This window comes from Gymnogyps californianus, chromosome 8, assembly GCF_018139145.2.
Source record: "Gymnogyps californianus isolate 813 chromosome 8, ASM1813914v2, whole genome shotgun sequence".
Classification (NCBI taxonomy): Eukaryota; Metazoa; Chordata; class Aves; order Accipitriformes; family Cathartidae; genus Gymnogyps; species Gymnogyps californianus.
In genome coordinates this window covers 20,891,833-20,963,921 of record NC_059478.1, presented here as the reverse complement: position 1 = coordinate 20,963,921, position 72,089 = coordinate 20,891,833, and the positions used below count along the sequence as shown (strand labels likewise).

The following is a 72,089-nucleotide window of genomic DNA, read 5'->3' as shown; positions in this document are numbered from 1 at the left end:
TCTATTTCTTATTTTGTATGAAAATGCAGTTATCAGAAAAAGGTCTTTAGCAGTTAGGTCCACTACTTATTCTCCCCTACACACTCACATAAGCTCATGGATAGCAGAGTCACAGAGTAATCCTCTGGATGTCATCTCCCCTCCCCCAGCTCATCTAGTACAAATCCCCATTATATGGGGGGAAAAAAGCTAAATCACACTGTCACACCCAAGCCAAAGCTGGACTTTAAGTCAATATTCTTTCTTTCATCAAACACTATATCTGTGTCAGACAGACATACCTTTATCCTTTCTCGTTCATGGCAAAGTGCCCACGTCCAAGGAACTCAAAACCTTCCTGTCAGCATCAGCCTCTGCCCAAATTTTTATTCACAGCTGAGCTGACTAATAAGAAAATCCCCTGGTGTCCCCCCAAGAGCCTGAGGACTTGCTCAGGGTCACACCAAAAACTGCCACCAGGCATGCCCAGGCTCTGCTAACGGTGGGGGGTTTGTTCATGGTTTCCTGAGTTACCAGCTCTAGCTCATATTCCTCCTCTTTTTGATGCCATTCCAAAGCAGGTCCTGCCTGAAACATGACCCTCTCCCTTCTCTTTCCATGCTCCAACTAAACCTACAAGTGAAACTCTCCTGCTATTTAAGTTCATAATCTTAGAATAAATGTTATTTTGTAGCCAGTAGCTAATCTTCCAAAAGAAAAGTTGCAAAATTTAGCCATTTAGTTTCTTAAAGTGAAATATTCTGGAACCACGTTAAACAAAAACATACACTTCGGTGCTTCTTCTGAACTTCTTGTGTTATTATAAACCAGATACAAGGGATTCAATGACTTACTCTCCATACAAGTACTTAATTTACCTTTTTGGGGAGGGGGTAAGGGGAGAGCTCAAATGCAGCTGTACAACTTTATGTTGTGATCTTCATTACTACTCCTACCTACTGGACACACGCTACTCCGTCTCCCTAGGAAATACAGACTTTCAAAGTATAAAACAAATACAAGTTGATGTTACTTTTATCTCTATTTCTCATTTCTCTGCATTCACACTTGTGTGACTGATTTGTGTGTGAAATGGTTTCCAAGTTTTCAAGCAAAAAGCAGTTAAGAAACAAAATATTTATACTCTTCTAACTTGTGCTTCCTGCCTAGCTAGATCCAATACAGATGCAAAGTCACTGGTCTGCAAGAGCCTTCCACAGATCTATAATAAAATAATTAAATTAGTGAGTTGTGTTTAGATCAGAGATTCTTGGCTGCCAGCTCCTAAGAACTCGGGGAATTCAGAACCGCAGAAGGATCATTTGGAGTCCATTTGGCAGAAACGTCAGAAACTTGCTGCTCCTGGGAACATCCTTTTCCAATAACATTTATAGCTCTAGATGGAAGTGAAAAGCACCATATGTTAAGAGTTTCCTGCAAAGCTTCCTGGTAAGAGAGGAAATAAATTCAACTTGTCACATCTGCTCGTGGGCCAGTCAAGTAGGATTTTATCACAGCTTTAAGTGGTTTACAAAACTGTCCTGTTATCGACTGAAGGGAGCTTTACTTCTCAAGGCTTTTTTTCAATATGCATGTTTATATAATATCAATCATTAAATGATTTATTTGCCAGTGGAATTCAGTAACATGTATTATTATTTATCTCTAAACAACAAAGATTACTCAGTTATTCAGCTAACAGTAACAATTCAGTTGGGAGCCAATTTGCATGGTTCAGCTGAATAAAACTAAGCAGTCCCATTGTGCCCTTCCGGTTTTTTGACCCCAGCTCTGTATATTGTATCAAATTTTCCCTTACAAAGTACATTTAATCAGACAAAAGTCAAGCTGCTACCATATTCAGAAATCCTAGGTCCTAAGCACTGTAAATGCAATGCAAACAGCTAGCTTCAAATTCCCAGGGAGTCAGGGATCCCAAAGAAAATATTATGAACCAATACATATCATCACTGCAGTTGCTCAAGAAATCATTACTCCCTTTACAGAAAGCAGAAATTTGTTATGTGAAGTGCAAAGATAGCACAAAACAAGGCAACAGTATTCTGTGGCAGGAATTTTTGCAAAATTCACAGCACTATGAAATTAGGCATCGCCAAACTCCGCAAACTACACACATATTTTTTTGGCATCTTGTCCTGTTCTCATTGAAGTCAGTGGGAATTTTGCCACTGACTAAACAAAGAGGAGGATTGGGCCCAAACTATGCAGCTATTTGCCAAAATAATCAAGTTACAGGAAATTGCTCCTCAAAAGGTAGACATGTTTCAAAATTCCAGATGCCTACATGGAGCTGATCTAATTTACACGCACTGGGCTATATACTGTTCTCTGCTTCTGCACACAGTTCGCTTTGATGTTGATGGGAATCTGATGCTGCTCCAGGGCAGTACAGTACACATCCCTTGGAGCCCATTCATTCCACTCTATCAGTAAAGAGTGAGCACAAAAGAGAGTGGAAGTAACACATCACATTACATCCAATATTCATGCAATTATTGAAGAACACTGTATGTATTACATTTGCAAACTGTCCATAATAATTTAATTTTCTCTCCTCAATTTATAATATGTTAATTAGGCATGAAATTAAATGCTTTTTAACATACAACTGATTATGCTATAATGTATCCAACAAAGATTGATTACTGAATAATAAATCAACATTTGCATAAATATTTATATAATTTATTTTTAAAAATTCCACACTGCATAAACAGATAACATGGGAGAACAAGTACTATGACAGAAATTGTACTTTGTCTTTTAGAGATCTTTTTTCTTGAGACTCGTCAAGACTTTGCTATACATTAGGGAAACAAACTGTACTCCATACAAAAAGAAGCACTGCAGTCCTTCTTTAAATGTTATCAGAACTTCATAATAACATGGCATGTTATTCTTAACATGCACCAAGAAACACAAAACTTGCCAGAAAAGAAAACTGCACTTTAATTACAATACAATGTATATTAGCTTTACCCAATGTGGAATTTTCATAAAAAGCTGATGTTTGATTTGGGATCCATCCTTGCTCTTGCTCATATCAATGGCAAAACCTCTTCTTTCTGACCTTGTACCTATCATTATCATATCTGACCATCACAAAATCTTACTGCAATTTTTTCAACAGTTGTACTCATTACATTAACAGGGAGTTAAGGGTGGATAGTTTCAGTTTACAAGACACCACGGAAAACTTCCAAATGTGAGCAGAAATCTAAAGAAACTCCATTAACAGAGGCTGCCGAGAACTTGTTCAGCAGATTTCCCAGCAGTTCCAGCCACACTCTGCCTGCCTGATAGAAAAACTCAGTTTTTATGGACTACTTGTCCTTGAGGAACTTTCCACCAGCAAGAGCTCAGATACCTTCTCCCTCCTCCACACAGTGCCTGCTCCAAAGTTGACTGAAATAAATGGAAAGAATCCCCCAAACCTCATGAGCTGTGGATCAGCTTCACATTTTGCACGATCTTCTCATAAACCAAAGATCGTTTACAGGCCAGTCCCAACATTGGACTCTGTCCTGCCCACACTGAGTGGGAAGGGAGACTCCAATTTGAGTTCAGCAGGAAAGAAAAGACAAACTGCATGTAACTGGATAAATGCCTCTACCTTGTCTAAGTTTGTTTATGCTTCTTGTTGACCGATTTAGAAGTGTCAAAGATATTTAAAAATAACATTATTCAAAAACTGCAGCCAAAACAATGGAGTAAGTTTTTTTGGACATACTAACTTGCTGCTTACAAGTCAGGAGCAAGAAAGAGCTAGAACACAGAATCCTCTTGTAAAAAGAAAACTGAATTTAATGCCCGATTTAAGATGACCAATTAAAAACAAAATTCAGTGATACAAAGAGGAAAAAGGTTAATGAGAAAACTATTAAGAGAAAAGAAAACTGCAACTGTTTTTTTCCATATCTGCTTAACAGTCTCCAGCTAGCCAGCAGCAAGTGCTAAGGAGATGTATTCCACACAGGGAACAAGGCTGAAATAGAGCCCAGCTTTGGTTCACTGCTGCAAGCTGCTGTGCACCTCTTGAGAAACCCTCGGCTCTACACAGAAACCAGTGGGAGTTTTAGTGACTCAGACTGTTACAGCATCAGATTTTTGGATATTAATCTGGATTATGTTTTAAAAGTCTGTTTTCTTGCCCAGAAATCCTGTGATGAATTTGATCTTCAGTAAGTTTTCAGGAAGTACTCATCATTAGTGGAAGGACATGGTATAATATCAGCTTTTATGAAAAGTTTTGAGATGATACCTCCCCTGGCTGCTGCAACCGTATATCTGAGAAAGGAAGTGTGAGTCCCTGCATGGCTGAGAGCTTGTGAGAGACAGGGGCCTGACGGGCTGCCCAAGAGCTCTTCCTGGGCTTCTTCCAGGGACCGCACAGAAAATGCCACAAAGCTGAGTCTTCCAGGCAGTTTCTGCAGAAGTATTATATTTTTTCTTCCTCTCTTCTGCTTCTTCCTACTACTTTTTCTCATTCTCAATTACTTTCTCCTTTTTGTTTTCAAGGTACCGTGTAAGAGGATTTTGTTTTTAAGAAGTGATGCTCTCTGTGACTATTTCATCAAAACAAGTGGAGAAACCAGACCATCCATGTCTGCTAAACCACACTCCACCTCTTATTATTATTGTTCTGTGTTTGGCACCAGCTTCAAACCCCATTTCCTAAAATGCACAGAACTCTGCACGCTGCAGTCCATCAGGTACAAACTGGTAATGCTACTCAATACACTGAATTCTTAGAGCTTTTTTCTGCGATCTCAAAATGCTTAGAAGTATCAATATTTCTTCTGCACACAGAAAACCTGGGGCACAAGTACGTGAAATGACTTGCGGTATACACCCAGTCAGTGACAAAGCTACACACTGGTCAACCAGCTGGCAAGCCACTGGATCATCTGACATCCCTGAAGTAATCAGACCGACCTTTCCTTCCTCACAAAATTTGACTAATCACCTCATTCTTTCTGGTTCAGTTTAAAATTGCTGTATATCTTCCTTTTTAAAAGATTTTTTTTGCAACTGCTGGAAGCTGTTCTCACCCCGTTCCCTCCTTCACCCCACCATTTGATCTAGCAGTCCCTCAGCCAGGTAAGAAGGGCAGTGTGCTGCCCTCCATGCCTCGACTGCCGTGTTCCACACTTCTGGCACTTGTGCTCTTCTGCATCCACTTTTTACTACCATATTTCTTATACGCAGCACACTTATACGCAGTGAAAGTGATACAGGATGTTACATGAGGTGTACTGAAATGCTTTATTATTAAATATTTTAAATTAATCATGTGTGATAGTTAATTATTCATTCAAACAAACCATGAAAAATAGGGACTGCAGCAATTTCCTCTCTCCAGTATCAGATTGCTACTAAATGTATGGCACAATAAAACACTCAAATTAAAACTTCCTGATGTGACACCAAATTACTAACTATCCAAACTGCTGAAAAATTAGAAGTATAACCCTTGCACAACATATTTATTATATTCATGTCCTACTTAAAACTGCATCTTATTTGGAAGAAGAGAATATTCATGATCTCTCTTCTACAGATTGGAAAGGAAGTTTCTTGATTTGCCTGAAACTTTTGAAGAGCAACATAAGCAAACCTTAAGAAAGGCACATCATGTGCAAGCAGTTGGTGGTGTATGGTGAAATTAAATAATTACATAGCAGTGTAACATCTTGAAGCCAGTCTTTCCCACCTGAACAACTTCATTTTTATTATTCCTAATTATTTAGAGTGCCATTCACCAACAGTGAGTAAAAGCAGAAGTTCACTGCCCCAGATAACTTGAAAATGAAAATCTTATTACACCCTCCTTGAGACAAGACCAGTGTCGGTGGAACTAGTCTTTGCAATAAGCAACATGCAAGACAGGAAGAATTTGCAGGAAAGAAGCCTGGAAGAACAAGGGAAAAACAAAACACAGAAGAAAGAAGTCTGTAAAAGGGATGAAGTATAAGTTGCAAAGGAAAAGCTCAGCCAAACTGAAATATGGTACGTACCCTGTTAACTCTCCAATGCTATCTTACATTTACACACTCACACCTCTCAGGCTCAGACTGAGTAGCCCCTCTCCTGCCCCTTCCTAACAACAACCAAAGCCATAAAAAATGCCAGAAAAATAAAAACCAGGATAGAAAAGATGAAAGAACCCAAATCCCAATCTTATATTTATTTATGATTTTGTTGTAATTTTGTCATAAGCACTCCCCTGTATAAGTTTACCTCCTATATAATTCCCAAACCCTTCACAATATGTAAACATAAGACTTTTGACTGAACTTAATGATTCTATTTTGAACTGCCTGGGTTCTGGCAGAGATATCATTATAGTATATATTCCTGAAGACTCAGTGTAATGATCAAAGCACTCTCAAAGTACAGCGATCAATGAAGAGCTGTTTGTCTGTCAATCCTTCAAGAGAAGCAGGAGTGCCCGGCTCAGCAGAACAGCAGGAGAGCATGCTGCTGTCTGAGGGAACCGTGGCTTGGTCATGGTCTCTCCAAGGTAATAATATTTTGTCAGTATTATTTCCTTTCTTACTATAAAAAGAGATCTGTCTTCTGTGAACCCATTTGTAAGATTGCAGTTTACAGGTTTAACCTTTCATTAGTCTCTATCCACTTTCATTAAAGCCACTAATTTGACAAGTGAATGACTTCTTTTTGAGAGGTTTGTCCTTTCCTTTCCAAGGAGATTTTCTTCACCTCATCTATCTATCAGCATGGCCCAGGCACTGGGTGTCATTACTGCCTTCTCTGCTGACAGAAAGAGGTTGGAACAGGATAGTGCCTAGGCAAAGGTTTGCAGAGGTGCAAAGAGGTTACATACACAGACGAATTTTAATATTGGTCATCTTTTTACCACACTAATCCATCCTCTGTTCTTCCTTCCTCCCTTTCCCCTCCAGTAAAAGCCCATGCTCACTCCTCTCTTCATGTCACTGAGATATTCCTAACAGCATCTTTGAATCTTTTCCCCTTGAGTGTCCTTCTTCTATACTTTCTCCTGCTTTGATTCACCTTTGCTTTCTTTTGTTTCATCTTCTCTCTAGTCAGGTCTCCTATTATTTGTTTCATATTTTGTTGCTCTTTTCCCTCTATACAGTTGCTCTTTTTGTGTGCTGCTGACTTAATTTACTTTCTTTTCCCAAATCTTGAAACCATTCTTGGAAAACTCTTCCCCTTTTCTTCTTTTTTTCCTCGTTCTTTTTTTTCCCCCCAGCTTTTCCAATCTTCCTGTAAAGCACAGCAACACAAGCAAATTACAGCATTTTGTTAATTTAATCTAGCACCTCCTCAGTGTTGTTCTTTTCTTGACCATCCTGCTCCCTCTTGCTTTTCTTCAAGCAAGGATAGACAACTTTTGGTGGTCAAGGTCAGAGAGAGAGGAAAAGATCATGAGCACACTCTTCTGAAGCTCTCATGATAGTTGCCGGAGCCATTTGCTAGTTTTTATATCTATTATCTATTCGATTGTTGCTGCCATTCTTGAGCCTTCTCCTTTAAGCCTTCGAATGAGTCAGATTACAGCTTTTCACTGTTCTCTATCATTTTATGGTGCTCTAGTCTTTTTATAGTAATAATCTGGAAATACATTCTGCACAGCATTATTTGTAAGCTTCCCTCTCCCCATCCCTTTGGGTTTTTTAAGTGTTATTTAACTTTTTAACTGTCTAAGCTTGGGGACACTGTATTTGAAAAATACCACTCAGCATCTCTACAGCAGAAGACCTGTGAGAGAAAAGGAAGTACAGACCCTCCTGAAAGTGTTCCTGTTCCCTGACGAGCAGCACATAGCATGTCTGAGAGTCATTAGGTTTCTTCAGCCATTACAATACGAGTGAAGGTTGGCCAATACATAAGAACTGCTTAGAAATAGCCAGCATAAGTGGGGTCAGAGAGGGAATGGGTTCCATTCTGTACAGTAAGGTTTGTTCCCATATAGCCTCTGCTTCACACCTGCCAGAATCAATGAGCTGCGACAGGTTGTTTCTTCTCAGGTCAGGTTGTGCATGTGGGGAGCAGTGCATGAAGAAAAATTGGTAGAGTCCTGAGGTTATTATACAGATGAGGCATAAGCAATTGGAAAAAGAAATGAAATGCAAACTACCATGACAAAAGGAAAAGAACAGAAAACATAAAATAAGAACAACATGCAGAGTATCAGGCCAGGCAATCACAAGGGATGGAGAGAAAAAGAGGAGAGAGGTGGGAGGTAAGAGATTTTAGCTCCTATCCACACAGTAAGACTCCTCAGATTACTCATAATACAGGAAATTATACATAATTCTCCTCAAAGTTATTGACAGTAAAGCTACTTCTACCTCAACGATGTGGTTTGCTCTTTACAGACATCAGCATGTAGCAATAGTTTTTGTCTATGATTCATAAAAGCATAGTGTAATGTATACATGTATACAGCTACCGTATACAAAAAACCATAAGCACTTCCTAAGAACAAACACTCAAATCCCCAGTTAGAGGCAACCTTTTTTTTTCTCTAACTATACATATATGGGTTTTTCAACTGAAAGTGTTAAGTCAGACAAAGCAGCACAGAAAATCAAAAGCAAAGCCAGGAACAGAGGTAAGTGTCTTGCTTTCAGAGCCTGGCTCTCAGCACCATTCACCCTTTTTCAAAAAAGACATTTTGAAGAAAAGACTCAAGTTGTGGCAGACACTAATACAACTGGACAAGTAGCATCAGGGAGGTCCTGAAATGCAACTGGGATGGGAGACAAGACAGAGATAATTCGCTGATATTTACTTCATAATTATTGGATGTAATTTTTCTCAATACTAAAGGTATAGGCACTTTGAATCTTAACTATGTGGTTCTCCACCTGGGAAAGTTGTTTCCCAAACAAACAAGCCCTAACTGACAAGCCATCTCAGGCTGTCGAGATACCAGAACAGCAGCCATACAACAAAACACTACACAGACTCATGTGAAGAATACCAGGAAGTTGCTTCACTTAATATCCAACAACCCCATTTTCTCACTAGATTTCGTAGATCAGTATTTTAACGAGCTGATTTGGAGACATCAGCCGCAGGCTGATTAGATTCACTTTCTACATCGACAAACAACCCAACAAATCGAGTATGGTGCTCTGCAGTTCAGTAAAGACAAGATGCCTGCCTTGAGCAGATTAAACTTCAGATAATCCTAAATGATTGAATTATCAGTAAGAACAATCTTCAACTAAATTAGTAAAGGGACTTTATGGTTTATGCTGCCATTGCTCTCTTTTCTAGGGAGAATAAGGTTTTATTTTATTTTATTTTTAAATGACCAATTAAGGAAAAGTTGTCTGGTGACAAGAATTCTTCTAATTACTAAGTTTTCACAGTATTAAATACTTTAAGTTAAATCAACCAGCATTTAGCAAACTGCTGCTCCCCCCTCTTCCCCCTTCCACATACACACTTTTTTCCTTCTAAAAGCCCTCTACTGAATTAGCTGTTAGGTGCTAATTGCAAATGATTAAGCACTCACCAGTCTTACACTTCTTGCTTTAATATTAATGAGATGTATTAGCATGGAACATGGCTTGTATTAATATTATAAATGGAAGTCTGCATGGATCACTGCCTACTGTTTTGCATTACAAGGAGCATGCAGCTAAAGAAAAAAGTCCAATTTAGACCAGAAAAAGCCTAGTACACCATATATTTCTGTTGGCAACAAAGAAGTAAAAGGACTGAAGAAAATAAAGTTAAATACTATCTATTTATATAAACAGCATATCATTTTTTCCATAACCAGCAGCAGCAAACATATAAAAAGACAAATTTCTGTCATCCATCTCTGAAATAACTGGAATATATGAAGCTAAAGTTAAATTTAAATTACTCCATTAAGCAGAGCCATGCCACAGAGAAAGACCTTTTCTGCCTTGCTCTAAAGAGGTAACTTGAAGTTCTTTTTTCTGCGTATATCAGGTTTAAGGATTGTACTCTATTCAAACATCTTACTTGTGCTTTCCTATTCACGGAATGCCAAAGCATATGTAGTGGGTTTAAGTATGTATGTAATTATTTATCCTTCCTCCAAGGTAGCTTTCCCATTTCTTCAGCCACCATGGACATGTAAAACAGATCTGTTAGCATGTACAACTTAACTAGCTTGCCTTGTATTTGTTATACAAAATAAGTTATGTGCTAAAAATGAATCAAATTTGTTAGAAATGAAAAACATTGTTTTCATTCTTCATTGCTCTGTGCAACTATAAATGGACATAATATGTTTAGATGATAGGCAAATGAAAGCTCCACACACACAAACTGTGTCAGTTCTGAAGACAAACACCTTCTACGAAGTCTACGCATTTTCTGGGGAGACTAAAGAGTCTTCTCCAAGATGAAATTTTTAATGTTAGTTATTGGAAAAATATGGGAAGTATGATGTTCACACTTCAAAATAAATGACAGGTTTCCCTCATCTGGAAAATACAATACTTCTTTTTTAGCTTTTCTCTTGAAGTTAGTTATGAGAAAAAGCTTGTGGAGGGAAGGGAAATTATTTATACAGTATTCTTATAAATAAGTTGGAAGGATCAATACAAATGTGACTGTAGAAAGAGAAAGCCTGAGAGCAGAAATATGAAACCAGCAGCGGAATTCTGGGGTAGTTTTGCCATTATAACAGTAGGAGGAGTGCACAGCAACAACTGAGAAAGGACTGATATCAAAGCTCCAGGTTATAATGTCCCATATACATACGTTACTGCTATTGACATCAAAGAAAGGCATCCACAAACAGCAAAAGGAGAATCTAGTGCAGAGGGTGCTCTCAAAGAGAGTGAGCAGCTCAGCCACGTCACACCATGTGACACAGGACAGTACCACTCATCAACCAACTCCCATGGGCAACTGGTGCTCCAGTAACCCCTACTCATTTAAAAACAATGCCCAAATTGAGAAGCATCAACACAGAAGCACAGTGGAAGCAAAAAGAGCACGTGCAGAAGCAACACAGGCGCAACAGAGCCAAGGAGCGATGCAAGGGAAGGACCCTCCCCGGCAAAGCACCACCACTTTGCTGCCTCCTCTACACTGCCTTCAACTGTTGCTCTTGTGGCTCTTTAAATTCAGTACTGATCCCTCAGCAGAGCCCATTCCTGTGTACCTGAGGCACGTAAGCTGAGCCCCGCCAGCTTCAATCGCCAGCGCAGGACCTGGCGCAGGCCAGCAGAGAGGGGACTGGTTTAGTACAGAAAGGAGACCTGACTGCAGCTGCACAATATCGTGTGCTGCCCTAGGTAACTGACACATTGCCAGCTTGTAGCTAGTTACTTGGTTTGCTTGTTTTGTTTATCTGAATGTTCTACATCTATTTTTGTTTCCTATTACTTGTTTGTTTTGACTTTAAAACATGGTATGTGGGAATGAGTAGGTTGGGATCTCGTAGCTGTTGATCTCAGCTACAGGTTGGGTTAACTGGAATTTGCTTTGCACAGACGTTACAGTCAAAGACACATTTGTGAAACACTGCGATTAGAAAAATATTCCTTTTTCAACAATAAAAAAAGTTTGAATTTTTTTTTAACCATTACTAGACTTTGTAGGGGATTATGAAGATGTGCCCCAAATAGTCTAATGAATCTTTTGTTTTTATTTCGTTTTCTATTGTATGTCATTACAGAAAAGCAACAACATTGGCACAGTGTAACTTCACCATTTAACGATTTCTGCTGTCATCATACTGAAGCACTCTTTGCATAGGGAGACTTCTTTCCCAATATTTCTTATTCCCTACCATCCATCTGACAGAGAGACAGGAGTTGACTGAATTACCCATTGTCACAGAGTGACAGATTCAAGAGTTAACCCAGTTCACTTGAATCCTACTGACTCACTCTTCTGTCACAGAAGTTGACATACACTTGTTCATCTAGAAGGGATGGAGACATACCTTATACACGTATCAGTCATCCAGATTTTTCTGAGACAGAAGTTGATGAAAATTATCCACCTCCCTGTGAAAAGATGAATAAAGGGTTGTTCAGCTTTAGCTTCTTCATTAGTTCAGGAATGCAATATTAGTAGGGCTAAATTTATGGATATATGCCCAAAGGAGGAACCTTAGGAAAAATAGTCATCAAGTTATTAAAAACACTATCAGTTTACATGGATTCTGATACAAGACTGGTATCAAGTTAAGGTTGTGTCCAAACCTTGAATTCCAGCTCTTAAATTACTAAATTTACAACCTTAATAATGCCTGAGATTTTCAATGTACAGCTTTGTTTTAACTGCATATACGTAGAACCGTCATAGAAATTCAGCGTTTGCCCATATTTATCACACACTGTCACAGAAGTTTCTCAACCTTCTGTTCTTAGAATTCGAAATAAAACTATTGCTAAGAATATCATTTTCAATAGAAACTGCTTCCTACAGGAATACTAAGACTGATCATTCCTTGGAGTAAACACTGCCATTTCTGCCTTTGAATCAATGAAACTGAGCAGTCAAGTCAACTCCATACCTGATTATTATTCAACTTGGCTTTAAGTTCTAATGCAGGACAGGAAAACAGAACAGCAGGTTCCCATCTCCAGTGAGGGCTGTCCTCTGGGAATTATGCACTTCTCACTAGCAGTGGCTAAATCCTCTTTGCAGCTGCAAGACAACCATTTATTCCTCAGTGCCTTATACAAAAAAGCAATGAGCATCACCTGGATGCCATCTTCCTGGGTGCCACAGCTCACCCTTACAAGATTCTGCGACAGCTCTTTCATTTCTTTCATTTCTTTCATTTCTGTTCTCTGCTGCACTGAAGTCATTTGGGATAATTGACAGTGGAATTCTGCTAACATGAACTTTGGGATTGAATATTTTTATATTAGTGAACGTTCCTATTGCACATTGGTGACTGCCCATGCAAGTATTTATTCTTCAGATATGCTACTGAGGCTTTTTCTCTGAAAAAGAGTGTTTGGAAAGAAGACAAAACAAAGGAAAAAATAACAATAAACAGTAAACAATAATTCTTGTGGTAGTAAGAGAATCAGAGGAAGCAGTAGGTTGGTATTTGGCTACACACACTACTGAGTTCAAGGCTTGTGCTGTTACTCTGTATCAAATTTCAGTTTCTGCTGAACTTTCACAGATTTCCACTGGTTTTCCTTTTGGAAAGAAAGGGTAAAGTAGCCACCAGATGGTAGAGGAGTTGATATGGTGTATGGCTTTACAAAGTAGAATCACTGCTTCTACCTCTGTGAATACATCTCCATGGTGTAAGGCACTTGCCTGAACATACGTCATAGTAAGGCAAGAAATCCTGCTACTGGGCTTCTAATCCATGAGATGCCAGTCTCAGCCAATATATATGGTTCAACTACACTATTCTTCCCCTTATAGAGCAATGACTTGATGAAGAATTAGGATATCATTCTTGTTAGAACAGTTCACTTTCAACAGTTAGAGGGGGTTTTATGATTTCCTTTGCAATTGTGTATTAATGCTGAAATGCATCTCCTCCCTCAGTATATTTCATTCATTTTTCAGGGTAGTGAGCAATATTGAAAGGTCTAAAATCCCCCTTTCACAGGACCAGCTACCTCACCCAAGTGAGCAACGGTTGTTTTAGCTAATGCATGTCATGGTAACCTCAGGAAATTTTCATTCAATGTTGTAAACTGTACAGCTCCACAGATTTCCCATATAAATTACAATTCTTCACTTTTCAGTATACAAATTGCATCTCCTGCACTACGTGACTCTGGATAGCAGGATAGTTGGAAAAGAGAGACATTTGCTTTCACTACTGATTGCACTGCAGTGGAATCACCTATCTTCTTTGCTGCCTTAGCCCTGCTGACTTCTCCAAACGGGTGGAGAAGTGGGAACAGAGTCTCTGCAATATTTGGTCTCTACACATATATAGTGACTTGATCTTATACGGATCTGAATCGCCAAGCTCCAGCTCAGGAAAACATTTCAACCCTTGTTTAGCTTTAATTCAATAAACTTAACTGAAGTCCACTGAATTACTTTGGTGCCTAAAGTTAAGCACAATAAAGCATTTAAGCATGCACTGGAAAAAACTGCTCTGCACTTTTTAAGCTCGTACTCAACTGAATAAGTCTTAACTGAGTGTCATGCTCAGGAGTTGTGGAATGAGACTCTCACCTGCTTTACGTCCTTTTGTCTTGAGACCTTAACAACAAGCACGTTATTCAGTCACCTCTTATTGCACCATAGCAGGTCTGCAAGCACTACAGCTTCAAAGAGGCAAAGTGCTAAAAATGAGGCAGGCTGATCATATGACATCAAAAATATACAAGAATTTGGGTAAGGAGGTGGGGAAAAAAAAAAAAGGAAAGGGGAATGAAAGCATGTGCTTACAATCCCTGGACAAGAACTGCTCTCTCAAAGACAACGTACTGTACATATGTTATTTATGTGCCACCATTTTAATGGCTCTTCAATGAAAAACATCTTGTTACCATAGTAACTGCCACATTGCATGCTATCTCCGAGACTACTACATCATCATACTAGACACACACAGCGTTTCACACCGATAAGTCATAGGCATGTCTGGTATTTTACAAAAGAACAACGTGCACATATTTTCTCTACCTTAACCCATTATTCTGCATACACACTATTGATGTGAATTTCTCAATATGAAAAAGGAAAATTGTGTTCTTTTTATTTCTCTTATTGTTTTGGCATATAGCAACATGTGCTCAAAGGCAACTCACAATAGCAGGAAAAACTTTGTTTTCAATTATTATTCTACCTCTCCAAGCAGCCACAAGCTATTTACAAGTTGAAGAATTTGTTGAATTGTTTCATCTCAATTTAAAAGGGCCTACTTAATCCCTTGTGGCATTTCTGTAACACTGATTTCTCAGGATACTTTGCAGGGAGTTATGCTTGTTTGCAACAGAAATTCCCTGCAAGTCTCTCACTGTGAGGTGCAGGCAGAAGTCTGTCTCCATCCTTCACCATTTATATATTGTAAGATATCGTACATTTTACCTAAGCCATTGAACAAGTAATGTCTGTTGCCCCAATTGCTTCCATATTTCTATCCAATGCTATATTCTTTGTCAGTCATAACTATCTTAAAGATTTAAAACCACTCAAAAAGTGGACTGAATTTTCCCTTTGGGAATAGGCACAATAAAAAATGCTTTGCCATGAGCCTAAGGAAACATTCGGTCTCTGTACATAGTCTCCACAGGTAGAAATTCAGAACAAACTATGCAAGAGTGTTGGCACGCTGCATACAATAACAGCTCTGAAACCTGTGAACTAACATCCATTCAGTGGTATAGCTGAAGAAAACACAGGTGAACAGTCTGCTGTTTCTAATTTGATCAGTATAACATCTTCAGACATTTAGTTCACTTTAGATGGGCAAGTTTATTCCTTTTGAATACATTATTACATAATAACTTTTTTTTTTTTAATCAAAGGAGAATTAACCCTGGAGCCTACCTGTGGCAAATAAAATACCAGTATTGTTGGCTACATTTACAGTACAATTAGCAGAGACACCAAGCTGTTAAACTTATATCATTATCATGTTGTTAAACATAGTAGCAGATATTGCAGTGGGACATTGCTTAAAGATTTCTCGAGACAGGGAGGAAGAGTAGGAACCATCATTGCCAGACCTGAGGCTTCTGCTCTGCTGTGCAACATATGGGTGATAAAGAGATATGACCATTTTTCACTGCAAAAAACCTCCCTCGCAAGACAAGGACGCCAAAATTCAAACCAGCTTCTTGCCATGCCTCAACGTTAAAAGCCCCGAAAGGCTCCTAATTTGAGGGCAGATGAAAGTCAGGCAAGTTTACTATATAGTCCAGGAAATGACCTAGAAGACAGTTACACAGAGGACTGAGGAGAAGTTCCACCATTGGAAGATCGCTGCTAGGTCTGCACCACGTCCTTCCTATGGCTCTGCCTCATATAAGAGGCTCAGCAAGAAAAATATGTTTTCGATCGTGTGACTTATAATCACACCAGTAACTAACGTTTTCCCCTAAGTTATAGAAAACATACCTAACTAATACATTAAAAATATGACTCATCTGGAGAGATATTTTTCTTTGAATATTCAGGGATATCCTGCATCGTCACCGATAGAGACAGAACTTGCTCAACTTAAAACTTTTTAATTGACTAGAAAGTCTGGAAGCCCTGAGGCCACCTATGCACATTGCACAACAGACTGTTTCTGCTTTCCCACTAAGAATCAGGAGCAGCCTTGCAGTATTTTCCTCTTACTCAGAAATTGGAACTGAAAAAACAATGAATTTCTCACACTGTACGGAAATGAGCTCAGCCCCAAGACAGATACTGGGAGCTTTAAATCCTCACACCAGAAGTTATTTCAGACCTGACAAAACATTTATAATATTAAGCATAGGCTTTAATGGCAGGAGTCAGCATATCTGCACATTCTAGGCCACACTGCTGTGCAAAAATGGGGGTTTTTTGCTGTTGATTTTTTTTTCTGTCCGTATTGGAAGGAACCTCTTGTTAATTGTACCAGAAAGTCACTTGATGGTCTGTTATTCAATCAAAAGATACAGGCCATGAAAGAAGGGCTTAATATAACAAAGTTAATGTGCCCATATAACCTATTTCTATTACCAAGTTTCAGACACGGAAGAAAGCCATGTAAAAGTTTACATGTAACTGCAAATTTTGCCCGTTTTGAAAAAGGACAGGATGAAATAGCATTAAGGATTATAAAGAGGTTCAAATCTTCCTGTGGGCACAGAAGTCAAGAAGAATAAAAACAAAACCTTTAACATTTAAAAAGATGTAGATATTACATTAGTAGGATTTTAAGTTTTTAAGTTTTATAGTCCTCTGACCTCCCCAAGTTTGGCTATTTCAAGCTTTTGTTTAATGTCATTATTTCTGATTTGGCTCTGTGCTCCTCAAATTCTTAAATATCCTCACACTTTGGTCCCCCTTGTAGCTTTCTTCACTAACCTCCTACTTTCCATTCTACTGAACTACTGAGACAACTTTACAAAGGTTATTGTACATCTAATTACACAAGCACCAATGATGTGTTTCATTGCTGTTAAATTCTATGTTTTAGACCGCAAAAAACAAGCCAGTTCCACTTGCTCAGAAATCATTATCTGCACTGTTATTGATACCAGCCATAAGGGACCAGACTCTGCAACGGCAGAACACAGAATTTGTAGCAGAGATGGAAGAAAGTGAAACAACAGGACGTCACTTTGGATTTGGTTTCTTTATATTTTCAAATTGTTCTGCATTGTGCAGGAGCAATATGGTTTAAAAAATAATAAGAAAAGACAAGTAAGAGACCGCTATTTCCTGTAGTTTGGTCAATTCAGTACATAGAGTTCTTTCTACCTATAACCCACCAGTGGCATATGGGAGAAATAAAGGGAGTGTGGGAAAGACAGGAAAGGGAAATGTACATTGGTTATTTTAGAAGGCTCTTAATAGCTGCTAGCAAACTAACTGGAAAAAAAGTGAACCAGTTCCAAACCTTCATATGTTCTAAAGCCAATTTGTAATAGAAGGTTTTCAGCACTGAGGAGAACTAGTCACTCATTCAGGCATCCAGGATCCATATGACCAAGATCTAAGTGTGAATTCTCTTACCCATCCTCAGCTACCCATGTTTCTGAAGTGTTTTCCATATCTCATTGCATCAAAGAAAGAAAAGTGTAGTTATGATTTCAAAATTTGCTGAAGCAGCACTTATTAAATTATGCACGCAGGACTTACTTTGAAATCTGTCATTTCCTAAATTTTAATCCTACCTTTCCAGGCATCACTCATTATCACCTGAAATTCAGGACCACAAGCAAGGAAGACTGTCCGAACACTTGGTTACAAGAGAGTGATTTTCCTAGCAAAGACAGACATGTGAAAGCTTTCAGAACTTCTTTTCCAACTTTTGTGAGTTTTTAATGATTTGGATAGCGTGGGTAGTGGAAACAGATGCTATCGTCTCTACATTTTTGGCAGAGGATAAAGCAGCAAAGGCTAACATATTCATGCTGTTTGCAAACTGATGTATACCACAGATCATCTTTCCAAAATACATTTGGGCAGGACAGAAAATTTTCAGCTCTTGATGATATAAAATTATACCATTAATGTCTAAATATATCATTACTTTTTAAAAGAAAATAACCCCCCTGCAATACATAATCTTTCCTGTTCTCAAATGGATAAAGGATACATATCTGGGTAGCCTTTTAGATTCTTTCCCCTCCCACAAAAGAAAATCAGGCTTGCCAAGTGCTTTAGGATCTTCAGATGGAAGACACTTTGTATGAATGAATTCCATTATTTATTGCTACCACGCAACATTCAGTACATGCATAAGGCTTCCTGCAGTCTGAAGACTATATTAAGATGTAGCACAAGCAGATGTAACTCCACTGACATCAGCAGAGCTGCACTTACATCAGGCCTCAACATGGTCTAAACACTGCTGCCTACTGTTTATACATTATCTATTCTTACCAGAGAAGCCTTTGTAATTTAATAATAATTGTCTAGATCTGATCCAAAAACTCAAGATACACAAGCTGCTCAGAAAACACGACTAATGCAAAGCAAGTGTCCATCTTTGCTTCACCCTAAGCTTCACCCTGTCCTAAAGCAGCTTGGTTTGAAGCCTTAAAAATTTAACCTTTAAAGATCACAAAGCAATAAAGCAGTTAAGTATTGAGGAGAGCTGATAAAGGGCTTGAAGCATTCTATCTTTGCATATAACACAACACACTACACCACAGCCTCTGCAACACATATGTATCCCTGTCCTCTGTGTTACCCTCTTTTAACTAGTTGTAGGCTGTATGACTGAGATGCATCATGTAGCATATTTAATAAATAGCATCTGTCATCCAATAACCTGAAAATACTTCAGCTGCATTCCTGCAAGAGATTAAACTGCATTTAAAGTGGTGAAAGAAGAGGAAGGCAATTCCAGAACATGTGCAACACGCTATCATCTGAGAACCTAATTCCACAGCTCATTTTGCACAGGCAAATCACCGTGCAAGTGCACGTCCTCCTTAGGGTCAGTGGGACTATATGGGTAAGTGTGCTCCAAAAAGGGATCTGGTTTCAGGATGAGATTTGGACTGATGATTACTTAAAATTGACAATAAAATGCAGGATATTTGGGGGATTTCATAGATAGTTAGAAAAGAAACCTCAACTCAAGGTTCACTACCTGACCTTTGATGTGACTTTGATCTGCTACTGGAGAATACTCCGGAAAGCAAAGGCCCTATTCCTAGAATCAAGCTGATATCATTGACAGCATCATCAGGGATTCTGATGAGTAAATCATACTAATGCTGTCTTGAACTGTACGAAAAACAAGGGGGGGAGGAAATCAATATTTTTCCCATTGTGGGAAACAGAAGGCCACTAAAAAGGGAATGGTGCTATTTTCCAGCTTCTATTAGCCATGTCCACTAACTATTAAAAACAAGACACTTGTTATCATCTCTTTTATAGTGTGGTGAAAATATGGCAGTATGTTTTGTATTTTGGCTTTTAAAAATGACAACGATTTGATTTTTCTGATTTCTTTATTTTTAGCAAAGTAATGGCATAAGCTTTCTTACAGCATCTTTTGAGAAGTGTGTCATGTTTTTTGAAAAAAACTCCAAGCAGTTTAAAACTCTACTTGCCTCATACCAGACTAATACTTAAAACAGGTGGTGTCAGAAAAAAGTCAAGCGGGCAAAAATCAAGTCTCAGTTGTATTTTTTTTTGGTTTTAAAACTACTAGAAATCTCCCCTGTCTCTTTTAAACTCTAATGTTATATCCATATACACTATAGCATAAGAATTATTAGGCTAATCTATCATGAATCTACGATCCTACTCAGTTACAGTAAGAATATTAAGATTCAGTTCCAATTAATTTTACCAATAATTAAAGAAGCTGTGTTAAATATACTTTAAATAAAAACTTAAACATGTTATTGTTTAAAAAAAAAAAAATACTTGCAGTGAATTGCCAGAAGATGACAATCATGTATTATAGTAAGGTGTTCAATTAAAATTGCCCACCTTTCAGAATAAGCATTAAATCAATATACAATATTTCCTTGTTTTCCTTCTAATGAGTAACAGTGGCCGAACAGTCTGGAATCACGGCAGAGTCTTTGAGCACTCTGCAAGTCCTGATTACTGCACTTGTTTTGACAAGCAGTGACTACGGCCTGATGTTGCTGTGTTTTGCACTTTAGAGAAAGCTGTTTTGGTAAGAGAGCTGCCTAGAGAAGGTACGGCTGCAATGGAGAAGATGGGGAATATAAGAAGATCATTTTTTCTTAGGATTACTGTGTACCATATCTAATGCTTCTTATTCCATCCGTATGCTTGAGGGAATAAGCCCTACCAGTAAACCTTTCACCTTTCACATTTTCTATTCAAAGACTGTCAAGACAGATGGCAGTAAATGCCATCTTTATTGAATTATGATCCATAGTACTTTACCAGAAATAAGCAAGTATTAATCAAAGTACAAAGGTTTGAAAAAGGTAGAGCCATGAGAGCTTTGGGAAGAAAACAGCTTAGTAGGCATGCTCTCATTTTTGACAAAAATTAAAATCAAGAAACATTACAGTAGTTTGAAAATTTATAGGGAGTCTGAAAGATGCCTCATCCTACCCTGCTTGGTATCTGGTAAATTTTCTGAGTATTCTGTCTTTTGTTCTGTGCCATGACTACATGCCTAACGTGGCTGTTTTCCTGGGTGAAAGCGTAATTTTTCAGATTTTAATTTCTTTTGTTTTAATTTTAGTTAGTTCACCAAACCTTTTCAATTACGTATGGCTGTCCTTGGGCCCCTTACTGGTTTGTGGTTTTTTTTGTGTTTTGGTTTGGTTTTGGGGTTTGGGGTTTTTTTTTTTAAACCTTTTTGCCTCTTGTGGTCTTGCTGGCTTTTTGCCATCATAACTTCATGCTTCTGCAATTTGTTTTGGCTAAAGGACAAAAATCAACTCTAGTCTCTCTGAGCAGAGTTGCAGTCTTTGCACTGCAGGTTGGAGATGGGACACTGCAGTAAACCCGCACTCATGTGCTCAGTGTAGATCCAGAACCAGTCTGCAATTTGTCCCCTGCCTAGGAGGAGTTGTGAACTAGCAAATAATCTGGTAAACCAAAAGCGTATACTAGAGTTCGAATCCCTTACTACACTACAGCTCTGGAAACTTGAAGCAATTGCTTTTAACAATTATCTTTTTTTTAATTGCCAAAGGACTATTTTCTGTAATATAATAGAAGCTCTGAGACACAAATACATGATGGAGTACCCCCACATACAACCTAGGTCTGGCCATAACAACCAGGAACATGCTAGTGGGGCACTACAGCCCTTTTAGCCCCCTCACTGCTCCCCATAAAGCCAAACACCGCATACAGTCCCAGCTATCCCATAGCACATCTGCAGCTAGAGCCACAGAAGCAAAATGAAAGACCTGGCTATAGGTACGTGGGAGAACATGAGCACACATTAGAAGAAATACCTGTGGATCACCTTTTCTCATATTAACTTTCTCTTATGAGTGTGGTTTAAATACTAACCAGCAGGCAATTTGTTCATGCACTTGCATGCTGAATACCTTGAATTGAATAGATCAGTTAAGTCATACCAGACTTTGAGGAAGAAACTCAGACTTAAAAATTCTGTTTGGTTCAAGTTGGAGCCAAAAAGCTGTACACATCTACCACAGATGAAAGCGTTTTCTCTAGTGAAATCCCACTAGGTGTTTTTCCAATAGCAATGCTCATTTAACAAGTGCACTCTGCCATGCAGGTGGGACCTGTTAGGAGCAACAGCACATTGGAACATAAGCCTTGCGTAATTAATATTTATTGCTTACGAATATTCATTGTATTTATGTCTTCATAGCCAGCCTCATGGTCTACAAACCGGTGTGGTAGGAAAGTAGCAAAAGTTTTCACTAGCTGTATGCACCTTCTATGGCACAAAAATATCTCCAAACACCTAAATACATGCATTTATGATGATTTTTTAAATTAAATAGAACAAAATATCAACCGATTTATCACTTGTCAAAAGAAAACAAAAGAGTGAGTGACTCCAGATGATGAATACACAAAAACGTCAACATGAGGCAAATTACAGTCTGAATGAGCAGCTCAGAGCTGATTTGCCCATGTACCTGATATTACTCTCCAGTAAACTTGATGGGAACTTGCTTACTCGCTAATGAAAGGGAAGTGAATTACCTGGCAAATACAGGTGGGCAAAATCATGCGCAGCTTATGTACTGAGGTGAGAGCAGCTGGCAGGCTGCTAATTACTCACAAAGTTACCCCACAGTAACTCAGCAATGTGTTTGCATTCTGGACTCTGAAGCATAAGCAGCTTGAGGCACCACAAAGCCTCTCCACTTATTAACAACAGGCAGTGGCTCGTAACACAGAGTGGTTATTTACAATTAAGGCTGGTTCTTTTTATAGGGAGCTAGTACAAGACCTGAAGAAAACTTCATTTCATAGGACCCACAATTGTGAACATACCTAATCTGAGACCTAAATAACATCTTAACCTTCTTTGTATCCTTTCCTGCTAAAGTACTACACTAATTATTATTCTTCTCTTTTCCCGTGCAATACTCCATGCTATTTTTCATAAAGAAAAATATTGATTTATCTACTGTTCATTGTTTGTTGTTACTGGTAGCTTCCTTCCCCTAATAGCATTTTTTGTGACATTTGTCTGGTATGTTGGCATTTGAAGAAACTGCGGTTCTACTCTGCAAAGCACTTAACTACTTAAATTTGGTTCTGCTGCAATCAGTGAAGTAAAGTACTTGTGTAAATGCTTTGCTGAACTAAGGTATAACTAAATATCATGAATTCTAAAAACCTAAATTTCCATTTATGTCTCCAAAAGCACAGTAGTTCTCTGAAAGGCCAAAATAAATCTTATGTACATCCTACTCCAGTGGATGATAAGTATTTTTACTTTTCTTCATATATATGTAAATAAAAGTATATAAATACATAAATACATAAAGATATAGATATTTAAAAATTAACATTGACACAAAACAAAACATCTAGTGTTTGTTCTCTCACTTGCTCAACTATTTTTATTTTAATAAAATTTTTCCAAGGATATAGAAAAAACTCTAAAAAATTAACAGATATACACTATGAAAAAAACATTTTCTTTATTAATAATACAATTTAGGCTTTAGAGCAATGTTGGATATCAAACCACCCAGAGACTTTCTGTATGCTTCTGTGTCAGATGGCAAGTTCTACCAGGTTACTACCAGTTTTAAATTGTAAAGAATTTGTATCATCTATCTATATTTCTATTATTGTTTCTGGTTGACTTTTGCCAGACCTGTGCTAAATATAGAAGAAATGAAAGTTTGCATTATTTTTAAGTCTTGCTTCTGTACTTTTTAAGACAAATATTTCTTTCACAAATTAGATAACACCATTCTATTAGCAAGATTTGCAAAGCTGTGATATCATACAGTACTACACATGTAAATCTGTTCCATAAGGGTTTAGAATCTGTGATCATCCTTGGTTTTTTCCAGGACATTTTTATCTGTTGGAGGACAATGGGTCAAGTAGCAAAAACTAAGCATTAACTCCAATAAAAACGTCTCAGTTATTTGCCATCTGCACTTATTTGCACTCAAAGCTAGGAGCATGGAAGACTAGAGTCTAGTCCATGGATAGCTTATGAGATAACTTACTTGGGCAATCTCATGTCAGGGCTGCAGCAATGAAAAATGTGGGAAAAAATCCAACAATAAGAACTTGAACAAAATAGTTTGAAATGCCTATTTTTCCCTTTCTCCTCCTATTTCAATCCCAGGTTGAGGTTCTTCATTACTAAATACAGAGTGCAAGAAATCTGATGCACAGTAATGTAAATGCAACTTAATGATGCACTGAAAAATGTCTTATTGTTACCACGATCAGTGTCTTTCTGGATATAAGAGAATTTATAGGATTCTGAAATAAAGCCCTAAATCCATTATACTTTTCCTACAGAAAAGTAAAGGCTGATTGCTAAGGACAACTATAACAGTATTTTGGCGAACTACAGACTCCATTTGTCATTAGTGGTCAGAAACTAAATTAGATCTCCCAATATATTTTTCTGTATATATTCTAAACAATCTTCTTGCTATTTGACCCATGTAATTTCAGAAAATAGGCTGAACACCGGTAAGTTTGACAAAGCTGCAGTAAACCAGACTGCTCTACAGCTCTGTTTCTGATATATTCCTAGATTAAAATAGCTGGTAATTTACATCCAAAGATGTAAAATAAACAACTCATGAGGCATTCAAGTTGGAAGCACAACTCCTTCTGCAAAACTATGAATAACTTATTCACTAGCATCAACAGTAATTTCATCTCGATTGCAGTCTTTACGTTGTAGGCACTGAAGGGATATTAAATACAACAGTATTAACTTCTGCCTTTGTTATCAAGCAATACCTCTTACTCTTTGAAATTGAAAACAATAGCACAAAAATAAAAGTAAAGAAAGAACAACATGACCAAAATTAACTCTGCAAATCCAGAGGATATGGATAAGTGTTTGTGAGTCTATTGAAATGCTTAAAGGAAAAACACCGTAAGCCTTAAAAATGCAGCTAGATTGTAGCCCTACTTATAAAGGAAGAATGACATTTCTGATGCAAAATATTAGACCATGCTGAGTGAAATATATTACACACTTGTTCCAGGTTGGAGATCCATAAAGACTGTTTATTCTTTACCTTGTTCAGATACTTTTGAGAACTCAAATTGAAAGGGGGGGGTGGAAATCAAGAAAGAGACAAACATCAAGTATTCAATATTTTACTATCAGCCGCTTGGTTTCATTTAGTGTTAATGCATACATGCTTTAGTGCTTACAGAGCTCCAAGGAACATTGGGTGTTATTAGATTGATAACCAACTCATATCCCCAGCAGGTGGCTCATAAATACTTAAACATATGCAGATTAGTTGGAAGAAGATAGTCTTCATTTGTGGTTTTAGGTCATACTAATGTGATTTTCTCTTCCAAACAGAACTAAATAGATGTGTCAGAAGGGGTAAAATTCTTAATGGAAGAGAACACAAATAGTTTCTAACCTGCTGGTAAGGTTAGAAATGTCACGGGTTGTTGTCATTACCATGGAATAGAGAGTTCTTCATCATTTCAAATGCATTTTCATATCCACAGGTAGTCAGATAAGTGACCATTACCACATGTAGCAAAAGGACAAACAGATGGGATGCACCTCATTCATTTTTGCCTCTCCTGTACACTTCTGTTGTTTTCTAAGTTTGCAGTCAGCTATTGACTATATGAGAGTGGCTCACTTTTCTTAACTGAAAAGACACTTCTATGTGCAACAAGGAGTATCATGTCTTTTGGAAAGCTACTTTCTCCAAATTTAAACAAACTCTGTATTCATTTGGATCTTTGACACAGTATCTGCCTGGCACACTACTGATGCGGGCACAGTTCTGTCAGAGACTGAAGGCAGAATCAAAAGGAAGATTTGAACAAAAAAAAAATCTTTGATGATGTTTTTCCACACTATTATTTTTAAGCAAGACAAAAAATAGAATGAGGTTAAAATTTAATAAGGGAAACAGTGATATAATCAGCAAATTTATAACACTGACAGATCATATCAGAGTATCAATCATGAGTCATGATATGATCAAGGCAACTGACCTGATGCATCATTCAAAATATTTTAAAGAAAATCCATCATGTTCAGTAAATCACAGCTATAAAAAAAAGAATTCCCAGCAAATTAACATTTTCAGCCATTAAATATAATTTTAGTCAATTTTTGCATGCAATTCATGCAATATGCCTCATATATACATAGACATACATATAGCTTGAACAGGCAAAGTGCAGTGACCTTTGTAGTGTCCAGCATAAGACTGCAAACAATCCATCTCTTTGCACATCTGCTTACAAAATTATAGAGCAGAGAAGTCAGTGGTGTGCACAGTTCATACCTATGGTTGTTGCTGCCTAAGGACAGACAAAAGCATCTCTAACTAGACAACTGGATTCCTTTAGGCACTAGCAGCATGTCTTCATTTAGTTTGATTTCAGTAAGTGAGCTTTCAACAGTGACTGCAGTGCAAGGTTGTAATTACGTCTCAGGAGTGGAAAGACACTGAAGCCCAGATTCTGCAGACTTAGACATGTGCTTAGCTTTCTGCACTGTAAGAACAGCGATTCATCTCCATGAAAACACTGTTCCCTGTGTACACAAATACATGTATAAGTACTTGCTGGACTGGGGTGCAAGTTGGAATTTTATTTCAGTCATTTAACTGTGCAAACTTGCCAGTTTTGATCACATTTTATCAGTCCAGTAAAAATGAAAAATTGTTGTCACCCCTGGCTGAGACTAATGTTATGAACCCCTCACTGTTCTTGGCCCAGCGATAATTCTAGCCCTGAATGACAGTTTTCATACCACTCAAAAGACAGATCAATAGAGTAATATTCACATTGGCACAGATGGCCAGAGAAAGGCCTAGTGCACTGTATTTATTGGCATCGAGGTTTGATATGATCAGCTGTTACCAGGAGCTCACACTGGAGCTGTCATGGAAGAGTGATGGACACAGAATAACCAATCTGTTAGACCTGCACCGAATGACAGAAGGAGCAGAGAAGTAGGCTGCATAAAGGGACACACAATTTTAATTCATATAGGACTCATTATTCCTGGCCCAATTTGGTGGATGAGAGCATTCCACTAATGGGGCAAAACAGTCTATCTTTCAAGCAAAATAGCAGATTTTTAGGATAGGAGGTTATCAGGGAAGCGAACTGGCAATAGTTCTCCTATTTTGTCTGCGTCAGAGCCCTGCTGCTGCTGTGACAGTAGGAGAAGCAGTAACATCCATGAGCGTGAAGTAACGACAACATCAGCCCCTTCCTGTACCCATCAGGGGCTATTGCAAACCCCTCTCTTCAGGTTTCTTCCTTTACCCCGAATGGGCTTTCCGTCCCAAATCGCCTATTCTCCTTCCTTTTCCTTCAGACAAATGATGCAGTGGCAAGTACCTGGAGGCTGCCATGCATGGAGAGCAAGGGGAGAATCTTGGGCATCAAAACATTTATTGAGAGAAGTAAGAAACTACAGTATGTTGCTTATGACCCTATAGCTTATGACACCTCCACAGACTCAGAAAAGTGCTCACATTTCAAATAAAATCAGATCATCCTGTCAATCACATTGATTCTCACTGCTGAGCTTCTGCCTAGGCCTTTCCTTACATACGTGCTGCACATCTGCACAAGCACCACGCACATCCCCTAGCCTCCCCATGAAGGCAAGTTACTCCATCCTTCCATGAGGAAATGGAGTATCATCCCTAGGTTTTAGGAGCTTTCCTGTTATGTCTGAAGAGGAGTGCCCAGTGGCCTGGATTCCTCTATGCCAAAACTATGTACTCTGGAGGAAACTGGAAGAAATTCTGGGAAAACTTTCTCCTAAGGAAGCCTGAGTTTCCCCAGCTGACTTCTGGCTTCAGACATAGATGTCTCTTAGTATGTACTGCCCAGGTGTTATACTGGAAACTCTGTTTCGTAAGTGAGCCTGCCACTGAAAGAACTCAAATATAACATCATAGCCACATATAAGAGAATATGATACTAATCAAACATTTCACTGAAGGTAAACGTGCAAGCAGACTGATATATACAAGTGATTCTTTAGAGGCACTGAACTTTTCAAAAATATGGTAGTTTTGAAATGGAAATTGCCTAGCAGTGGTACTGAAGTTGCAGCTGAGCCGCTTATCATACCCAATGCCTTGCTGGTATACAGCAATGTAGCTAAACTGGAAGCATTATTCTAGCTTTCATGGTAAGCAGTGCTATCAATATGGTCACATATAGAGTTCCATTTAAAAGTTCTGTTTTCACTCATTATAATTTACTGGGGAAGATTATATGGGGGGTTAAGGGGGGCAGAGGCAGGGAGGGTGACAAAATTTTTGATGCTTCACCTCTGCAGGTAAATTACTTATTTTGTTAATCTTACAATTGCTTGAATTATAAGTGTGCAAGAAAAGGATAATTGCTCCTGTTTCCCTTCACTACACCATCATCCTCCATTATCCACGCTAACCTTTTAATTTTCTACTTATTATTAGTTATAGAGAAGTAAAGTTATACAACACAATAACAAAATAGCAAGTAAGGTGGTTACAAAATGTAAGCAATTTAGGGGACAGGTATTGCACCACCACACTGTACTAAACTCAGACGTGAATTTAATATTCACACAAAGAAACCTATGAAATTAAAAGTTCGATGTAAAAACCTTAGCAGACCCTTATCTGTAGTTACTAGTAGACTGTCTTTACACACACATCCCCTTTTACAATGTCTCTACATTTTTTTTTCCTCCTTAAATTATGTGATTTCATCCAGGCTATAAGAAAGAGCTGAAGCTCTACTAAAACATTCTAATGGCTTGTAAGGTGCTGTCATTTTCTGTTTTAACTTTTTACTTATAAGTGGTGATAGGTATTTTATGCTGGTCATGTAGAACATCTCCATTGCACATTTCCTCCTTTTCTCTTCCTAGCTAATAACTTGGAGTAGGAATTTAAGTTAAATGGTTCTACACCTTGACCTCCATCTTGATGTGAACCATAGGTGGCAGAGACTGTATTAGAGTTGTCTCTGGGGTGTTATGCAAAAGACTTCAGTGCTTATATAGTAAAGAAAATTGTGCTTTAGGGCTAGCCTGCTGAGTATGCATTATAATTCTCTATTTTCAGCAAGGTGTTTTATGGGTTTCAATGCCTTCAGATGCCATATATTTGGTAGGAGGTGGCATTAAATTTTACATGTAAGGTTCATTAGTAGGTTTACATGTTAAATTTAAAATTTGTCTTGTACTTTATACAGAAGTATGCCAAGTGGCTGACAGAAAATCTAAATCTCAGACCCTGAAACTAAATTCTTCTTTTTTAAGAAATTGTCTAAACAGTGTGATTCAATATAGATGTGCTGGGAAAAATACATCACAGAAGAAAATATTGCCTCTTATAAATATACAGACTGCATAAAACCAGTAAAATCTGCTAAAACCATTTTTGTTTTACTCAAGATCAATTTAGTGATATTGCTCCAGACCCTTATATAGCAATCAAAGACCTAACTTTAACATAATGGATTGCAGGGCTGGAGTTTCTCTTCATAAAAGAGAAACCCTTGTTGAGAGCTGAAACTTGTCTTGTGAGACAGAACTCATCATGCCCAATGTTACCTCATCATAACTCCTTCTTTCAGTCTTACACAGGGGAAAAAAGCTAGCCCTTTCCTTCTAGTTATTTCACGTCAGTCTGTCATTACATCTCATCAAACCAAAGCATGAGGTCTTTGAGGCAGAGATTGTGCCTGGGGATGTACCAGTACTGAGCTCAGAACCGTGGAACCAACAGTTCAGGTTGAGATATTTTATGACATTCTGATTTACATAATACAGATGCTTCATAGATCTATCTATATATACAATCTCCAGTCATGTGGTCTTTCTGTGTGTATATATATACACACATATACATACACACATATAAACATGTCTATATATGCACAGATACATACCAGGCCAAGTACAAATCATGATCAAAAATCATGATTCACTGTGAACCATCATCAGTAGGATTTCAAATTTGCCAAGAGACTTTTCCTGAATTAGTGTCTCTTTGTTTCTTTTAGTCCTTAGCTTTTACTATACTGATGAAAGTTAAAAACTTCATGTACACCATCCATAGAGCAGAGCTGTTAGAGCTCTGTCAAAGAGCAAGCACCTCTACTCTGCTTGCTATGACATTCATAAATTTTTTAGTTACTTTTGATTCCCAAACCTTTCATGGTGAAATGCAAAACAAGAAAAACTCAGTTTGCTTAGGATAATCTTGATCTTACCCAGCTATGAGAAACAATTTTGGTTTTGCTCTTGAATTGAAGAATGTAACATTAAGCTAGTTCAAGAAAAGAAATTAAGGATATTCCTTTTCTATGTCTTTTGGAAGCCAAAATTAGAGCTTTCTGCCATTCATAAATTTTAATTTTTTTTTTTTTTTACATAAAACATTATTAAAATGAGTTGCACATATAATTCCTCTTAATATTCCATTAAGCAACTGTGCTGAATGCAGTTTTATTTGCATGTGCTATTTACAACCTACATGTACCAATGTTCTCTCCAGTTCATTTAACACACATTTAGATAGCAGAAAAAACATTACAACTACAACAAGACAGTGTATTTGGAGAACATACCCAGCCCACCCAGAACAAGCATAGAAGTCTACCCCAAAATGGTTTAAGCTGAGAATTTAATAGAAGGAAAAAGACTCGGGGGGAAAAAAAAAAAAGCAGAGCTGTTTCAGACATCGATGATATATTTGTTCAGCTAAAGTATTGTATTTTCATTTTGCCTTTGATATAATGATTTCCATCATGCATTACCATTACCCTAGCAGTCTGATCATAATGAAATAATGAAGTGGGCTTATGAACCACTGATACAGAGTACTGGATGGTCATCACCATCCTTTGCCAATCCATACCACAAAAAGAATTTGGTTTAGACGTTGCTAATTCCTCTTGTGTTCATATAATTCATATTTCCAAGGAACATTATTTCTACCTACGTAATCTTCTCTCTTCATCTACATTATTTTCCTCTTCTCAGTTACCATTGTTTCCCCAATCTTTCCCTGCTTTGTCCTGTGTGTTCCAGCAATATATTCTTTCAACTACTCTTTTTAAATGCTATTGCTAGCCCAGGACGTTCGGGTGTTTTATATCTAACTCAGCCACTTCCCGGCATACGCATTTCAGAATTTGAGTCATTTTTAACCTTTGTTCAGCTTTTACTGCCAGGACATAAGTCTCAATATGTATCAGATGTTTTATGTACCATTAAAATACCATACTATCCTATTAACTTTCTCTGAGTGCACCAGTTTTTCAAACTACGTTCCACACGAATGGTAGTTTTTGCTGTCTTCTCACCAACTGTACAAGTAAGAACTTCCCTTGCTATCCCAGAATAATTGTATCTTGGAGTTTGGCTTAAGCATGCACTTCAATATTATATTATCACATTATGCAGGTGCCATACCAATAAGGGAAAAAAATAATTAAAAACCTTATGCACTACAGTTAGTAGTAAATAAAAACTAAAGAAATCTCTAAAACCATGATGGGGGACACTGAATCCTAGTTATTAAGCTAGTTTAAGATTATCTTTCAACGCCTTCTCCTCACAAGGCACCCCATTTTGAGGAGAGAGGGAGGAGAGGCACTTATGCAGATGTACGCCAGTGACTCAGAACAAAGCAGAGTAACTAAAAACATCAGTTTTAGAAACATAAAACACCAATCATGACTAAGATATAAAAAAGTCACTTTTAACTGTTTCATTAAAATCATTGCAAATACTATGCTTAACAATTTACCGTAGTTAGCTAAGACCCCGCAAAGCTGTGTCCTTAATAAATGAGGTTCATCTGTAGTAAATGGCTTGGTACAACACCGGCATCTCTAATCAAATTTGGGACAGATGAGTTCCATAGATTCAGTTTATTTCATTAATTTGCAACTGCTTAGTGCTCATGGTAGATGGTCAAATGATATTATTTGTGACAACACTAAATAAAATAAGCAAAAGAAAATGAGGCACATGATGTATTACCAGGATAAATCATACCACAAATGTAGGGAGATGAAAGCCTACAGCAGCAACACTTAGCACACTTCATTTGATTCCCATCCGTCAGCTTCAGTGCCAGTGGCTGAAAAAAGAATGCAAAGGTAAATGAACACCAAAATATGATTTACAGCACTTGAAAAAGAATCACACAGAAATAAATCAAAATTCTAGTGTTATTTTAGGCCAAGGTTTATTCAGAATATGGGACTTTTATAATAATATACTGCTAGTGTAAAAACATCACAGTACAAACATAGTCATAAAAAACCCAAATAAAATAGACCCTATATGTAGCTAAGCCTGTCTACATAAGGGTCGAGGGTTGGATTTCTTTTTTTTTTTGGTAGATAGTTATATTCATTCTATCCTAAAGAGGATGCACAGACACCTAAAATTTCAACTGTGGCTCATGATGCTGACTGCCTTCTCATTTGCCTCAGTCTTCACAAGAAAGTGGTCCTCTTTTTTTTTTAAGCATCAAGATAGCCTTCTGAAGGGCTCAAGTTGTATGCCTGTGGGTCATAGCTCAGAGGGGGTGCAGGGAGGGGGACTTTGCCAGCTAGGGAGGTTTCTCAGCCCTCACGAGCTCCTGTGTAGCATGGTGTCTCTCTCCTGTTCAGCAACACCTCATGCCAGATGTAGCTACTTGACAGGCTGGTCAACTGTACATCGTGCACGAGGCTACCACTGTGGGGGAAAAAGTTGGGGTCCTCCTTGCTAACGGGTGAGGTATGTGATCAGGAACTGTGGTAAAGCTAACAGAGCAAGAGACCTGCATAAAACACAAGACCTGAAAGATCTCAGCATACACAAAATGTAATTTTCCAACAGCCTGCTTATCCTGGAGCAAACTCCTCAGCTGCTGGCAAGAGTCGCATGTGGCAGCACACAGCAGGACAGAAAGCAGCAGGCATTACCCAGACACACAGAAGCAAGGAGCCATTTGTGCAGTGGCCTGTCTGTCCTCCACCTTGCAAGTGACACGAGCTTACTCTATTGCCCTAGAAAAGTTCTTGCACATTTGCTCTGCAATCCGTGGCGGAGGCTTTCACCATCTCTTCTGACACTTTTTATGAGCCACTGTTGGGACATACTAGCCTAATTAAATGCCTAAAAGCTTCAGTAAAACCACCAGGTCTGAGAGAAATCTTAGGGGAACACACAAACAACTAGATGTCTATTGCAGGTTTGTCCTATGTGAAATAGGAAAAAGAAAATGAGCCTTCGCATGCCACACTGTATCCAGGTCAACCCTATCTAGACTATCCTCAAGCAGCCACGCTATATACCATTCTTGGACTAGTAATATTTCACAAGTATATCAGCATTCATTATTACACTAAGCTTACGGTTTTGATTGTTTTTGCTTTCAATAATCTGAGTTCTTCGTCAAGGTTAACTAGTCCATGGCTACAGCTTGAATGTTTGATTTCCTTTTTTCTTAATTGCATGTAGAAGCAACACATTGGAATGATTTTTGACCACCTACTGCTATATCTTATAAGATTTATATCCAGTACTTTTATTAACAGGCTAAAAAGCAGCAGCAGAGAAAAGCTTTGATGATAATAATAAAAAAAAACCCTAAACCTTATTTCATACCTGTAACATCATTCCCAGAAAGATATTTTCCTAGTGTTTGCTCCACAAATGCTTTTTATATTACTGAAACTTAAATTGTAATACTGTTGCAAGTAGGGATGAAACATTAACAAATCTAGGCTACTAGAGCTGTATGAAGTTAAGATTATACATTTCAAAGGTTTAAATAGGTGTTTGCCTGAGAGCAGCAATCTCTATGGAAAACAAGTTTGAGAAAGAAAACACCAGTTGGATTTTCATTCTATTATCATTGAAATGGCATGGGGCTTTTTTGTTAATGACTGAATAAATCAGAATTTCAGCTTTATATTCACAACATTTTCTCCTATTTATTCCATGCTTGATGCAAAACTGAACAGCAGCTGAAGAAATAACTCACTCTACGATAAAACATAGAGTTCGCAAATTTGAATTGGTCAGGCAGCTGGACTAGATGATCATTGTAAGTCCCTTCCAACTAAAATATTCTATTCTATTCGTATTGGCTGAATTACCTCCCAGGAAAAAACAACCCCCAAATAAATGTGATTTAATTTATCATTACAGCTACAATAAGAAGAATCTGGAAGATTGCCAATGTTCTTATTGAGGTGGGAAAGATAAGGGTGATCCAGGAAATTATAAACTCATGATCCTCATTTAAGTACCTAAGAAAACTGTTGAGAAAGTCATTACAGATATCATTATAAAGTACCTGAGGCACAAACCAGCATAGCTTTCTGTAAGTGTAAACTTTGTCTAATACATTAGAATTCTTTGAAAAAGTTAAAATAGCAAATAAGGGGAGAAATGTTAGATATACTGTAACTTAAGCACTTTATGAGGAAACAACTCTCAGTTTTGTTATGGTGAAATATGGGTAAATTTTACAAAATAAAAATAAAGAATTACAGAATTAATCTTACAGCTTTTGGCATGAAAGCTATGAAGTATTATTTGGGGCCTGAACGCACGTTTAACTTCTCTCCCTTCCCCTCCTGCCCTAAAGCAGGCAGTGTCAGCACTGTATGGTTGAGCCATTAGGTTTATCTTAGGTCTTTAACCCAGACAGTTTACCACAATCTTTCTCTAACAGAAATGCAAAGCCTTTCCTGCTCAGTATGAATTTGGAGCAAATCTTAATACAGTGCCTCTCCCACCAGCCATAGCCCTAACAGGTTTTTAAAGAATTGGGCATAAAAAACACCCCACCAAAACACCACACACAGATATAAACACAAATTTAAAGCTCGTGGCTGGTGAAGGAATCTCTTCTACTGCTCGTCACACCCTAGTATTATTTCCTACGTGCATAAAAATGTTGAAAATAAAATGCCTGATGTCTATGATTCAGTATTCCTCCTGTCAACTGAACTGGCAATTAAATGTTGCATCCAAGAAAAGGGATCTATATATACACAAGGACTAGTAGAAGTAATTATGTAGTTGGTTAAACTTAGAGAACGTAAAAAACCTCCTGAGGTGGTTAATGCAAACTGCACTAGGCATCTGACAAACGTCTGCAGGCTGAAGCTCTTGGAGCCTGGTTCTCAGCCCCCCCATAGCTTTTGCAGTTATTCACACCTGCACAAGGCAGGCGTAAAGCCGGTGTTCAGATCTGGCAGTGTTTACATCCACATAGCACAGCTGTGAATGTCGACAGAAATCGGCTCAAAGCACTGTCTCATCCCAGCTCATCTTTCAGTTCAACATGCTACTTTAAGACTGGAGAGCTGCAAAAGCCATCAACTCTGTTGCCTTAAAACTCAATGTCTGTAAGTTCAGAATATACTTTAATGTCTTTCTAACTGTTTTAATAAAATCTATAATCAACTAAATGAGGATCATAAATGTTTTGATGTTTTAGATAAAATGTGACCTGATCAATATATGTAAATTACTTGTCCATTTTATTCTTGGAGAAAGCATCTGAAGTTCATAAAAGTATTAGTAACACATGGCCTCACTATAGTTTCCAACAGAAAATTCTGAAGGAGGAAAGCTATTTCATTGTTTTAACCATTAACATGATTTACAAATAACCCTCACAGCCCCAATAAAACAGGCATACTCTGATCTATTTTAATCTAGTGCATTAACAGTCTGAATGATACTCAAACGCATGAGACTGGCAACAGCAGCACCAGAAAGACTGGCAGGGTCCCAGGAGTCATCCTTCCTCGGTGCTCTTCCCACGGCTTCCTCCACAGGGCCAAGGCTGGAAGGCAGAGCTACCGGCATGCTCCTGCTGTCACCGGGACTGGATGAAGTTGGAGGTTGGCCGTGAGATTTCATGCTCTTCTGCACCTCCTCGGCATCCCAGTTTACACGCACATATGAAAGCAAGCAGCGAGGAGAGAAGGAAGGAGTGGCAAACCAGGAAAGCTCATTGAAAACCCTGCGAGTTTCACCGTCAGGAGCTGGAGGTATGGAGTTGCGTGCAAGTAGAGAAGCCCTCTGCTCAGAGCCATGCAAACCATCCAAAGTTAAATTGATGATACCTTCAAGAAGAATGACAAATCCTAAACAAACCACAGGCTGAGCCAATAACTCATAAATTTATCTTTGTCAAAATATTTATCTCTGTCAATTCAGAAATTTTTGCACACAGCTCAGTATGGTAACGGTTTTATTCATTGCTGCTGTCAGACTACTGTCACCTATACCTTGCTCATAAGTAAGTGTGCACTCGAACTCAATATTCAAAAGTCAAAGTCACATGGCACCTGCCCATCCTTAGCATGGAAGAACATAAGTCTCAATCCGTTGCAAATGCCTATTGAGAGCAAATTAACTTGATGGTTCTGTGAATGTCTCCCATTTTCTTTACATTAATTCTCTGAAACGTTCAAAGGGGAAGAAATTACAAAAACAGCAGTGAAAAATTCATTATGAAAGTAAAAGGAATATTTGCAGGTTACACAAATTAAAGGTAGGGGCTGTACAACTCCAAAAGAAAAAAAAAATCAAAACACACAAGTGTTTCTATGAGTGGGAGAGCAGGGTACAATGTAAGGAAAAGGAAGGGAGTGAAAAACGATCAGTAAAGAAAATATTCATTAATTCTACTCACAATTTTGGAAGGGAGGAAGGGAGCTGACCATTTTAAAATAAAGAGATCATAAGAAACTATTATTGACCCCAAGGGATGGAGAAGAAAGCAGATCAGGAAATGTTGACATAGATAAGGGAGGTATGTAAAATGGCTGGTCTATTGCCCATGAGAGGTTTCAATTACTTCTCCAATCGGCACAACAGTGGGATTACAAAGAAAGCATTCATTTTCCTGGAGTTGGGACAGAGTCAACAGGTTTCAAAAGCCATTCTGGAGTTAGTTTAAGGAATTAAACCAAATAAAATGGGCAAACATTTATAGTTTAGTGTTGAGAACAAAGTTTCAAATATACATAGCTAAAGACCCCTCAAACTAAACAGTACATAAGTAGTAAAATTTTAACAGATAAAATATAGGAAAAACTTGTGCAGCATAAGTAATTTAAAACAATCCATAGGTCAAGTTTACTTTCAAGATCAGTGAAACTGGGTGCACTGCAGTTACAAGATAGTTTATAACTTGTACTTTGCTTTCATTTGTACTCATCCCTGACACAGTATTTTGCTTAAATGAGAAACACCACTTTGCCGTTGAAAACCCTATGAATACCTTGTACTCTTCAGCAATGTTAAAGCTGTGCTACCAATCTTTCAGTGCTAAAATAAATGAATGGATGATGCTGTTGCTCTAAGGTCTCAGTACTTTAGAGACTTAAGTGTGTAACTTCATGCAGTCTATACATTTCCAAGAGGCTCCTGAGAGCACCAACCTTTACAATATTATAAATAACACATTAGCATCTTAGCTGAAGGCCATGATATAAACTGGATTAGCTAACCTCACACAAAGGGAATTAGGAGCATTCATGCAATACAGTACCCAAGTTGAGGAGTGCTAAATTGCAGGGAAAGACCGGTAATTTCTTTCAGCTCTTCTGGTTAAGATTCACAATTCCATCTACACTTTGCAGATACTTCTAAACCTCAGTTCAACAGCTCCAGGAGATTCAGATTACATTCTTTCTTCCTTCTTTCCCCAGACTCTCACACATCCATATACTTAATTCTCTCTTCATTCAATCTTCTCCCCTCCACACACACTCTTTCTTTGTCCCATTTCCACCCTGGGTAAATCAGTCTTGTACAAACTTTCCAGAATTATACTACATTTGGACACAAATCAAGCATGTAATATTTCTGCTGAAAACAACTGGTGGTCCCAATTGGCAAGTCTTCCCTAATTATCAACCTCAGTTACTCCTTTCCCCTCTTCATTCTATTGCCTCAAACAGGATTTTGAATGTTCACATTTTAAATTTAACTTCAGATTGAGTAGATACTAATTTATGTCTCTTATTCCCTGCTTAGATAAACTCTATGCATTTCTCTCTCCTAAACCTTCATCATGAGACAATCCTGTTGTTGTGGTGTTTGGCTGCTTACCAGGTAAGCTGGCAAAGACTAGGAAACCCATCAAGGGGAAAAGACAAGCAGAAATGAAAAAAAATAATCAAGAACTAAATAACATTTTCTCTGGCTGATGCACCGGTTCTTCATCTCTGGCAAAGGTCTTCACTTCATAAACTGATCCAAGGCCATTAGCTGAGGCACCGGGTTTCATTTTAAGTTCAAATAAACACCTGGCTATTACAGGGAGAGTGCCACAGCATTTCTAGGCCTACACACCTGATGTATTTTTTTTAATCAGAAAAGCAAAAAGAAATCCTAAAAATCAAGGAATCCAGGTGTAAGTAGTAAAGAAAAAAAATCCAGTTGTAAGTAGTAAAATAAAGAGGGTCAATTCTGCATTGATATGAAACAATGTAACTGGTTTATTTTTTTAAGCATCATTTTCCTTTCAAAGACAATTCCCTACTTGTTTTGGTAAAGTGAAGTGATAAATTGTGTTCTCATGGGTTGTGGCTATGTATTTGCAGTTACTGGAAAAATCTTATCTTGTAATTTACAGCAACCAGGACTCAATCTCCCTTTGCCTGAAATCCTGTAAAGTGTGCTTAAATGGGGCTGTCAGGGCTTTTCACTCAGCAGCTCAGGGGCCATATCCCTACTGCAAAGGACAGGGAAGTAATGCATGGACACAGTCAGAGAAATTATAAAATTAACCCAGCTGGAGCCCAGGCTGGGCTCACTGCCAGGGCTCGAGGCACCCTGCCTGCACAAGGGCTGAGAGCTACTGGCTACGATTGTGGCGACGCTCGTGTGATGGTAGCGTGAGACATCTCATGACAGGGTGAAGGTGAGGGGGGGACAAAGTGTCCTGCAATCAGGTACCCCAAAAAGGTACCCCAGGCCCTGCCTGTGGCAGCAGGTGGAGAGGAGCTGGCCTGCGCAGGGGCCTCCAGCGTGGAGCACAGCGCAGGAGCACGGGGCTTCAGGAGGCAGCCAGCAATCCCAGACAAGGCAGGACTTTGGGGCTGGGTGTCCTGTTACCTTGCTGCCTTGTCCGGGGCGGAGGGGGGCAGGGGCAAGATTCCTACTTAAAAATGTGCAGAATAAAGACACTTGTGGCCCATTTGCCCCTTTAGGGAAAAAAAAAAAAACCACAACCTGAAAAGTTACAATATACTAAATCCTGTTCAGGTCAAAGAACTTCACACTGGTTTAAAATCGAAGTCAATTAAAACACATTCATAAGTTTCAGGGCCCAGACAACAATGCTAAGCAGATTCAGGTTCAGTTCTTAGATGCTCCCAGAAGTCTCCACTTACATAGGAAGGTATAAGATGAGGGGCATACACAATTTCTAATCTTTCAGTATTTTTCATACATTGCATTTTTCAGAGCCTAGACCACTTTTCCAGATGTAGCTGCACCACAGGCAGGAATGACTGACTTGCTCCTTCTGTGATAGAGTTTTTAGATATGTTAACCAAAACTCAAAGGACTCTCTCTGTTCCTGGTGGTCACTGAACACTTACACAGGATCTGTTCATTATTGCACCCCTTTTTTCTCACCCCCCCCCCCCCCCTTCAGTGTTCCAGGAAAGTTTCTGCTTTTCAAAATACTTTATACAAACATATTGCTTGCATACTTCCAAGCCGAAACTCATTTTGGTATTTACAGGGCATGGTTTGATTCCCTGTAGATGCTATTTCATTATTTCCTTGTCTTCTGGTATTTGTTTCTTCTTTCCATTTTAGCATCCTCCTCAAATTGAATAAGAAAATGTAGATTTATTCCCTCATCTCTTTAAGAACAAAGACATTGAATATGTTCTTGCAAGAATGAGTGTCATCATATTACAAAAGTATAATCATACAAGTATCAGTAAAAAGAACACTTAAGAATTAACAGCTTTTAATGGATATGACAAATAGCTTTTAGAAAACAAACCATAGTTAAGAATATCTTGACCATAGCCACATGAGAACATATATTTCTCCCTTATATCTAAATGGTATTCAGTAAAAGAAAACAGATTTCTCCTGAATTAGACAGATTGTATTTACTCATTCTTACCAGTTATGTTGTTTCTCACCAACATGTTGCTTCCCCCACATTTTAATCCAAAAAAAGCCCAGCTGTTTATCACAAGAACCTGTGACAGTGACTTATGCCAGTACACTTCTCACAGGCAACTAACTTTGATTTTTACGCTATAATTTTGACATTTACATTGGTCAAGATGTACTCTTCATAGAACATAAAGAGGAAAAAGGTGTTCATAAAAAGACAGAACATCTAAATAGGATCCGAGTGACAACAGAAAACCTAATAGAAAATATTCATGAGCTTAAATAAAAAAATATACAGAACTTAAGAAAAAAGCCTGGATCAATGGGTTAGACAGGCCACCCCATGGTGTGCTCATCAGCCAGATCTCCCATAAGGAGCCTGGCCTTGTCCCAGCTCATCGCTGAGAGCGGCCCGGGCTGCCTTGCCCTTCCCAGGCAGGTTTCCTCCCAAGGGCAAGGGCAAGCCTTGGTGTGACTGGCACTGTCGAGTGGGTGGCACAGGGGATCTGCGGCAGGGATGTGGTTGGGGTGACTGAGGATGTCACTAATCACTCCTGCCTCATGGCATTTCTCATTCACAATGAGGAAAAAACCACCACAAGCTACAGTGAAAGCTGTGAAAGCTACCCTATTATAGCTAGTCCTTCCTCGCACACTGATTTACTGTGCAGGGGGCAAGGACTGATGGTATGGGAGTGCAAATCCTTTTTAATAGTATGAGGTATAAACAAAATAAAAGTGAAGCATGTACTGTGCTTGTCTTTTCTATGAAGAGGTCAGGAGTTTGCTTTTGAAGGAGGAAGATTTTTCTTTAAGTCTGTACTGCTAGTAGTATTATTAAAATGGTTAGACAGTCTTAAAAACCATGGCCAGACAAATATCCAAATGTGCTAAGGAAGTGGGGAGAGAAACTAAGGAATTAGCAGGCACATTCACAAGTTCATTTAGTTTAGAAGAGACCCCTGGGGACTGGAAAGTGGCTAACATAACAAAGTTATTTTAAAAGTGCCTGGAGACATAACAGGAAACCATAGACCAGTTAGCTTGATATAAAGTGGGGAGAAACTCCTAGAATATCAAATGGGAAAACACTTGAGGAAGCACAGCTTGATTAAGGATTGACAGTATAAGAGTAGAGAGAGGAGGGAGATCAGGGTTCATGGCTCGCTAACTTGCTGGGATTCTTTGAGGAAATTTCTGCCACAGTAGTCAGGGAATGCAGTAGGCACCACCAATATAAACCTTTATCTCTACTAAAGAAAGCATATGCTCTATTTCAGATGAGGATTAACTCTTTCCTTGATAGCATACCACCACAGCCTTTGCAGAAAAACCTGATCATGTCCAGACACACCAAAATATTCCCTGACTAGTACCACCTTTTGTGGAAAGCTGGTCCTTCCATAAATACATTTCTTACACAGAAATAATCTAAGGTAAATCTAATGAAGAATTTAGCGATACTTTTCATCCGCTGTTTCTAGCAATATCAGTAGCAATGCTGTTTATCAGAAATCCTTATTAAATTTTGTAAAATACATTGCAAAAAAAATAGAGAAATATTAAGAATTAGGTCCTGTTTTTAAATCCTCAAAATGGAAACAGCTTGAAGTTTGATTTCTTTATACTTTACATGAAAGTAAGCACATTCTCTTGATATGCCACAGTCTGTAGATAATGAACCAGGCAGAAAAGACAGCACTGAAAGTCTGCTTTGATTCATGGGTGAGACAGCACAATAATGGCAATGAATATGAAGCCATCTACTACTCAGTAAGCATTTTAAATCAGTTTCATGATTATAAATAATTGTTACCATATTTGTAAAACTGAACACTAAATTCCTTTTTTTGTTAGAGATAATTGTCCAATTCATATGAGCAGAAGTTATTCTCCTTCCTCTTCCCCTTTTAAGTAGCTGTTACTTGTGCTAAGTTTTATTGCATGAAATAAGAGAGCCGAGATACTCATCGGCACAGTTAACTGAACTGAAATGTTACCCAAAAATGAAATGTTGCTGCAAAGGAAACATTTGGCAAATGCAGAAGTCAGATTGTGGTCATGCACAAGCATTTTACGATTAGAAATGTCTCATTCTATTCTTCTGCCTGCCCTTGAGGAGCCAAAATTAACTTGGATTTCTGGCTATAGGTTGTGAGCTCCCAGTCTGGGACGACTGCTTATATGTTTCAGAGAATTGAGCTGGTTGACAAGACTTGCCATTTTCAAACAGAAGTAGCCTGGATATCACAGCAGATCCAGCACACATGAGTTCACATGCCAGACTTATATCTGCATTTCCAGCAGGAAGACTAAAGTATGAACTGAATTTGTTTACTTAATGATGAATTTGGTGCTATTACCCTCACAATCAAGAGCTTCCACATTTAAAAAAAGCATATGGTGAGAACTATTTTAAGGACCATTTTACCAAATTTGTGTAACAAGGCAACAAAATAACAATTTACTGAAGACCATGCAACAAAAAATAAATATTTAACTTGCATCATCAGCAAAGCTCATCTGAACCCAGCTTGGGTTGCAGAAAGATGGGATAAGCTTGGCACGGCAGAATTATCCACTGAAAAATCCTCTGTTTTGCAGACAACTGATGAGATCCTCGAACAAAAGGTAGCAACCCTAACAGAAACTCAACTAGCAAAGAAAGGGTCATAAAGAGATATTGGGTTTTAAGACCAAAAGTTGAAACAACTGCAAGAGCTGGAAACAGCCGATTTAAAAGATGAGTTGAGAAGAATCCTACAAGCTATTTTCTGTCCTGCTTTGAAAAAAAGAAGGATGCTGGGGAGTGAATGGACTGTAATCCATGCTGGCCATCAACCACGTGCAGCTAAAACCAGTAAAGCTACCCATGTGACCAGTAACTGGGAGTAACAAGGTAAGCTGGAATCAGAAGTTCCGTATAATAGTCTATATGCCTTACATTGTAGCCCACCAACACTACTTATGCCAGAAAAAGACAATTAAAAAAAATGCAGCACAATCTGTGATGGCTCAACTCATGTGTCTTGAGCACTGTGAACACAGCAAATGGAAAGAAAGATATAAATATCATCTAAAACACGGTATTCACAGCTACTGGTATTCATGCCTTTTCTCAGGCTTTCCTTATTCTTTCACCAGCCTGAAAAATATCTGGTTTCCGTTCAAAGAGCAAGTGTCATCACCTTCTCTGTATACATCAACAGCAAATCTGCACATGTGATATGGAGTGCCATAGTGCGCTTTGCAACAGTTTTTGCAGCCAAATATTTTCTGCTTCATACTCTACATTTGCTTGCAGAAGTGCCAACATGGCTTTCTCTCTCCCTCTCTCTCTCCCCCTTCCTCCCTCTATAACAAAGGAACAAAGATCCCATAAAGGTTCTATTAGAATGAACATAAATCAGTTGTCAAGATAATGTCTGCCAGTCAAATCCTTTAAGTGATGTTCTTCATGATGAATCAAAGTCACCCGTTTTCTTTCCTTTTTCTTTTTGCAGAAAAAAAGAATCACCATGTCCCCAGCCTGCTAAAATAATAGCATCATAGAATCACAGAATCATTTAGGTTTGAAAAGACCATTAAGATCATCAAGGCCAACTGTAAACCTAACACTGCTAAGTCCATCACTAAACCATGTCCCCAAGTGCCACACCTACACATCTTTTGGCTAAAAGAAAAACTAATGGGGTTTGGCTGTACTGCCTCCAGATCTCTGGATGTCACCAATTCTAGATGTTGCTGAAAAGAAATGAGAAGTAATTCTACCTCAGGCCAGCCTCCTTAGAGCATGCAGCCCAGTCCAGTCACTCCCCAAGACAGTTCGCTCGTTCACCAGTTTCCATGGCACTGAATTTTTTTCAGGTCCCAGCTCCATCCAACACTGTGCCCACCAGAGAAAGCATGCCTCTATCTGTTCTCTTTCCTCTTATATCCAGAGCTGTAGTCAAACACCTTGGTATCCATAGCATTGCCTGCCTGCAAGTGGTCACAAGCCAGTTTCCAGGTCCTACCACTGTCTGAAGGTCAACACGGTCACAAGCCTTCAAGCCAGCTCTTGTCACCACCTCCAGAAAAACAGAGGCAAGAGACAGCTCCTAATCTCTGACTGCTTGCACACAGGAGTTGCTAGAAGCTGGAAGCAGACTCCCAGCTCTGCCTTGTACCTTTGTGATGATTTATGTAGCTCAGCCTGAAAATCTGTAATTGCAATTACTAGTAGCCTTAGCTAAATTGCTAGTTTGAAGGCTTCCCCCCCAATTACATTCCCACAGCTCATCACCAAATTACACAATATTATCTCAAACGTCACCTAAGACTTGGGAGGTTTATCAGAGTTCACTTAACTGGTTAGCATGAGATCTTTTTAATGAGGTGATTAGCTACATAAAACAATGACAAACCTTGAACCCTTGTATTTGGCTGATAATATTTATAAAACATTAGTAAGAGTTTTACTCCTGGTAAAGCTGTAAGTGGATAAAACTGGCAGCTGCTATAATGAGATAACCACCTAGGAACTTTTAAATACGGACTATGAAAATACCACCTTTGTTCCCTCCCTTCTTTACCCCTTTGTGCAATCTCTGCTTTCTTCCAAGTCCCAGTGACAGCAGACTGCTTTCTCTGCACAGCTATCTTCTGGTTATAAACTTCACACTAAACAACTCTGAGAACAGCCAGATAGTCTTTCCAGATATAGCAAAAGGCACCCATCCTTTCACAGCTGTATGAAAAACATTCCCAGGGTTGCTGGGTCAGGTTGTTTTTCAACTGCTATGTTGTAAATAAAGTAGTAAATCAAACAATATTTAAACAATGTAAAACACTGCATCTTTTAGACTGGCATGTCTCATAAACACCTTGTCCGATTCATTTCTCTCACCAGCCTCTCTTAAAAAAAATAAATACAAGTTCTCCTGTGGCAGAGGAGAGCACATGAGAAATGTCTTGGCTGCATGGTGAAGCTGAAAATGAAATCAAACTCAGATTTATGGCAAAAAAAAGCTAATTAGTAGCTTAAACATGGAAACAATTGTCTCATATAATATATTGTGATGAATCAGCAGAGCAGTCACAGGTCATCAGGGGCAGTGTGAGGAATGAAGCTGCTGCTTCTATCAAGGGGTCATACGTCATCAAGAGACAGATTATTTGGGGGAGGCCAAACAATCCTGGAGCAGCTGCTAGAAGGAGTTGGCCAGTCTGGAACAGGGACAGGACAGATCTCCTTCAGAAAGGGACAGGCCCAGAGATGAGGGACAAATGTGTTGCATCACATGGTATTAGCAGGACTGAAGCAACAGCCCCTTGCACTGCCCTGCGTGCCCTTGGCACAGTGCTGTGCCAATGTGCTGGAGAAGCCTCACGAGACCCTCCCCCGGCACCGAACCCTAGCTGGCAGAGGCATGCGATGCCTGCTCACCTTGTACAAAAGAACAGACTGATGGAGGATAATCAGCCCTTGGTTGGCTCACTTTGGGCTAGGCTGGAAATTTATTAATTGCAACTGTTAAATCTAGCAAGACGAAGTCTATCTGCAGCTCTGCCAGCTCTACCTTATCATCTTTCCTTTAAGACGTGTTCCAGGTAACTACCAGAGCCCAAAAGGCTGTAGGAACTGTGGGCCTGCCAGCTGCCCCCCCGCATCACAGTGCACACACGTGCTTAACAAGCACATGAGGAAAAGAAGCTGGCATGTCCTGCCAGTCCACTATCCTCTCCGAAGAAAATGACTGCCTATGTAGCTACACACAAACACCAATATAGTCACCAAATATTTTGCAATAGGAATATTTTATGGAAAAAAAAAAAAAGAAAAAACCCTTTCACCTGATGTTGTCAGTTTGTTTTCTTTCCTAAATGGTGCTTATGCTACTCATCTCCATTGCCACGGGCATTTATGTACAACCCATCTACTGCTATGTTCATTCGGAAGCTGAGACCTGTCTTTGGTATTGCAGAACAGGCCATTTTGGGGCTTTGTTTCAGAAGGCTATTTGCTTTTTTGTTTGTAATCGAACGAAGCTTTGTCATTTGTCAATGTCTGTCTTTTCCATTGTATTTTGCTGATTTTCAGTATTTGCTTTTTTCACAGGTGTGGTGCTGAATGACAAATTCTTCCTGCACTAAAATAGGTTACTTTCTCAAGGAAGTCTGTACTTTTCCATAAATGATAATTGTTCCTGTAGTTGCGTAGCATCATGAGAGACCCCACTGATGTCTAATAGAATCCCAGCCTGCACAGAGTGCAGGAACATACATGAAGGAGAAGTACTCTGGGGAGAATGGGTGAGAGGCTGGTATCTTATAAAAAGGAGGGTGTTACCATGCCTGTTCACACATAGCCCTACCAGCTAAAAAAAGTCATGTCCTGTCAGAAGACCCACAAAGTACCTGACACTTATGCCCGCTTTTCAAGGAGCTGAGCACACACTGCTCACCGAGTACAGCGTTAGGAACACCACACTGCCTGGAGAGCTCTGCAAGCCTACACAGCTTCTGGCCTTCCAGCTCTTCTGAAAATTACTACTACTTCTCTTTTTTTTGTTTTCTTTTTAAATAATGCACTTTCATCCCTCTTTTACATGATTTTGTTTTTAAGTCTGCATAGATTTAAAGATGTTTTATGAAACTCAGCTCAAACTTTGGACTTTGGTTTGTTTTCAGCCAAACGGACACAAAAGACTTGACACCAGAGCTGCAGCAAGACCTCAGGGAGCTTAGGAGAAGCTGTGTAAGGAGTTTTTTCCTGCATTTAATTCCTTAAATCCACCCTGACATTATTCTTTCCCCATTCAATTTTATCATACCCCTTAGCTTTCTTGTCATATTAACAGGAGATTCCCATGCCTCGTACCAGTGCCACCAAGAATAAAAACTGCACTCTTCATTCAATCTGTCACAGAGTGATCTCACACAGAGACCAGAAACTCTGGGCCCTCTACCTAATCATATCTGTATGAATATTTGTGGTATTGGTAGCTACATGAGACACAAAAGCTTTAATATGACAACAATTTTTAGCAAAAGTATCATCTCCAAAAATAGATTTTTTTGGCCATATTTTTGTAGGTATAGAAAAACCTCACCACCTTTATCATATCTCTCAGTAGAAAGCCCATTGGTTTCTAAAGGACAGCCCTTCCTGACAGAAAAGTCAGCCTAAGTGTGCTCAAAACCTATTTTTCAGAAGAAGGCATGAGATTTTGGATGAAAAATAAAATAAAAAAAGTATTCTGGACAGCTCTTTTACACAGTCACTGCTCTAATACAGTTAACCTTAAGAACTCATTCTCTTTAAAGGTCAACCATCAATGTGCTCCAAAATCCACAGCTCTGAAAGGTGATATAACCACCAGAACTGAAAACATGGTTGACAACTGGGAACATCCCAAAATATATTCACATATACCTCCCTAAAAAAAGTTTCCCATGGAGAAGTATTCCTAAATATTTCTAAAATGGTTGACAATTGTTCCCAAAAGAGTAAAGATCTCTTGCTGCAACACTAGTACAAATGCATTAATGCCACATGTCTACAGACTATGTAGTTAAAAGGATTTCCAGTCATCTAGTTTTCTCATGAACTAGGAGGAAAAATACAGGAGCTGGCAGGAGCTAGTGTCGCTATGGATTAATCTTAGGAACCAAACACCAAATACCTAGCGCCACAAAGGTATCTTACATGATAATTAAGATAACATAAGTGATTTACAAGAACAGATATTCATGTAAAAACAAAAAGGGAAGGGCAAAAAAAAAAGTGATGCAGCTTACCTGTTTTATTAACAGGTAAGCTTGCTTGCTGGTATCATCTTCCTTCCTCAAGTTCACAGTGACTCAGATTTCTGGAACATAGACAAGAACAAACTGAGGCATCACTGCCTCGTGACACAGCTACAGCTCCATTGATCCATTCCACCTAGTTTCACCAGTATTTAACGTACACAGAAAATTCAGCAGGAAAGTTTACAGATAATCCTCACTGACTGCAATCAGCCCCAGCTCCCAAATTTCAGAAGACTGGATCACCAGTAACTGCATTGACATCAAATTCCAAGACTCTCTGGTTTCCTACTGGTCTCTATCATAGCTTTCCACTTCTCCAGGCATCCTATTTACATGCACAGCATCTCTGTCTCCACTCATTTCTCACAGCTACCCATATCCAAGAGTCTTCATTTCACTACTCCATTTATTGGAAATAATCTTCCACACGCATGCTATCATATCATTTTCCACCAAATACATGTGAAAGGTATGTTTCTCTTTCATTTAGCTTCAGCCCTATCACAATTTTCAGCAGTCTATCCATCCATCCCTTCCTGACAAGTTAAGGTCCACAGCAATAATATTGGGCTGTTACCATCCTGCCCCAGGAGATGTTCCCAATCAAGGCAGAGAGAACTGAGCAGGCACGGCAACTTTACCAGCCTCAGCCTAACCTCCTGCATCCAGCCTCTCTTTTCTGTTCTTTACTGCTGTTCTTTTCTTCACCACTGGCTTCCATTGCCTTCTATTAGTAAGAGAGACTGGCTTAGCCAACCAAGATCTTTGTGTCACACTGATTGCTCCTCTGCATTATCGCTGATGCAAAACAGTACTGTGAGCCAGGAGGCAGCTAAACTGCATGCTAGCGTGGCTTGTCACATTTCCAACAGACAAAAGACTATGTGCACTGCCACCCTTTTCCAAGAGTAAGGCTGCAATTAAAAGCTGTAACATGCATTTCCTATTTTCTATCCCTGCTGCTCCTTTGTTTACAATTTTGTCTGTTTGTACTTTCCTGTCCTCAAGGAAAGAGAATTAGACATTAACATGGGCAGCAAAAAAAGCTCCTGCTCTTCTCTATTACATTTGCCTTTTTCCTCAACACCAAAAAACTATCATTCCTAACACCATTTAGAAGACTGTCTGCTGCTGAAGGAAAAAGTGAGAAAAAGATGTTTTCAGTTTCATTTACTACTTACATTTCAAGAAGTAGTGATGTGGTTACCATGGTGGGCTAAGGATATAAGCAACACAAAGTTTCATAGAGAGAAACAGCATCATCCCACTGATGTAGCTGAGGAGAAAACAGAAGAAACTCTTCAGACTCGAATATAAGTAGTGAACTTCAAGCTAATACTCGTATTAGGAACAGCTGTTCTGAATTAAACTTACCTGTCTTCATTAAGTGGATGAGTCTAGGCTGTCTAGCACCTGTGCCTGAAACAGGTTTTTAAGCATTTTTAATTGTTCTTTTTTCTTTTCCTCCGTGGAAAGAATTGGTGGAAAGGCATTTAATGAAGTAGGTAAAGATTTTTGCGCTAGAATCCTTCAATCTTGTTTTCATGCCCAATGTATAATATTCTTGGCTTTGACTTTTGAGGCTCATTTGGCCCAAGAAAATTAACAGATTTCTACAGAAAATCCAGACTATTACAGGAATACAGAAGTTAAGCTGATGCCTCTACTTTAGGAATGATTTGAAGAAAACTATACACCAGACCTGAGTTTGGTGCAGCGTGCTGTTGGAAACAGCAGCTCTCTGACAGGATGTCTAAGGTCTAGCAAAGGACTTGATTTTTTTCCCCTGTGAATTGCAATATCAAAACTTCCACTGCTCTTGACTGGTGTACTTAATACAGCAGTATTAAGTCTGTTTTGGCATGTTAGCTAGTATATGAGCAGATGACTGTTCTGCTCACCTACATTTTTCCATGCACTTTCAATCAGAACAGCTCAACTACAAGAAGGAAACAGCTTAGGCATCATCTTTCTAGCAGTCCATAAACTGCCAAGTAAAATAGGAGAAGAGTTAAGAAGGAAATAAAGCCCTCTGAGGAAGGAGATGGAGGGGACTGAGCAATTGTCTGAAGACATATTTTTATTGAAGTACACGGTTATTGATACAGTCTGGAGCATAGAGCAACAAAATACATATGTGCCGTCTATGAACTAAAGCAATCCTTTGAAGGGGTTTCTCTACTATATCCAGAGCAGAGGATAAATTGAAACAGATGAAAAAAAATTCCATTCCTTTCTGCTCCACCTACACTGTGTAATTATGATATTACTGAAACAAGTTTTTATTTACATGTATTTGATTGAAAAGTTTCAGTTATATTTTTAAAAATTGGATTTTATAGCACAGATTTTTCTTTATGGGATTACATTCCTTCTCCTTTCCTTTTCTCCCTTCTTTTCTTCCTTTGTCTATATTATTTTGCCTCTTTTTGTTTCTCCTTTCCGTCCTCTTTCTGCCTTTCATTGCTATTGTGGTATGAATATCATGATTTATTTTAATTAAAGCCCCAGCATCTGGAATTGAGTGACTGCAGGACGATCTCAGTTTTCACCTACTATAAATAAAACTGATTTCCTAAAGATTTGTATCCTTTGTCTAATCCCTACCCTTAAAAATGTACAATAATCCCAGGTTCCCCTTTAAACCTGAAAACATGACTGGGGAAGAGACAGCAGTACTGAGACTAGTTTCAATACGCGAGTACTAACTGGTCAACCAGCTGCTATCCAGACAATTCATTGTGATTTACTGTCTGCTTTCTTCTCTGAAAAGAAACCTTAGGAACTTCATTATTGGTGGTACTATCATTATTATTATTATTACTTTCATGTGTATAACTTCTTAGCTTTTGTGGTTAGAGGGAAAGCTTGAAAAGGCAAATTATAAACTCTGTTATCGCTCTGCAGGCAAAATCAGGTAGTGTAGCCGTCCTACCTGTTGCCGTTGCACAGCAGGACTACCCTGTATCTCAGGCAGTAAGACAAACACAGGGCAAATAAGTGATAAGTAAGGGCACAAGCTCGGCCAGTCACCTATAAGTATCCTTTCTCCACCCTCTCTGTCAGGTAGCTGGTACGTTTGTCCATCTATAGAGCATAACGTTATGACAAGTCTCAGGTGAAGAGCAGCTCTACCTTGGAACACAGGACATAAATGTACCCATCTGCTTATCAAGTCTTTTTGGATATTCTAGGAAGAATGGTGATAAATATATTCATACACAAAATAAACTATTGATCATTGTTGCTGCTGTGAAGGTTAGTTTCCCTGTATGAAGAATACTTAATAAACTCAGGAGTACACTTTGATTCTCAGAAAAACAAAACAAAACCCTGCATGAAGCTGAGATTCCCTTATCCTATGGAAAGCACAGTGTAATACAAGTTTTACTTGTTCCACTGCACAGATTTTCAACAATGAATTAATTACATCTCACATAAATGATAGCAGAATTCACAAGGGAAATCAAGTAGGCCTTAATTGTTGACTTTCCCCACTGATTATAGCACATTCCAATGCTATAGTAATTCTCATAGTGAGCTTGTAAGCATTTTCCAAGCCAGAACAGCCCTCAGTCCTGTCTTGGTCTAAGCAGAAAAAGTAGGGGTTTGTTTTGGACTGAAAATTACTGTGAAAAGGAAGAAAAAACTCCAGAAGATAATTCCAAACAAAGAACACAGGGAGGCAACAATAGTAGTAATAATCTTCTTTCATTTTTAACACCTTTCACCTTGAAACTTTCTAAAGCTCTTTCAAAATTATGTATACAGGAGTAGCTTTCCCAGCTGCTGAAAAGGAGTGGTACCTGAGAAGGAACACAGCTAGCTGCAAGAGAAGAAAGGACTTGGTGTTTTCTTCCGCTGCAACCTTCCTTTCTCCCTCCACAACGTGTACCCCATATGACAGCTTTTATGAAGCATATTTCAAGGCTGCTATCCCATTCTCTAAATCCACTTTCAAGACCTTTCAACATTCTTTACAAGTATTTGACCATTCAAGACAGTTAACACAAAAATAAAAATCCCTTTTCCCTTCCCATGCATATACTAACATCATGGTGCTGAAATACCTTCCACCATACAGCCACATCATCTCTCACCTGGAACCTCCCCTCGCCCTCCACGCAGGCCATCTGCAGCAGCAGATTCCCCCAGCAGTTCGGAGTGTGTTGTCTTCCTTGGAGGCCCCCGTATGCTCTGGGGTCTACAGGTGTTTTTACTAGTAAGGTCTAACTTTCCAGCTTTTCAGGGCAGGACTGATTTCCCATCTGGGCATTTGAACCAGCTCATTCCAGCATGCCATCAGATGTGGTGCAAACCTAATAAGTACAAAAACACCGGATTAATAATAAATTAACACCTAGCTACAGTTTATTTATATGTAATATTAGAGCACATCAAGATATTTCTTCATACAAAAGACAAACCTGTCATTCAGTCCTTTGTCAAAAAGAAAAACGGTTAATTTACTGAATAAATTATTTTGTACAAGGTCTACAATAATACTGACATTCCTTTTGCACAGAACTATTAATATTTTATTTATATTCTAGCACTGCCTTCAAACCTCAGCCAAGAATCAGGTTCCCATTATGCCCCCTCAGCAAATAAAGAGACAATCCCTGCTAGGAATATGTACCAGGTAATTAATATTTTTAGGGACTTTCTCATTTTTTCAGGATGCCCTTGTAGAAGCAGAGCCCGCCAAAGACACTAACCTGGATTTTCTCTAAAGCCACCCAACTCTTTCTGAAATTCAATTTGCTTCACAACTGGAAATTCACCATTTGCTCTTTTTCAAACTTACATCCAAGGACACTTCTCCTTTCCTAGTACTTTAACCGTGCACAGACCATGAAGTCAACATACCAAGAAGCATTGCATTACCAGCCAAACGCAGACCAATGAAAAAAGGAATGATATGAAGAAAGAGTATCATACATGATCCCTCACCTCCTACTCTGTCATCCCTGCCACAAAATTTAGGACCTTTATCAAATTTCATTGGCAGACAGTAATGCAGGATGTAAAATATACAGAATCATTAGCTAAACTAGTAAGGATCGAAAGATAAATCTTCCATAATTTTTTTAGGGTCATACTCGGATGGAGAATCATTACATGAAGGAATCTCAATCCAGAGAAATACGTGAAATCTTTCTCCCTTGCAAAATGCCTTTAATACTCATCTCACCCACAGCACTGTACAGGATCATTTCTCAGGTTATAAGTTCGGAATGACAGAACAGAGGGAAATTTCACAGTTCTTTCATTTGCCATAAACTTTTTGGGGTGTTTATAGATCTTGTAGGAGAAACCACAATGCTCCCACTGGAATGTGACCTGTCACTTATTAAAGTAGAGGAGAGACTGGCAGTGAAAATGTCCCAATTTCCCTTTCTTTCCAGCAGAGGCTTTTCACAGCTTTCCTTGTAATTGCACATAAATTATGTACTTCCTTCAAAGTCAAGTTGTCCAAAAGACCACATTTACAGCTCGTGCATCTTCCTTTCTTTCACCTGCTGCGCTCTTCTTTGGCCCTACATTCACCTCCTAATGTGAGGACTACACAATGCTCCTTTCTTGGATTTTTTTTTGTTTGATTGAATCTCTGTTCCCTACGATGAGATTTCCTCTTCATTAATTATCCTGAATTAACAGCAAACGGTCATAGTGTAGTACCCAGGATGTATCATCAACATCCAAGTAATAGCAGGAATCCTGACTTCACACACCCGCCTCTTACAAGATACAAGAAAGCAGAAATCTAAATAAATTCTTTTGAAGTTACGCCCACATGCAGCAGCTTATGGTGCAAAGACCATAAGGACTGAAGTCTTGTTACAATCAGTTGCAGCAAGTACCATTTCATAGTAAAATTTTATTTAATCTGACCTTGCTTCTGATATACAACAGAGTGCTGTCAATATGTCTTTCTCCTTCTTTTGACTGCTGATTGCTTTTTGAATCAAGAATTGGTGGCACAACCAGTTTTCACTGAGTTGTCTCCATCATGGTTTCTTAGGTGAAGCAGCAGGCAGAGAGCAACTCCACTCTCTCTCCTAGCTTAAATTTGGAGATCCTTCTCCCAGCCTGTTGCCAGGGCTAAGCAAGCTCTGCAAGCTCCAGCTCAGAATTTCCCAGAATTTCCTCCTCCAGTGCAGATGGATGTTTGCTTCCATATTACCTACAGCAACTCCACTGAGAAGGGACTTTCTCAGTACATCATCTACTGCTGGGCCAACATATCCGCTACATACAAACCAGTGCCACAAAAGGAGGGAGCCTGTCCAATCTCATTACCCTGCACTACATCATTTGCAATGATGAGACACATATCACAGACAGCGAAAGCTAAGGGACTCACCTAATTTACATGCAGTCATGAACACTAGTTAGACTTCCTCCCAAGCTACTTATGAATTTAAGTCTGTGAGTTTGGAATTAAATATTACTTTGGAAACAGGAACATAGCCTGAAAATAACATATGAGAGATTCTAATACAGAAAAATCAATGATAGTTACCACACAATCATGCTTTCAGGAAAATGAGCCCTCCATCTCCTGCTGTATGTAATCAACTGTTAGATATGTAGCAACTCTCTACTTACAACATAGCCAGCCAATATCAATATTAATTAGAGTTGAGGAAGCAGCTCATAACAAAGAATTCATTTGATGAGTTCCACATATTTTGCAAATGTCACTGTTCTCTTAAATTTATAATTTTTCATTATTTCACGGAATATATACTTTCTTGCCAGCTAACTAGTGTTGGAATTGTTACTTAATTAATTGTGGTTTGTCACAGAGATCATTTAAGAAATCTTCTTTTAATTTTGCTTTGTATGTTATAAACAACTCTCATAGAACACAAGTTTTAAATGAGTTTATTGGGAGAACAGGAGCTTTCAAGACGAAAATGAACATTCTGTTAACATCTGCACACACATATTTTGAATAATTGGGGAAAACACACAGAGAACAGAATGATACGACTAAAAACAATACACTAAAATGAAGTGGAACGTTTTGAGGAAATTTTGATTGTATTTAATAGTACCAATTCCAACCATATTCTGATGAACAAAAATTCAACTGTCAAAGGAAGGAAATACCTGCAAAATAGTGTTTCTCAATTGTTTTACTGTTTACAAGGTCTTTCACGGTCTCTGAAGTCCTGCCAGGGAATCTCAGAGGTCACCAGGAAACCAGAGGCAACCGCAGAGAAGCCCCTTATCTCTAGGCCAGCTCTTGGTCACTATCATTTGCTAATTGACAAAATATTCCCAAGTGACTCACACAACAGATTTTGAAACTCAATTGAACATTGCTGTTTAATCATGCTGAAACCACAGAAGTACTTTCAGGCAGGGCTTGGAAAACTGTTAAAGCTTTATGTTGCATTATATTTCCTAGCAGACCTCATTCAGTAGAGAATGTGCATGTCTCAGTCCTCTCCAAGCCAAGAGGCTTCTCCTCTTGCCCAATGCCTGTCCCTTCCCCATACTTGGACTTCAGAGTCTGAGGTATGGGGACATGAGTACACTTCCCAGAAAAGTATCCATTAGACTTGCAGATGGGAAAAAACGAAGGAGGGAAAGACAATATAATACCTAAGACTTCCACTGATTTCAAAGAAAAAGTCAAATACACAGCAGCCAATTGTGCCAGAGTACGAACACTTTAAAAATGTAAAGTCTCGCAGTCTACCTTACTAAGTATTTGACTTGTTCCAAGATTTAAATAAAAATATCAATACTGAAAATGTTTTCTATTCTGTTTGTATTTGAGAATACTCAGCAGCATTTTGAGATTTAGAAAAACTACAGTTTTCAGTCAATTTTTATTTTGAATAAAAATATCCTACATCACTCAGCAAAGGTTTCTCCTGCACTATCAATAAAGTTTTTCAGAAAAGACGACTACAATTTCTAAAAAATGGACTCAAATATACGTATTCTTCTCAACTCCTCACATCCTAAAGCATTCTGCAATTTATTTCCCCACTCTCATCTACCAAGATTCAGAGCAGCCATGGTGTGATCATATGTTTTTTCAAGAATAGCTGATGAATACCTGAAAACTCTCCCGCTGTGGGACTTTCTGTTTTCTCAGGAATGAAAAAAAGCAGCCAGAATGACACATTTTCTATTTCTAAAAATAAACTAAAAGGCCAGAGAAATCAATGAAAAAAAATCACTGCTAAGACAGCACAAAACACAGAATACCAATTACATTTTGGCAATGTGACTAATGAGATAGCCAGCTAATTACCTGATTCTGATAAACTTTTTAGCAAATAATAATCTTATGGGTAATGCTTGCTTTCTTTCTAACACTGCTATTTTTCATAATGAAAAAGCATAACAGATAACATATGATAAAATCCCTCCCTACCTAAGTGAGATTTTGGTTCTATGCTGTTAACCATCTGAAGACTCAACTAGCTAAGTGGATTATTGCTGGATAAGGAAACTGAAAGAAGGGGTTTGTCTGGGAACAGGTTGATCTTTTCCCTGTATTGCCTTACATGAGAAAGGTAATTTAACTTACATAGACTTCTCTGTAAGGATTTCCTACATTTCCCCACTCTCCTATCTGGAACCCTCCTGGGAGGAAGAAAAGGAAAGGATCTCTCTGTAACCCCCACTTTTTTGCATAGAAATTCACCTCCACATCCAAGGCTTCCCTCCTGATTTGTTAATCACCAGATACTACAGAATGAAGAGGAGGTTAATTCAACCAACACATGCTGTTCCAGAGAGATGAGAGTAAGGGTAAGTTTTTCCTTTTGCAGGTCCCGGTGCCCTACTCTGATCCATGAACTCAGATACGTAGGAATAGCTCCATCAGTTGGAGGATTTTTCAGAGCACTGTAGATATCAGCACAGATCTGCTGCCGTCATTTCTACACATGTTGCAACACTGGGGTACAAACATTATTCTGATCTTTAAAAAATACCTGTTATCATGTCTCCTCCAAAGGCATAAAATTAATTCTTCTCAATAATTCCTCTCTGATAGGGATTGATTCATCACTAATCCACAGGCAACACTCCCCCGCCCTGGCCCGGGAATGCGTGTGTATTGGGGAAGCGAGGGGACAAGCCAAAAGTGCCTTGAAATCTAACGGCAAGTAGAGGCTCCGAAAACCTCAATTATTACAGGTTTCTAAATGCTATTAAAATTCAATCTAACTCAAGTTACAGAAAGGACATGTAATATAAAGCTCTGCTTTTAAAGCGTGAAAACTCTTTGTAAATAATATAGTTCCATCATCGCTTTGTATCCCTCTGTCTGTATCCCCTTGCTGTCTTTTGGAAGTTCTTTCTGCATGTTTGTACAGCGTATAGTGCTCTGGGATCCTGGTCTACGGCAGGAACATTTAAGTGTTTTACTAATACACATCATAATATGGCTTCTTGGATATCTAAAGCACGCTGCAATTCTCTTTTATTTCTGCCTGTCTTAAAAACTGAGATTTCACTGAGCTGGCAATAACAATTAAGAGTAGATATTACAGATCCACATATTTTTTTATCATGATAGAGATTCCAAACAACAACTGTGCATGAAAGGTAAGGAACTTCAGTAGAAATCTTGCCCTGCACGGTAAACAAACAGCTGTTTATCATTGGCCTAATTACCAAGTTAATGAGATACTAATTTCTATATTCATAAAGTATGCATGAGCAAGCTTAAGCGTATGCAAAGCAGAGCATAGTGACAAATTTAATAAATAAAATAACAAGGTATTGGTAAATAAACATTAATGATCTTTAAACCTAAGAATCAGGTATGTTTTAGGGGAAGCTTGCATGAGCAAGACATAATTCTAGTAAGTCTAGATATCTGTATATTAACAGCATAGCACAAATATAAAGTACTTCATTTAGAAAGGAAAAATAGCAAATGTACAAATATAAACTGGGGAATAACTTTGCTAACAGCAGCACTGAAGAGAGGTTTGGAAGTTACAACATAGCACCAAAATAAGTCAAATTAATAATATGCAGGTGCTGCAAGAAAAGGGAAATTTTCTGGGAGGTCACCTATAAGTACAAGCAGTAATTCTGCTCTCCTCTGACGATGTCATGGCTGAAGTGCTTCATTAGAAAAGAACTAGAGGAATTAGTGAGAATCCAGAGTAGAACAATAAAAGTGCTGAGAGGTTTGGAAATTGTAAGCTTTGCAGAACTGTTGAAAAAAGTTGAATTCTTCCATTTAGAGAGTAAAAATCCAAAGAGTACACTGTAAATTCTTCAATTACATAAAATATTGCAATGAGGAGTAAAATGACTGATTTTCTCCGTGCTTCCCTGAGGAATTATGAATACTCACTGACAGCAGTGGGGACTTAATATATTAGGAAATCTTTCTCAATAGTCAAGCCCTGGACTTTTAAGCACTGGAACAGCTTATCTATGAAAGCTCTGAAACCCTTGCAACTGGCAGGTTTTTAAGAAGCAGTATGACAACCATCTCCCAAGAGATTCTTGCTTTAGAGCAGGAGGATGAGATCGAATAGATGACTCCTGCATTTCCTTTCCAGTCCTTCACTTCTGTGATCGGCCAGTCTTCGCTGATTCTGTATATATGAAAAGTAGAGTGAAATAGTTCCCTAACACCTATCTTCTACAAAAACTGGAATATACCAGCTTCCTCAGCCATACATCCTTGTGTCCAACCTCTGAGGAAGCAGTGTATTTTTTAGGAATATTCTCTGTGAGATACAATCTGCTCCTTGCAAATATACATGCTTGCATGAGCCATGTCACTGAGAGAGCAGAGATATCAATTCAGAATTTTTCTCTTGCTGACTGGTGCAGGTGTTTCAGTAGGATGATCAATGTATTTCCACAATTGTATTGGAAAGCATGAAAAATGAACGATGTGAAATCAAACGGTGTGAGAGCTCAGGATCATGTCAACTCTGAGAATGTTCAGCCTGGCAAAAACATGATAAACGGCAGCTCTTAAAAACAGTTGCTCTTTCCCCTTTCTATTCCACTCCCCCTAAATTTGTTTTAAAAGTAATATATCACAAACTGACACTGTGCACAACATTACAAATCCTGGCCTGTCAGTGTAAGCCTGACAGCAGCTGGCTACCATATGCCTAAAAATAGCTTGGAGTTCTAGAAAATGCTAGAACTAGGACTGGTTTCATCTTTGTCCTTTTTGAAGAAGGATGGGCAGTCGTGGGTCCTGCTTATGTGGAGATGGTAACCGCCCCTCAAAATTATTTAACTAAATGAGATTTCAGTTGCATCGAAGATGATGGGTTTGACCCAATTTTCTCTTGGAAATCCAGAGCTTCGCATCATCCCTTCTCATCCATTATCCAGGCTTAGCCTCCTTCTCTAGGACAAAGGAAATTCAATTCCCTCTTCTGCTCCCAGGGGAAGGGAAAGAGAGAGTAAGTCTATGCCTCTCACATTGTGCTGAGGTGTTAATGAAGTATCAGTAGAAAAGTTCATCACCTCAATAATCTACTTCTGTTTTGTTTGGGGTTTTTACCATTTTTTAGTTTGGCTGCTAAACTGAAAAATACGCTATGCACACAGATCTGTAAACTGCAGGTCAGATTCCCACATAATTAGCTACCTACTTACAAGCAGCTGGATTTTTTCAAAAGTTATGTGACTAATGGTAGTTAATAATGGGGTGTTGGTAGTTTCTTCATAGCTTCAGCTGAAACTAGCTCTGTATTATAAACCTTTTTTCTCCCTGTCAAATTCTCCCCTTATTAAAAGGGCATTGCATCTTGGAAAAATTCTGGAAATCAGTCAGATTTCTTTTTCTAATCATCGTCATCATTTCAGTCACAGCACTACTTAAAGGAAGGCTTAGATAGTGATTTTTTTAGAAAAAAAAGATTAGAATCTCTTTTTCGGTACATATTTTGGCTCAGATAAAAGGATTTAGATGCACCTGAATACAAAGTCTAGTAGTGACTATTAGTCATTGCTTACTATGGTATATTCATTCTGTGTATAACAGTCTGTAATGTTGGAAGAGCGAGCCTGTGACTCCATTTCATAAGGCTCACAGCAATGTGAATTGTTCTGAAATGACCAGGTGTCACCAGGAGTCAGATGCAGCCCCTTGATGTGGGTCTGTGCCCCCTTGCACCTCTCCCATTGTAGCTTGCGTGAGAGGCAGAATTTGGCCCGTGGCTCCTTCCAGGAAGCAGCTGTGATATTCAAGCCCCCTGTGCCATCTTCCGTGCCTCGCAACTTCTATCCCGCTACTTAAAGCCCATATGTTTTGTTACGAAGTAAAAAAGAAATTGTGGTGCTGCACTGACATGCTGAGAGGTGTTTGCACTGTAGCAGAAGAGGAAGAGATGGAAATATGTAGATGGGCCTTCCCTCACCTCAGAGAATCAACAACGGATAATGTTAAAGCATGGATCAATATGCAATCTGCCACAAGTGTCTGGTGGCTTATTCAGACCTTGGCAAGGAAGAAAGAATTTCCCTCCCTTGCTTTAGGGAAAGTGTTGATATAAAAACAATTGTCAAAACCTCATCGTCCAACCATCTGATATTGATCCTTCCATGTCAGCCAGTGCTCTGGATTCTCCAAAAAATCAACACACCGTTTCTAACAATTGATCCTACGCAGTACAAAACTACCATGCCAGCCTGTCTTAAAACATACCTTTTCCAAAACGTACAGGAATAAAAATCTAACTCCCTGTAAGGAATGAGGAGGGGTAAGACGCATTCTCCCTCTTCTGAAATTTTGTCTAGAGAGTCCGATCAGGTTGGTCTCTCCATGGACCTCAGTGGAGCCTAATCAAGATACAGTGGTTCACAGGACTGGAGCAACTCATGCAGCCTTTGACTGCGATCCCATTCAATGCAGGGATCTCATTGATCAATTCCTATAACACACCTAGGGTTTGCTCCTTCTCTTAACCAACAAGAATTGCCCCTTGTCCTCCCCTAAAATCACATAAAATTAATTCACAAGCAGTATCCTGATTTTAAGTCTGCACACAAGAGAAAAAAAAATGAGTAATGCAGCTCAATCCTCAAAATCCTCTGTCATGGTAACACAAAATAGGAGAATACACAGACTGTGAGAATTCTCACTCTTAACCTTCTCCTGACAAAATAAGTTAAGCTCAATGGCCCTGTTGTTCAGAATCATATTTAGCAGGTATTTGAAGTGAGGCCTAATTCCGAGAGCTCAGGATGACACTTTTCAAAGCGTATGTATTTTCTGCTTTTTGGCACACAGGATGGTCCATGTACCTATTGTCTTTTGATGGCTGTTTAGCTGTGGCATTAAATATCCTCTTTTCTCTCTGCTTGCAGCCTTTTCTTCATCTCTTAAATACAGAAGTAGATTTTTCACAGCCTCCTGCATGTGAAATAGATTTCTCTGCTACTCCCTCCCTGTGTGGTAATCTTGTTTCACTAACATTACAATAATTTAAAGTCATACTGGTAAATCTTCTATTAAATACCTTGACAGCTGAGAACAGACAACACCATGCTACTAAAGAGTCCCTCTAAAAGACTTAAAATCTCTCCCAGATGTGACAATAACTATTAGTTATTGTTAATTTAATAATTTTCTCTTAAGTTGTATGTCCAGGTTTACTGCCAATCAATCAAGCTGCATTTGAAAGCCTGTTTAATATTCCCGATTCAGTGAGAAGTGTCCACAAAACGGAAAGAATAGTATCTGCTAATTAAAAGTGAGCCACAGAGAAGGCATAATAATATGAACAGGTTAGCTAAGGGCTTGCATTGGGAAAATGCCTAAAAATTCTGCATTAAGTGAGAGGAGAGTGAGATAAGCAGGCAATGTGATTTGGTTGTGATAGAATAAAGCAGTCTGAAACTGCTGTAAATCTGCAGGATTGGAGGTTTTCCTTCCTCCAGCACAGAAAGTTTGGAAGCTCATCTACAGGATCAATTTCTGTCGGGCAGGAAGACGCTTTGAGAAAAGAGCTGCATAAAAATGTGTGCCTGACTGGAAAACGAAAAAAAAAAAAAAAGAAAAGACAAAGAACCCCAAAGAAAATCTTTGGGGGTACAATTTTCCTCCCTTGATTCATCATCAGAGTTTGTTGGGCTCAGTAAGAACCGTTGAAATTGCAGGCTGAGAGCACTGTGCCACAGACAGGGACACCTCCTGGCCGTGCCTGTAAGTCCTGTTTCACTGTGCCTTCCATTTGGAAGAAAAGATGCCCTGATGCAATGCCAGAATCTCCGAGGGCCCAATTATCCCAAATGATGTGTATAAAGGGCTCCCAGTGAAGCTAGTGGGAGCTACAGGTGCTCAATACTGAACTGAAAGTCAGTTCCCTTTTAGTCACACATGAATCGAGGAGCTGAGCTTCAGGAAGCTAGATCTGAATATTTGGGGCTTGGCTCTTTCATGAGACAAAAGCCAAGGAATAAGGAGGAGGCTTGAATAGATTACAATGAAAAGTCTTCCCATTTATCTTTTTAAAAGTAGGGAGAAGTGGTCTAGTTTTAAAATCACCTCTATTTATTATTTTTGTTTTCAGCCAATGCTCCTCGGGGGCTTACTAACCTACAGAGAAGCCCTGCCTGGCAGTGGTGAGAGAGCAGTGTCCTGGAAGACACCGAGCAGAAGTGATGGGAGAGTCATCACAGAAGGTGGCAATTTGAAGCTCAGGCAGGAACAACAGGCACAAGGACACTATTACGTGCCAAATCCCAGCACACTCCACCAAAGGCAGGTTGCGTGCAGGTGTGAATTACACAAGAGGAAGTTTATCCCTATCTTCTAAAAATCTCTGTTGCCCTATAAGCTGCTTGCACTTCCTCAGTGGCCTCCCTGTGACTGGCTCTGTGCAGTTTACCTGAGGTACAATTTATATACTTGCAAACTGGTTGCTTATTGGTTTGACTTCATGAAAGCCTTCTTATGTTACAGTTGTTCACTATAAATTAAGTTAGCGTGAGAAAATCAAGTGCATCAGTAACAATTTGGCAACTGGTCAATAAGTAATCCATGCATAAACCATTTCTATTATCTGACGTGATCCATAGATGCTGGGATGCAGGGAAGTCTATTTTCCTCATTCTTTGGGAAAGCAGTAGCCTGTGATGGTAGAAGATTGCGATGAGTGCTTCTAGCCATCCTCTCTGTCAAGCAGGGACTACTCCCTATCCCTGCGGGCACATCAACAGGGCTGCCTGGGCAAACTTTTTTTTCAAAGACTGTTTATAATCTGTCATGAGGAACACAGTTCTTTTTCCCTATGGACTGTAAGAAAGGAAAGACGCTTCTCAGCAGCCAGAATGCAAAAAATCTTTTGGCTCATACACAAAGTTTAGGGGAAAAATGTTTCCTGAAGTTGGCCTTTTCGCCTCTTCTACCCATCTTGCCCAACATGTCTTGGTGAGTAGTCTTGTGGATGGAGTTATACTAGAAACTTCCAGGTTAGTAAGTTTATTCTGATCACTGCATGATAGTACACCTGACTATCATTCAGGGAATTTTTCCGGTTTTATATTATTTCTATCTGTTGCCACATTTGTCAGTGAATTTCAAAAGACAGCGATAATTATTTATAGAAGGTGATGGTTTACTGAATTTTTTTCCATTTAGCTTGCCAGAAATCTTGAGTGAGTTTGTAAAACTGCTTTTACACCAAGCTTTGGCAATACAGTATTTAGTATGGGTTACCTGAACATTATCTAAACAATAATAGTAGATGTCTGGCAAAAAGCCAACAAAGGTAATTCAGGCAGAGTCTGTCTGCAGAGTGGTAATGATCTAATGACTAAAACTGAGAAATGCAAGGAAAATCTGGGACCCCCAGATACAATTAAGGAGTAAGCAGCCTGAGATGCAGAGAAGTAACCCCAGAGGGAGACAGGCAAAAGAATGATGATTAATATCAGTAAGTGTTATACTTGATAGGACCAGTCACAGCAATTACACTAGTGATTCTAAAATGGGGGCAGGGGCATATGGTTGCACATAAGGCTCAGAAGTGTTATTATGTCCATATATCACCTAGATCATTGTAAAATAGTACCTGTAATGATTGCACCATGAGCTGTCCAAGAACACACATGCATGGAAAGGACTACAAAGTTTGTTATGCCAAAATTGCTGCAATGCTATTAAAAATACGATTTTTACAGTCCAAATTCCTCTCTGGCTATTACAACAAAAGCATCTGCTCAGTGTTGCTAGTCAAGACAAGACTGCCTGCCCTTTAAGTGAATGGGATTTTCAGAATAAACAATCAGGATGATTATGCTTTCCACTGCTGCAGGGATTTTTATTTACTTCTACAGCATATTAATATAGACAAGAAAAAACCCAGATAAACATTTTTTTGGTTGTACTAGATGGCAAAAGTATATAATTACATCGCTCAGAATCTCATCAGCTCCCATCAGTCTAAGCTACTTTATGAACGTATTTATAACTGCCGAGTATAGAGCAATTACGGGAAAACATTCTCCTTTCTGAATGCATCTGCACATTTAGTATGGTCTGATCTAATTAAAGCCACTTCCATTAAAGTCAACTGGAGTATTTCCACTCCAGGTTAAGGCAAAGACACAACAGGCACAAGAGGACCCCAGTTCCTACAGCCAAAGCTTCAATTTTAACCAAATAAGAGTATTTCTAGAAATGATCTGAAACATGACCTGAATACAAACCTCAGCTGAGACAGCAAGTTGTTTGGCTTTATTTTCTCAGTAGGAGTCAAAAACCTTCCTATTTAGTGTGGGGTATCATGCAGGAAACTGTACTCCAAACAAACACCATTTGGGGACAAGAAAATAGGGGAAAAAACAAAGATTGAAGCTCCATGTTCCATTATTTACAGGCAGTTGAAATTGATTTCAATATTTCTCTCAAGTACTTTGTTTTCTGAGAGAGACAGTGACATATTTTAGGGTCTCCTGTGCCCTAAAAGCTCTATCAGTGCAAATATCTGGAATACAATGGAAAGAAGTCAAAAAAAACAAACCCTGCGTGCAGTTTGATAAAGCTATTAAGATAGACTATTGGTTTTAATGGCGAAAAGAGGAAAGATCTGAAGCACTTTAAAAGTGAAAAGTTAACATGACAGGCAAGTTTAACAGGCTTAATTCATAATTCCATATTAAATTCATGTTGATTTTTTCTCACCAATACTCCCTTTATCTAAACAACCTTTGACTGTCAAAAGCCTGGGGAGACTGCCAAAGACCACTTCATTAATACATTCAATAGGAATTGTTAAGTCTCACAAATATAATTAGTTTATGTTTATTTCGGGACAAAAGGCACAATTATATATTCCAGCTTGAGCCAGCTGGGCAACAAAATTTATTTTGGAGATTTGTCAAGAGGCAAAATGCCTTTGCTCACATGATCGAGAATACTTAGCAAAAGTTTTTAATAGCTGAGCAGAAACTACACACAGTGTCATTGACTTCAAAGGCCTTTCACTCACTTATATTGAAGGAGAAGCTTTGTCTAACATGCTGGATTTGTTTTCTTTAAAGGAAAATCCATGGAATGTGTCTATTGACCAAATGTCAAGGTAAGGACAGATGGAGATTTTTTCTTTACATTCTAAGCCAGATTCTTCAATGATAGATTTAATTTTAAGTGTAATTAGAGTGGGGTAGTTAGTGACAAAGCAAGTCCTTTGTTTTAAGTAACTAGATTGGTGAGTATCTTTTAATGAAGATGATTTGATCTTTAGCTTTCAAAATTAGGAAGGCAGAGAGCATATACGTATTATGTCAAAACACAGGGCTGAGCACAGAGATTAAAAAAGAGAAACAATTTTGGGCCATATTAAGAAGACAGTGTAATTATATTTAAGGAATTCAAACTTGTAAAGACTTTAGTGACAATTAAACTTTACTTTTCAGGACACATCACTATCTTCCATCTTCTTTCTCTGTACATTGCTAATAAAACATTCATAACATTAAGTACACAGGCAGAATTTGAAGGAGATGTAATTAACTGCCTGGCACATCAGAAAAGGCACAGTTTCTCTGGTTCCTCCAGAAAGAAAAGGACTGCCCAACTAATTATACAAATAGACAGCCGTGAGCACTAGAAAGCCACTTTATCCTTGAAAACACCACTGCAGAGTGAACAAGAACTATCACAGTAGTGACACAGACTGAACCTGCCTAGGAGAAACCAAGCATTTCACACGGAACAAGCAGGAAAAGAGAGCTGGCACATGAGCACCAAACTCCATAATGGATACAAGCTTGGCGTACGACTTTTACCAACAAGCAGAAAAATTCCTCTTTCTCTTCCTGCTTGTCCTATTTATTTCACATTTGAAGGGATTTCTGAGTTGGGTGTATTTTGCCTTTTTCTTCTTCTTACTAAGTATTAGGTAAATTTATGTCTTATCAACAAACACTACGTAAACAAATATGTAAATAAGAGAGTGAGCAGTATGATTTGCATTCTTATACAATCTTATTATGCAAGCCAGATTTACATTTAAGTGCTTCAAAAAAACCTAAAGAAATATGGAAAGACATACAAAGTACAACTGGAAAGCTGCCTCCCTCTTGTATGCAGACATACACACATACTTCTACACACCTACAGTTTCTTGATAGCTTTGAGTCATTACTTCTTAGTAATTGCTCTAGCCTAATTATTTTAGTTACACACTAAACCATCAACTTTTCCACAATTTCTGAGTAGCAGTGAGTTCCTACAAATTTCCACCAGAACAGAATGTAACTCATGAGTCTTTACAGCAGGGAAATATCCTACTCTGACATTGTCAAAAATTACATAAGACAATTTTGCTCTGAAAGGAAGGATATCTCATGCTTAAGACTGGATTGATAAAAGAAATCGGGTTGAGTTCCTGACTATTTCACACTTTCATTATGGCCTGAGGCAAGTAGTTTAACCTCTGTGTATCTACTTGCTATGACTAAAATCGGTATAATAACATTTTTTTCCTTTATTTTTTTTCTGCCTTGCCTTTGGGTATTCTCCAGCAAGGCATGTTTTTCACTTTGACTTCAGTCCTGCTAAAGTGCACACACTTCAACAGAATTACCCATGTACTTACTGTTGCACACATTTAAGGCAACCTACTGCACTGGGAAAAGCACCTACCACAACAAAGCTTCAAAAATACCGTGATATATATAAATAATACCTGCTTATCAATACCCTCATGGCTATCACATACTGATCTTTATGAAGAACTTCTTAAAGTATTTATGCCAGTGATATTGCCATATTATAAAAAGGAGGAGTCTAGAATTACAATTGACACCTGTGATATTTTAAAAGTACTCTTAAGCTGAGTTTCAGTGGTTTCACATACTGTAGCAAAGTTACATGGGCTCTAAGTCTGCAGGAGCAAGACTCTAATAGGTGTAAGTACAAAATATCTTCCAAAGTGACCAAAGTGACCAAATCATTAATAATTAATGATTATTAATTCAACAGGTCTAAAATGTCTTGCACCACAACTGCACCTTGCAAAGCAAAACCTAAAAGGTTTACGTTTGGTGTACTGTCAACATTGTGTGAAATCACCCTTTTATAGAAAAAAAGACTCTTCCTATAATATAAGATTTTAAATAATTATTAGTGAAATACTGTTACTTCATTTTATTGATATGACTAACTTAATGTGTTAAAAATAATACATTGTAGGAATCATTCAGCTCCTGCAGCAGCAGAAAAGGTGTTTACATGAAGGACGTTTTCTCAGACTAACAAAAAATGAACGTGTGGCATGTCTCTAGCCCCCGGGTAATTCCTGACGCAGAATAGGCATTACTTCATTTTTTCTCTTCTTTTCTTATAATCAGCTTAGTTTGTAGACAAACTGCAATATCATTATGAACAATATTTGGTATTTGTTAAATAACATCTATTCACAAAACTGATTTCCTAGTTGACAGGGACTCTGCCACTGGCCATCACTGCTGCTATTACCAGATTCCTCTAGTGCTTTACTGCTGTTTTAAGCATGCTGCCCACACAAGCATTTTTTCCTCACTCTCCCCCCTCCTGTGCTACCTCAGACCAAAAGTCTTTTGTCTCTCCTTTTTCAGTGCCCCATAAAACAAATCTGTTGTCAATCTGAGGACACCTGGAATGAACTTAGCAGCGGATTCCTTGACCTTTTTAACACATGGGGGTCAAAAATCACCATCAGCAGTTGGAGGGAAAAATGTGAAAGATCAAAGTCTTCCACTCCCACTACTGTTCTTGTTTTCCTTTGTTGATATGTGCACTGCTGACAGAAACCAGTAATTTTTATCTCGAAAGTGCAAATATTTGATAGGAAACTGAGGCCAGATGTATAAACCTAAAACAAACAGCAAATATTTCTGTGATTCTTTTAACGGCACTGGAAAAGGTCCTTTTTAACAAACAAAATCTTTCTCTTGGAGGGTTTGTAAATCAAACATTGTAGCTTTTATTAGTTGACAGACTGTTGATACTAAATAAGAGCTGACTTTAAGCCTGAGAGCAACTGCATAGACTCTTTTCATTGTTGAGCTGAGATATGCAAAAAATAAACACCATAAATCATGAAAACTTTGCTTTGTACAAGTATTTCATGATAATACTACGCAACATTTTGGTAGAATAGGCAATGTTTTTTAAAAACCCACATTTTTTTTAATCAGTCTCTCTGCAAATCTATATCTTACAGGAAATTATTCATTTTCTTTCACTTTCCTTGAAATAAACTTTTTCTCTCTTGTTTTCCAACTATTATTTTTCTCTGCTGACCTCTCTGTGGCCCATATTTTAGAGCAATGCAATGAAAATGCCTTCTAGCATCTCAACAGTTCCAAATTGTTTATATTCCAAACTGACTCCATCCCAAATCAAATGTCAATATATATTTGGTCTTCTAAAAAGGCACAAGATTCTTTTTGAAGTATGTTCAGAGTATTGAAGAAAGAGAATAAGAGTGCAGAATCAAAAGAACATGGATTTGGTCTACAGTTGTACCTAATTTGTCTTGTAAAGTCAGGCACTGAATTCCCTCAGCTGTTCCCATTTTTTTGCAACTCAACACAAAATTGAACGAGTATAAGGTGTGAAGTTGCCACTGAGAAAGTAGCTGATAAAATTTTAGGGCATCTATCACGCTATTAGCAAGGTCCCCTCTGATACAATTTTAATGTAAAGCTCCTTATTTCCTTAAACCATTTTCCTTTGCACCACTGTCACATGGAGTGTCGCAGTCTCTAAAAGTGCTAATAATCCAGCGATCTTATTTATGTTCAAATAAGAATTCTACCCATGCAATTACAGTTAACCTGACTATGCATGAAAATAGCATAATTTAGGATTGAGGTTTGTCAAGGTTTTATTGTTTAGTGGCACAGGCATCCTTGGAGAAGCCAAAGCCTTTGTCCATGCCCCTTACCCTCTTGGTACAGAAACTAGGAAGATGCTGCATGCCATCTCCTAAGCGACTTAAGAAAGGACTACTGCTAAAGACCAAGGCCTCTGTCTCAAGAGTTCTTCCATGCAAGTGGACCCGATACCAATGCAGGGGTCAGAATACATGTCTAATTACTTAAAAGGGTACAATCCAAGAAATCACCCAGTTGTTGAGTTCCCTTTACACACTACATACATAATACCTACAAAATCAGGCAATGTACGTTATAAAGAGCTAACTCTTAAAATGTGTGTTTTTAAGTCAAAGTATCAAAACATAGCACATGTTGAAAATCACTAGATGATTTATCAACTAACCAAAATATCTGAACAAGTCCTTAGAGAATCTTAAGGCAGAAGCAATTTCCACACCAACTTAATCAATCCTCACTATGATTTCCATGATTTGATGTTTTCAGAGAATTTTGATCTAGTCTTAATTCGCAACTTTACCATCTGCACAGCATTTTTATGAAAGGTAATTTTATCCCCTCTGCCAACCTGTTAGATATTGTCATGGGAGGATTTATTAGTTTCCATGACTCCAGACAATATTTTATTCTCCCTGAATTTTCAGCTGGCAGAGCCATGTTCCTAATTTTATCAACTGAAAGCACTGAAACCACTCATTAATAAAAGGCTCTAATCTACCTATTCTGTGACTCAAGAGCAACATTTGCCTTTCAGCTCCGGTCTGACAGTCTCTTTCACAGAAAGAGGGAGAGAAAAAAAAAAGTTCTTCTGTGTGATGTAAATCTCTGCAAGTTAAGAACTCTAGGTAGAGCTCCCCGACTTTCTAGTAAGCAAATGCTTCCGAAGTATGAACGTATCAGAAGTCTAATTGCTACAATGTGTTGGAGAAATGTAATATTCAATTCAGCTCTAAGCTTTTTAAGAGCACCAAACTCATTTTACTCTTAAAATTCTACACACGCTACTGATGATCTTTAATTATTACAGTGCACTGATTAATAAAAGTAGCAATGCACCCAGCAGTCTAAGCGCACATGAACTCTTTCTACTTTAGGAAAGCCTGAAATGCACGATAGTGGATTCTTTCCAAAAGTATTTATCAGAAAGCTGTTTATCTTCTGTAGTAGAGCTTGATTCATAGTCATTCCATTCGTGTCAATGAATGCAGCACAAGGCCTTTAATACTCCCTGGTTGGGAGCTAATGCCTTTAGCTTTCCATTAGGTAATTTGAAAGACCTATTCATTTTTTTTCACAGTCAGCTAACTAATTCTTTAACACTTCATTTCAATACCACTAACACTTACTAAGGGATTGACTTCACTAAGTGAACAATCTCAGCTGTCTCAACATTTCATCGTTACCTGACATATATAGCTGTGTCTAAATCAATGAATCACACTGAGGTAGGTCTATCCCCTTGAGCATTTTTTCTTTTTCTTTTTTTTCTTACATCTAGTCCCAGTGCTCCTCTTTATTGTTCAATGGGAAACTTCCAAGATCTGTGGAGAGTACGATATACTTGCTTTTTTACCCCCATTTCTATACTGTTCTTCTACTCAAATTACAGACCATCAGCTGTCCATTTCAAGAACAAGGACTGCATTTCAAAATGCTTCCTTTCTGATGTGCATCCTGGCAAAGGTGGCAAAGAAAAGACTAAGTTTCTTCCTTCCCTTTAGCCTGCAAAGAAAATCAGATATCATGATGACAGGCAGAGTATAGGAAAGGTGAATTGGGCTCTTTTTTTACCCCCCATCTTGTCAGAATTCATTCTCTTCCAGCAAAATTCTATCAAGTACACCAAGGATGAATATCAGGGATAAATTCATGAAAGTTTTCGAGATGAATCAGTGAACACGTATTGAGTTTAGATTTCTGTTGGCATCAGCTTTGACTATAAAAAAATACCAAATCAAAATGTAGTCATTTATTTATTCCAGGCATACTTTAGAAAGTGAAAAATTGTAGAATTTTATCTCCTAGCATGTCTACCCCACAGAGAGCAGTATAAGGAAGTTCCTAGTAAAAGATACAAAAGCACATTAGAAAGAAAACATCACTAAATTTAAACTAACCTTCTTTCAGCGCCTTCACTAAACACTATAAAAGGGCCCTACCAAGATGCAGAACATGCAGCTTTTGTGACCAGCTTGTTTGAGCATGGTGTCTTTGCAGATTCTGCTGCTCTGAAGAAGTTATTGCCCCTCCATTGCCAACTTGCCTGTGTCTCAAATGCATCACTGAAGGGTATTGCAAGAAGTTACTTGCTTTGAATCTTTTTGAATCAACTTTGCAGTTGAATAATGTCAGGATTTTAGGTTTTTTTTACATTACATAGCTTATCAGTAGTACAGAGGTAGTATACAACCTTATTTTTCACATAACCAGGTTTCCATTACACTGTTTAAAACAAACAAAAAAACCCCCACAAAAACTCAACGCAAAACAAAAAACCACCAACAGTCTCCTGGAAGGAAAATAATCAGATGAGAAAAAACTGTCTCTGGAAGCTTTTTAGCATTAGCTTTAGTGATCTAAAACATCAAGTGAGCTTTGTCTTTCCAGAAGAATGTTAGCTGAGGAAGAAAAGCTGGTGTTTGCCTGTAGGATGCCTGTCGCTGTGGTCTCTCCAGGGCAGCTCTAAACTCCTTTGCGAGTTTCATTTCTATGAAAAGCAGAAGGGGACCAAATCTCAAATAATCAGTTGGTGTCATATGCTGAGGATCAACAGTCACCTTTCTACTCAAGTCTGAGTGAATTCCCTTGCCAGCAGAAAGCAGGTGTCAACTTTAATCCTACAATTTTTGCTTCTTTAATGAATCTTATAGCAGATATAGTATACTTTGATGTTTTACTGCCATAAGAAATTATGCCTTTATACAGTCCAAAGCTAGCTTCTCCACATTTAGAGTTACAACATACTATTACGGTAGCTAAATAATTTTCAAAGTTTTGTACTTTAACTGTAACCCCATTTAGGTACCTAAAGGCATCCCAGTTT

The 72,089-nt window shown here is 38.5% G+C and overlaps 1 long non-coding RNA gene across 2 annotated transcripts; it reads right to left on the bottom strand.

Moving 5' to 3' along the window:
• Positions 1 to 31,371: 31,371 nt before the first annotated feature.
• LOC127019241 (uncharacterized) lies at positions 31,372 to 48,934 on the bottom strand. 2 transcript variants are annotated; one of them, XR_007766876.1, is made up of 4 exons: positions 48,874 to 48,934; positions 47,681 to 47,751; positions 31,811 to 31,868; positions 31,372 to 31,724 (listed from the first exon to the last, which is right to left on the bottom strand). It is a non-coding gene; the product is annotated as an uncharacterized LOC127019241 (long non-coding RNA). The 2 variants fall into 2 exon arrangements; XR_007766875.1 differs by having other exon boundaries at positions 31,372 to 31,868.
• Between the last annotated feature and the right edge of the window lie 23,155 nt (positions 48,935 to 72,089).